At 41.1% G+C, this 72089-nt stretch overlaps 1 protein-coding gene across 1 annotated transcript; it reads left to right on the forward strand.

The window, feature by feature from the left end:
* Window positions 1-321: 321 nt before the first annotated feature.
* On the forward strand, window positions 322-38164 carry LOC129196222 (tyrosine 3-monooxygenase-like). The gene is made up of 12 exons (XM_054803347.1): window positions 322-549; window positions 3997-4085; window positions 7118-7185; window positions 8385-8435; window positions 13968-14113; window positions 19443-19578; window positions 20218-20287; window positions 21956-22012; window positions 25072-25167; window positions 30298-30431; window positions 32031-32097; window positions 35940-38164. The coding sequence occupies exons 1-12, from the start codon at window positions 354-356 to the stop codon at window positions 35985-35987; spliced, it is 1158 nt and encodes a 385-aa protein (XP_054659322.1). The 5' UTR covers window positions 322-353; the 3' UTR covers window positions 35988-38164.
* Window positions 38165-72089: the final 33925 nt, after the last annotated feature.

Here is a 72089-nt window from a genome sequence, read left to right on the forward strand (position 1 = left end):
TTTTTAATTGTTTGCAATTATTTAATGATTATGGTGTTATTATACATCAATAGATCTGCTTTCATTCTGCCAGGGTCTTAAGAGTTACCCAGCCACTCATTTGTTATTTCTGCATAGATGAAATGCTACTGTCAACAGCATCTCATCTTTCATCTCCATCAATCTCTGCCTAATTCTACAGTGTTTAATCTTTAGGTCTGCCCATATTTTAGCTCCTTCTAAACTGGGCATTATTTGGCTTCATTGCTTAACATGCACTTCTTGTTAAGACCTCTTTTAGTTGCCTTTTAAAGACATCGTAGAAGTGTATGAAGACTTACCTGGATTTTCAGTCTTTGGGGAATCTTCATCATATGAATATCTGGCTCTTGCAGATGTTTGAAACTCAGATCCATCACTTTGAAACCAGACGAGCCAAAAACCCGAAGAACTCTGCCGATGATCTTGACATTTTTGTTGAATGTGAAGTTCACAGTGCTGATGTTAGTATCCTTATCACCTCCTTAAAGAGAGTAGCAGAGGATGTGAAAACGAGCAGAGAAGACAAAGGTAAGAAACATATCTGATAGTGCTGTTTTGTTTCTTTTTGGAGTAACTTTTTAGCATTGGCTTCATAACAGTAATTTAATTGGTCTGGAAAGCAGGTGAGCATGCATTCATTTTTCTTCACTGCATGACTGTTTTCCCTGAATTGGGACCATTCCCATTGGTGTGGAAAGGGAGGGACTTCGTCAAAGCCAGTGGAACTGAGGTGAGAAAAGCATTTCAGCAAGAAGGGAGATGGTAAGGATAGAGCAGCAAAACAAAAAGCTGAGGAGAAACTGGAAACTCCTCAATGACAGGAAAATTGTGGGCTGAGAGCTGAGAGCTGAGAGCTGAGAGCTGTGCAGAGAACTGACTGCTCTGAGGCAAACACAGACACTTGATGGGAATGCAATGATATGGCAGAGGGTCTGAATGTTTCATTTGTTTTTAGTGTATTGTGTCGGTTTTGCTAAAAGAAGCAGTAGCTGCGTGTTTATGGTGTCTACTGCCATCCGGGTCCAGTAGCATTGTCTGTAGGTACGTTGCTCCTTCATTGAAAAGAGCTAAATGCAACCAGCTTAAGAAGGTTCCAGAGTGCAAGAGGGAGAGAGGGTCAGCAGAAAGCTTGCAGGGCAGGCTAGGAGAAACAGGGGATGACTGTTTTGTACACAACAGACCCACTGCCAAATCTGGAGTAACGGAGCATCAGGCATTTTCCCAGGCACCTGAAAAGCTTGTCTGGAGGTTGTGCAGCTTCAAAGTTTGCACTTTTGGAACAGTATTTCACCTGGAAAAGTGCTGCAAGTGCCTACACCACTGCCTGTGCTGTATGAGTCACCATCCCTACCAGTCATCAGGATGGAAAGTGAGTTTGCTAGAGGTAGACTGGTATTTTTCCTGTTTACAGGCAAGTAGGGGATCGGTGAGTACAACAAGCTGTTTGAGACCTTTAATACAAACCTGAGGATGCTAGAGGTGCCCTTGATAAATGAGAAGGCTGAGGGTCCAGCTCATAAGTTGAGTTCTCTGAATACAGAATTGCCATGAGGTTTCCCACCCTTGACAAAGCCAGGCAGAAATACCCAGGGCCCTTTTAGCTAATACAGTCCTGTTTGGACACCTTTGGGAGTTGCTTGAAATTCACCTTCAGGCTAGTGATGAGAGGCAGTCCATGCCAAGCTGCACTCAGGGACTGCGGGGATATCAAAAGGGTACCACTGTCATCAGGGAAACTGGAGAGCCACAGAGGGTTTTGGAGCTGAAGAAGCATTTCTTTAGGGTTTCCTTGGGAGTTGAGAGGTTTGTGCTCAGAAGCAGCAGTTAGTTTCAGGTGTGCTGGGACTGGGATCTACAATAAAAACAAGGGACCATTAAAAGATGGTGTGTTTATGGTTACAACAGAGGAATATTAGGGACATATTTTTCTTCACATTTTCCTTTTTCTTATGGTTTTGAACAGCAATCATAAAACTAATCAGGCTTATTTTGGATGTAATGATGCTAGAATTCATATACTTGACATGCTCAGACTTACACACAGCACTTCTTGGTTTGTAAAGAGTCTTTTCTGGGTGTTTCAGACCCCAGAATTCAATAGTGCCCTAAGCAGTTCATTTGATTTAAAGGCGAAAGGGTCAGAGAGTCGGTATTTGTGGCCCACAGAGACACCTTAGGTGTGAGCACCAGCAAGAACTAGGACTTTGGAGGTTTTGGCCTTAAGGCTTTTTGTGGTTTTGGTCCTATTGAGGTGAATTTGGGGTGCTAAAGTGTCAGAGGACTTCCAGCTCAGTTAGCCCCTAGGTCTAAGATTGGCTAGTAGCCCATTTTACTGAATCTTATTGAAAGCGGCGGTGCATCTTATTGAAAGAGGCTAGCTGCACCTTCACTTTCTAGTGGGGTTTGCAGATGCTGGTGAGAACATACTGGTAACTAGGAGATAATCTAACTTGTAGAAACATGCTTACTGGTTAGCAATTATTTTACTGGGAAGATGCAAATATGTACATTCTGGCTACCCCCATCAGCTGAGGCTCCAGCTCCTGGATTAATCATTTTTTTTCCCCACATGGACTTTGTATTCTTTTCTTTGGAGTTTAAAAACCTAAAGGTGAGCCAGACAGCCCTTCTCAGGCAGTTTGCTGAAGGACAATGATGAGACAATGCCCTGCCCATAGTGGCTTTAAACCAAATTAATTTGGTACTCACTTGAGAAAAGCAGTGGTTATCTCTGCTTCCATGAAGCAGAGACAGATGCAGCCAAACTGGCATCTGTCAGCACTATTCCTGTTTTATTGGCTGCATCCATTTCTGCAGCCAGGCCAAGGGTTCTGCCACAGTCCTTCCTCCCCTCTCCTTTAGCCTGTCTGCCCTCTCCTAGGAGTCAGTAAGTGATAGGCAAGATGTATACGGGGACACACACTGGAGGACTTACGACCAGGTACAGGTGTTAAGGAGATATGGCCATAGATGGCAGGACAGGCATCTTGCACGCAGAACCATTGGTACAGCCAAAGACAAAGGCTCAGCATAAATTTCTGGGGCGATGGAAGACATCTATCAGACTAGTATTTCTTCCTTCTCATTGCAGAACTGCATGAACAACTGGAATTTCCCAACATCAGTCTGTATTTGTAGCCTTGTAGCTTTGTGAACAGGCTGTGCCTCGATATAATATAATAGGGCTACAGTTAAATTTGCCATTAAGTGCAGAGATGCCTGGTCTCTTGTCAAGTACGAGATTAAGGTGACCCCAAATGGACCTTTTCTGAGCTGTAACACACCAGGTCTGATCACAGCATCAGTCTGACCTCAGAAAGCAGAATCAACTTTGCCTTTTTTCAGTATTTTTTTAATTCATTCATTATTAATGCTGGCACTTAAATTAAAATGAGCACACTTTATTTTTATTTTAGTCACCAGAAAAGGTCCACATTTCAGGGGAAGGAAACTGGAAATTCAGATAATGCTAGAATAATTTGCTGAAAAAAAAAAAAAGCCAGTAGGAAAAAACTTGAAGTTAAGATACTTCTTGGCCTGTTTTGTTTCCAGAAATTTCATGATTTCCTTTTAAAATATTGTTTTCACTTTTAAAGGTATGAAAATTTAAGACTGCTGTTTAGACATGATCAAAATACTTTCTTAAATACAAACTGTAGAAATAAATTTGTTGTTCTGTGTCAAACAGATCATCTCATTTGGCCTAAAAAGAAATTATTTTGCCTTTAAAAATTGTTTCTGCTAATTAAAACTGAGAGATTGTAATTGCAAGTTAGTTTCAGATCATTTTTCATCCAGCCTGCCAGTTTGGTTGGCAAACGAATTCAACTACTGACATATGGTGACATGTAGATATGAATATTCCTAGATATTGATGAAAAGAAAGTTTGTAATCTTCAGCACAACTTTTATTTTCTGTGTCTTTTAAAAATTATTTGATCCTGTCTCATTTAGCTCTTGCTGCTTTCTCTCCAGTGCCCTGGTTCCCCAGAAATATGCAAGATCTGGACAAGTGTCACCATCTGATCACTAAGTATGATCCAAATTTGGACAATGGTCACCCTGTAAGTTTGATGCCACTGTTATTTCATTTTTAAAAAAGAAATTCTCTGTAGGGAAATTTTTGTAAGGAAAATTTCAGGAATAAAGAAATACTCATGAAAGGAATAAGGAAACACTTGTGAAATACTCCCAGCTGAAAACCAACTTTGTGCTGGTGCACATAGCAATCAAGTTCCCCAGCCTTCTGCTTTTTGTGTTTTCTATGTTTTGACCTTTCAGATATTCCGCATCTGCATTTTTAATTTTGTGTCTGCCAGGAATATCATTCAAGTGCAAATGTACAGAGGATGGTAATAAGGACGAATGGCAAAGAGCTAGTCGCTAATAAATACCAGATCCTCAGATCCCACAGAGGGGAGTATTATGCTTAAACTTGCAAAAATTGTCTAGACAGAAAATAAGATAAATACATGGCAGCACTGATTAATGGATATAATACCTGAACTGAGATTTAAATGTGACTGGAGAAGCTCAAAAGGTCTAGCGATTTCAGTTGAGGTAATCATCCAAAGTTTAAATCGGAAGCAAGTTGGAAAGATTATAATCTTAATTTACATCTGACTTTTCACAAGGTCTTTGGAGCCAGGATTTTGGCAGTATTTACTGATACTACTCTGCAAAATATTGATAGAATGTTTGTAACGGTCTGTCCCTTGGATTCAGGCAGTAGGTCTTGGTTATGAATGGGACACAGAAAGGGCTTTACTCATAACAGCTTTGTGTGTGTACCCTTAGCCTTGCCATAAGCAGAAACTCGAAGAGAAGGAAGAGGAAAAACGCACTGGAGTCCTGCCATAGTGATGCTAATAGTAAGGCAAAGTACTGGGAATGTACAAACAAACACATACTCGTTCTCATCAAAGTTTTCCAACTTTAGTACACATGAGATATGAGTTAAGCATGGACAAATAAGGGACTCCAAAGGGCCATTTGCTGATTGACTAGGTAGGTCACAGAATTGTTGTGAAGCGTTCTGCCAAGCATCACATAGAAGTGATGCATGAAAACAAAAAAAAGCAGAGCCTTTGCACTGAAAAATGCAAGGAAGGTTTAGATGGATGTCAACAGAATCTGTGAGATTTTGTCATTTCCTTTTCTAAATGTCTGAATTCTATTTAGACCCTTTTATTAACCTATATCTGTTAATGTTGTTAGCTATGCACAATCCTGTGTGGTACAGAAAAAACTTTCCACATTTATCTTCTATTTTTGAGATTCACTTACTAAACTATAATGCTCTAGGAAAGCTTTGTATCCTCCTTAACCAGGACATCTTTCATTCTTCCTCATATCTTTCTGATAGAAACAATCCAAGTATTTGTCATTTTCCAGCTCTGAGGCTGTTTCTCGTGAGATAAATGAATACACATTGGGAATTCTTTGAATTGGACTAAGTTCTCCTCCTATTTTGCCAATAGGAGGTATGAGCACTGAAGAGGATGAGAGAAAGCACCTGTGGTGCAGAGGTACTCAGAAGTACTGAGTGGGGATAAATCTACGCTGCAGAGTGCAGTGTGATGTAGAAATACCTAAGCTAGCTTGAAACCAGCTAGCTCAGGCACTGAAAATCAATTGTCAGTGGCAGGAGGGAGCACAATGTGGGCTCACTTACTGTGCTGCTAAGCATGGCTCAAAAACGGACAGGTTGGAGGAAAGTACAAAATATGCTGGCTCAGCAGATATTTTGCGGATACATTTACTACCAAATACGCAATTTGGGCTCTCCATCTCAACAGCTTCATTTTGTTCTTTACTGTCTCTTTAATGGCCAGAAAAGCAAACCGATGACACTGTGGCACTGGTCCCTGGGGCACCCTGACACTGGCTGTAGCAGTTTCCCAGGGAGGCTCCTGCTGCTCGGAGCCCCCGAAACAGCAGGGACCAAGCTGAGAGGTCACAGCAGCAACGCTAGTCTGGCCCGATGGCTTTTCCACGTGTTCTGCATGGACTTGTTATAGCTACTGACAAGCAAGGGTGACATCTGAATAAACATATTATCCATAGCACAAGACAAAAATAAACGTGCTCTTGGGATCTGGTTCTTTCCTCAGATTCACGCACACAATGCTCATTAACTGCAGTATTACTGGTATTATTGCTACACTGAAAATTATGTGAATAAACCTAAGGGAGAAATTTGGCTTGTAGTATGCGAAGTGGTTCCAGTAAATTCTGAATATTTTAGAATAATAAATATTTGTACAGTGATGCTGATCAACGCTGCTTTATATTAGTAACACAGTGCCAGATTTCGGATTTTATTCCTGTTATGAATGATGTAAAATTCGAAGTAATTTGGTTCCACATCTCTATTCTTATTTAATAGCTGGAGAAGCCTGCTTAAAGCTCAACTTCTAGTAAGCACCGAGGGGGCAAAAAGAAAACTCTGGTATTTAATAAGTAAAATGCCCCTTTAAACAGTTACCACTGAATCTGTCTTTATCATAACATGGTAATAAATGGGCAAGGAGACATTGAGCTGAAAGCCTGTACTTTCTACAGGTTCAGTGGTGGCTCTAATGATTTCTAGCCAGTGAGGACGCCTGCTTCGCGCAAAGTGCAGGGTATTGTGCAGGTGCAGTGTACTTTCTCTGGCATGGTACCGTCATGTCTACCACAGCCCTATATTACAACCTTCGTGCTTTAGCGCAGGAAAGAAAAGATTCAGAGATTCATCTCTTCCCCAGCAGAAGTGACACCCTATTTCAATTCCATTTTTAATGTGATTTGCATTTAAATTTGACTGTAGAGTATAATGGCTTGTGGTGTAGTGCTTATGAACAACTCCAAAACCTTCCCACCAAGCCATGTTACTTTCCTTTCTCGTCACAGGCTCCAAATTGTCATCACGATGTCACGGATGTAACTGATTGCAAACTTTGGCTTACAGTTCATAAGGCTCAAGATTCATTGCCTCAGAGAAAACAACCTATTTGAGGCCTAGGTTTTCTGAATGCTTTTGTTAGAAAATTTATTTATGCCTACAAATCTCTCTCAATGTAAAAATTTTTTGAATTATTTTCTATCATCTCAGGGATACGCTGACCCGGATTATAAGAAACGGAGGGCATTCTTTGCTGGCCTTGCCTTTAATTACAGAGCGTAAGTACAAGGCTGCTGAAGAGACTTCAGCGGTACACACGCACTTTCAGAAATCCTCATGTGCAAGAAATACCAGAGACAATCTTTTATCAGTGTATCAATGGGGCTGTCTTTTAGAAAACAGAATTAAACCACAGAAGCTTTCACTCCATGCAAAATAGACTTTTCCCACAACACAGCAAATATACCGTAAGACAGAAGTCTTAGGATTGCATTCACATCTCCTTCAGTGCTCTATTTTGTCTTAGCAGAGGAGATTTCTCAATATGACTCTTTCATTTCAATTTTGCAGTTTCTTTTAGGACTAGCTCCTGAGCTGAGGTTAATATTTTTCAAGGAACAATAAGGAACAATGTTCAGGAACGTATTTTTGACAAAGAAAAGCAATTTACTATTTTTGTTATTTGTTTGACAAAATGTCTCTACCCATGTACATTAGCTACTTAAAAACCTAAAAACTTCTTGGGTCTCTTGTGGGTGATTAAAAATGTCTCTGCCTTTATGTGTAAAACTTCCCCAGAATCACACTGCTGTCTGACAGTCAGTCAGACGTATAGGTAGAACTGGCTGTGGGTTATCAGCCTCATGGTCTCCAAGAACTGGTGAAATCTCCCAAGTCTTGAGAGACTTCTATTTGAGTACAGCTTCCTCACCGCCCCCATATATCACAGCTAGTGCAGCACAGAGCAGCACAAAAGCACACACTGAACTGACTCAGAGCCACGGAGAAGCAACAGTGAGGAAGAGGAGAGAAGACTGCCCCTCAGAGAAGTTAGTAATAACCCCTTGGTGTGTGCCTGGGCAGCTCTCTGCTGATGAGTTCAGGAATGCTTCTCGGTGACGACACTGTGCTGATCTCGCCCTCCAGGGATGGACCCTCCAGGCTCACATTGCATTTTGGTTGCTAGATTGCGTTCAGCGGAGGTAAGAGTAAGCCTGAAGGCCTCTTTTTTCTTGTTGGAAGCATAACATGGCTCCCTTTCTTAGCATATCCCTCTGTTTCCTCCCCACATTGGAACAGAGGAGAAAATGCACACATTAGAGCCTACCAAGACAAAGAAGTTGTTACTTATGTACTATTTTGCTGTTTCTGTCTTCATCACAGCAAATATTCATGGTGCATGCAGAGAAACTAATACTTGGAAACTGAACTTGAAACCTGCTTTAGACACATGCGTTATTTCCTCTCTCCATTACAGAGGAGACCCTTTGCCTCGCATCGAGTACACGGCGCAGGAGACGGCAACTTGGTGAGTTTGTTACCTATACTCCGACTCCTGGGCCATTCCACTGCAGTCCCAGGAAAGACTGGCAATGTGAGACAATTATAACATTTAAAAATCACATTTATCCATCTCAAATTTTATTTCTTTGTTAAGTGTCACCTTTTGGTCATTTGTTTTGCAGAAAGCCATTCTCAGCGCTGGTCTTAACTATTCACTTTCTAAAGCAAAACGCATTTTCCTGACCATCTCCCTGCCTGCCAATCCCATCAAGACATCAGAAGCCAGAAAACACCTAGAGCCTATAGTATAACTTCTAACTGACCTCTAACTAATCGTAGCTATGGTGGTGACAGAAATATCACTTTTCCAAATCTGTTACCAGGAGAAAATGCCCAATCACAGGATGGGAGTTCATTCATAGGATGTTGCTAATCCAATGTTCACAGGATAGACCAGCCTTGCTTGTTCTCCTGCGAGTATTCATTGCTGTTAACATGAATAGGTATCATTCTCTCAAACTGAAGGCAAAGGAAATTTTGGAGTCCCCTTCCAGGATACATTATTTACACTGTAAAAAAGCCTTTGATGTCATATGAAATGATGGCAAGTTACTTTTACATGGGTGCAGCATTTCTTCACCGGTGCTTTGTTTCTTCTGAAGATTTGCCACTTAAAAAAAACCCCAAACAAACAAATCCCAAACAAACAAATGAACAAACAAAATTAATTCAATGCAAAGTATGTTTGCAGACTTTATGTGAAGTATGTGGCAGATTTGAAAGCAAGCAGAGTTCTTACTTCATATACCTCTGTTTCCACTTTCTCCCACTAATTTTAACAAATCTCAGTAAGCAGCAATAATTACACATTTGTATGAGAATACAAACATAAATATGTCCAAATGTCCCAACTAAGAGCAGAGTTCCAGGATTGTGCAAGGCGTCACATGTGCACATAATAAGAGGGAATCTTTGTTCAGAAAAGTTTACAATTTAAATGGAAAGCCAACCTAAAGGTGGGAAAAAGGAAGACTTATGACCACATTTTATAACTGTGGAACTGAAAAAGCTAGAGCTGAAGTGATTTGCCCAAAATTATACACAAAGTTTATGTCAATGCCAGGAATTAAATCCATATACTAGATGTCTCATGCCAGAACCTCAACCACAGGGCCATCCCATCTTTTTCAGTGATTATTTTATTTTAAATAAAATCTACTGTGCCATAGAAAGCTTGAGGGGTGTTGCCCACAGTCACATAGAAGCCTTGCGTCAAACTCATCCAGGCAGTCACGTTTTTATTAAGCTCAAACAGGTTTTTATAGCATCTTTCGATTGTTAAAGATTGATGGTCGATGTCATGCTTGTGATTGCTACCACCAGCCAACAATCTTGGCATGGGATGGTGTGTGGGAATGTCATATTTAAGAAAATTTAATTTTGTGTTCTTTCCTGTTTTTCCCTTTTGTTGCCAACCTCCGTCATTCCAGCCCTTCTCCACCTAGAATTAGTCCCACTGTGGTAACGGAATAGACCTTTAAAGGAGTATCTGCCCATTTCCCCAAACAGCCAGCCCCAGCAACCCAGGTTGTCTTGTTATGTAAAGCTATTTCCAAAATTAGACCTCCCAATGGTTATCACAGCCCCCTGGGGCTGTGCCCTGAGGTCAGCTGCATTACAGCACAACTTAATTGAGCACAGTGAAATTGAACGGGAAATTTGTAGCACAGAATAAATTCCCTTGGTGTTCACTCTGAAGAGCTGTTGGATGCCTTCAGTTTGTAGCAACATGGTTATAAAAATGAAAACTAATCAAGTGAAGAAATATGACTTTCAGAAAACAGAAGGTACAGATGATCTGAGTTTCTGTTTTCAAGCAGGCGTCTTGGAAGGCCCTGAAACTAAATAGTCATGAAAGATGTCTTATGGGTGAAAGCTATGTAAGAAAAAGGGAGAATCTAGGATAAAATTATGGGGATGCACCTGTCATATTGTCATAATAAAGCTGAATAGTGCCACTTTTTTCTAAAAGAATAAGTAAATTTATGTAAAATAAGCTCATTGCCTTTAAAGTCTTTGAAGTGGCTGGCTCCATCCTTTGTTATGAGGCTCCTTTCTAGAGTATTTCATAGACCGTGCCTTCAGCAGTTTCTCTTTCCATCTCTGCACTGAAGTACCATCAAGTAGCAGCTTAACGGCCCTTTGGGCGATAGCACCTCCATACTGTGAGGTGTTACACTACATTAGGGCAAGCTAAACTGTTGTCTGCAAATATCCGCTACTTTATTGACTTTGGAGTGAACTGAGATGATTGCCTTAGAGGTACTTAGAGAGGAGGGACACTAAGCTTTGGATAATTCGTCACTAGTCTCTGAGAATGCCTACGCTTCTGTGGTAGTCAGTGTTTGGACACACAGTAGAATGATGCTTTGGCAAGAGAGACCATATGTGCAGAAGTGTAAACAAGCCTGCCCTCTCTAGACTCTGGTCTGGGGATGAACTATGTACTGGTTCAGATACTATGCATTCCCACTGAAGTCAGTAGTATTCTATGGGGAAATAAACCAGGGAAACATTTGAACTCTAGTCCTCCTCATCTTTTCCTAATTCTTCCATGGAAATGGCCCAGTCTCCTGTGGCTTTTGCAATAGTGACAGCAGCCACTGTTTCCCTCTGTTCTTTTAATTTTTTTTTTCCTCCTAAGGTTTTTCTCCCCCCCTTCATTCTGGTTCATTACTCCCACACTGTGTAAGACATTCGTACAAGTGAAGCCATTACCAGGGACTGGCTATCACCTCCATAGCAACAATAGCATCACAAAAAAAATACAATACAAAAACAACAAAAGGTCATTTTCCGTAGCCAGCATTTCCAAGAATGATCTCAATTTTCATAAAACAATGTTTATAAAATTGTTAACACCCTAGGGCCATGTCTGAACAAAAATAACCATTTCTATAAGGTTCTTTTTGCCATCCTATTACTACTTGTTTATTTTGCAACAGCTAAATATATTCCAAACCACAGTTCTAAATCCAAGCACCATCAAGTTTGGGAGAAGCTTGAAGCCTGTGCCCAAATCTAGTTATATATATTTTTCTTCAGCTGGTGTCTTTTTGTATAATAGGCTAAATGCTTCAAGAAGTTGGCATGTCTTTCAAATACACAGCCCATGCCAGGCATTTTGAACTGCAAAAGTATGAACCTCTTTGCCAGTCCAGATGTTACTCTTCAGTATCAGAAAAAGTGCTTTTTTAGAAGGAGGCTTGTAAGAGTCAAATATAGACAAGGCTTCAGCATGGAGATGGAGGGGCTGGCATTTCAAGTTGCACCCTCATATAGAATACCTGGGGAGGAATACCTGACTCATTCCGTCCCTAAACTGTGCAACATAGAGAGGGCCACAGCCTCAGCTTCCTCCCTGGGATTTTCCTCCTCTGAAGCCTTATACCTAAGTAAGAAACACTTCTGAACCAGGATTAGAACCCTGTTACATTAAAGGTGGGTGTAGGAAGGTATAAAACAGTTTTGATGAGCAGCATCCACCTTCAGAGAAGGGGAAGAGCATCTTCAGTCACAGGCTTACCAAGCTGGTGAAGAAGGCTTTAAAAAAAAGTTGCTGTGGGAGGGGAACCTCAATTCATCCCATTCCTACCAGTTTGATGCCAGTGCCAGCAACGGATGCCCAGAGCCGGGAGAAGGATCACAGGTCAGCAGGACAGCACCTGAAGTGCAGCACAAAGGAATTCCAGCCACTCCAGCCAGCAAGTCACCTTCACTGGGGCCCAACTTAAATGCCTCTATGCTAATGCACATAGCATGGGGAATAAACAAGAGGAGTTAGAGGAATTCCTGAGGGAATTGGCGGATGAAGTTGCTAAGCTACGATCCATCATATTTGAGAAGTCCTGGCAGCTGGTGAAGTTCTCACTGACTGGAAAAGGGGAAACATAACCCCCATTTTTAAAAAGGGAAAAAAGGAAGACCCAGGAAACTACAGGCCGATCAGTCTCACCTCTGTGTCCAGCAAGATCATGAAACAGATTCTCCTGGAAACTATGCTCAGGCACATGGAAAATAAGGAGGTGATCAGTGATAGCTGACATGGCTTCACTAAAGGCAAATCGTGCCTGACAAACTTGGTTGCTTTCTATGATGGGGTGACAGCGTTGGTAGATAAGGGAAGAGCAACTGATGTCATCCACCTGGACTTGTGCAACGCATTTGACACTGTCCTGCACGACATCTTTGTCTCTAAAACGGAGAGACATGGATCTGATGGATGGACCACTCGGTGGATAAGGAATTGATTGGATGGTCACACTCAAAGAGTTGTGCTCAATGGCTCAATGTCCAAGTGTAGATCAGTGATGAGTGGCGTTCCTCAGGGGTCAGTACTGGGACCGGCACTGTTCAACATCTTTGTCAGCGACATGGACTGTGGGATTGAGTGCACCCTCAGCAAGTTTGCTGATGACACCAAGCTGTGTGGTGTGGTTGACACACTGGAGGGAAGGGATGCCATCCAGAGGGACCTTGACAGGCTGGAGAGTTGGGCCCATGCGAACCTCATGAAGTTCAACAAGGCCAAGTGTAAGGTCCTGCACATGGGTTGAGGCAATCGCAAGCATAAATACAGGCTGGGTGGAGAATGGATTGAGAACAGCCCTGAGGAGAAGGACTTGGGGGTGTTGGTGGACAAGAAGCTCAATATGACCCGGCAATGTGTGCTTGCAGCCCAGAAAGCCAACCGTGTCCTGGGCTGCATCAAAAGAAATGTGACCAGCAGGTTGAGGGAGGTGATCCTGCCCCTATACTCTGCTCTCATGAAACCGCACCTAGAGTACTGTGTCCAGCTCTGGGGTCCCCAGTACAAGACAGACATGGAGCTGTTGGAGTGAGTCCAGAGGAGGACCACAAAGATGATCAGAAGGCTGGAGCACCTCTCCTATGAGGACAAGCTGAGAGAGTCAGGGTTGTTCAGCCTGGAGAAGGCTCCGGGGAGATCTAATTGCGGCCTTCCAGTACCTGAAGAGAGCCTACAAGAAAGCTGGAGAGGGACTGTTGACAAGAGCATGTAGTGAAAGGAAAAGGGGTAATGGCCTTAAGCTGAAGGAGGGTAGATTTACATCAGATATTAGGGAAAAATTCTTCAATATGAGGGCGGTGAGGCACTGGAAACAGGTTGCCCAGAGAAGCTGTGGATGACCCATCCCTGGAAGTGTTCAAGGCCAGGTTGGATGAGACTTTGGGCAACGTGGTCTAGTGGAGGGTGTCCCTGCCTATGGCAGGGGGGGTTGGAACTCGATGATCTTTAAGGTCGCTTCTAACACAAACCATTCTATGATTCTGTGATTCTGAAGGAGAAGTGAAACAAAAAACCCTTATGCTTTGCTACATCCCCAGAGGCATCAGTTTCCAAGCATCAGGTGTCCTGAGTTCAGATATTTAGACAGTTGCCTATGCTGGGAGTTTATGTCTTTCTGTGGATCTGTATATAGGGCAGAGAAGTACTGTTTTATGGCAGTGATCCTGCTATATTGCTTTTGCTTTTCAGGAGAGAAGTCTACAGGAAGCTGAGCAGCCTGTACCCTACTCATGCCTGTACACAGTACCTGGATGCTTTCCAGCAGCTGGAGAAATACTGTGGCTACCATGAGGATAACATACCTCAACTTCAGGATGTCTCCAGATTTTTAAAAGGCCAGTCATTATGAACCATGGTTTACTCTAGGTTTTCCTGGATGTATATGTTCACCACATACACACACAAACCGACTTGTAGGACCCAAGCTGATGAGCAGAGCCGATTAGCTGTAGAGTTCCCTCGTGGCAAGATGAGCTGTGGCACAGGACGTTAATACCAGGCATATCTAGGGACCAAGCTATAAGTAAGTTTGTGTTTGCTGTGTGAGTGGCTGCAATTGGTGTAGCAGTAACCAGCTAATTGCAATACCAGCAGCAGTACAGCCACAGCAGCACACTGGCCAGCATGACTTCCACACACAGGTTTTCTATGGGTTTGGCTGTCTCTTACGCTTCTATAGCCATTCTGCTAGTAAGACCCACACACAAGAACAGGTACATACCCTTCAAGTCCACTTTTTTTCTGATGCATGAGACAGGATGGCAATGTGTGGCAGAGGAACATGATTTCCAGGAGGTCCTGCTAGTCAGTCAATAGCTGCCTTGAAACAGCACTGCTTCTCTCTGTCTCCATGGCCCCACTTGCCAGACTAAACTCTTTGGTACCTACCGTGTGGCTGACAGGAGAGCAGAAAGGCTGTGGTGACAGTCTGTAAATGCATGAAGACATGACCTCAGAAGGAAGGACACGTAAGATTGCTAGGCTGACCTATCTGCTGTTAGCTGGGGGCTGACTAGCAAAGAGCAGGAAAGGAAGGGAGCCTGCATTACTTTCGTGAGGCCACCGGATGCATGGATTCCCAAGGACAGTTGCTTTTTGTCAAACAGCTGATTTCCTACTGTCATCAAGAATAACTGAAGAAAGGTGGTCTTTAAAGCCTCCTTGCTCCTTCTCAGTGACAAGGAGATGCCACAGAGTGGAGAAGAGCTGATCACTATGCTGAAATAAATAATAAAAAGTATGGCTTAACTTTAAATAAATTCAATTTAAATACAATTTTCAGGAAATCAAGTGACCTGCTCCATGTATCAGTAGGTGATGCTAGTAAGCTTGAATAAGCTTTCTGTTGCTGAAGAGTTTGCTAAGACATTGCCATTTTTAGGGAGGATTAAGCTGTTTGACGACAAATTTTTTATTTCACCTATAGTATAAGGGAACGAAGGATTGGCATATGAAAAGCATCTCTCATGAGCATACTAGCACCATCATATCCAGCTGTAGGAATTTTTCTGTGTATGCATTATGTATTTTCTTATGTATTTTTCCTTCTATTTAACTATCTACCTTACTCCCCTCCTGTGGTAACGGGCTTATAAATATTTTTTCTCACGAAGTAGCCAATTTCATCTTATCTCATTTACACAGTAGCTGACAGCAAGGAGGACCAGAAATCATGTGATGCTGATTTGATTAGCACAGATATTCATATTCCTTAAGTGAACCATGTGATTTCAAAGTGGGAGAATTTAGGATAATATAAGAATATCCCGTAATAATACTACTTGTATTGCTCATGCTGGTTGACAGGATTTGATTGCCTGGGTCTGGGCCTGCTCACTTCTTTTGCAGACTCTGGTTCTAAATTTTCTCTATGCCATACAAATTGTCCTAAGTAAAAAAAAAAAAAAAAAAGCAGTAAAAATGGTCATTCTGAAAATGTTGCTAATAGCGATTGGGAAGATGTTTACAGTGAGTATTAACTCATCTGCTATAAACACGGGGTGTCTAGTGTAAGTTAATCGTCCAAACTATTCTGACTAGCAATGAGAATCAGGCAATTTAGAGGCATTTTATTCCATCCTGAAACGGGTGTCTAAGGAAAATGGAAAGAATGGCTCTCAGGTGCTAGTCCTACCCTCCTTAAGCTGTAGCTAAAACCTAGATGTCTGGTTTAGCCTAGAGACTTTGGAAAAGATTACGCACAAATGGAACAAAGTTGGTTCATAAGAACTGTGTTTACAGCTAGAGACAATTATGAGTAAGCTATTTTAGTCCCATTATATGGGGCTTTGAACTCATATCTTCCTTATCTTCAATGATTCCCTCTAATAATGTCATTTCTAGAATAGCATAAAGATTGACATCATTGCAAGGTCCCTTTGTAACAAACCCATCTAAGCATCTGCAAGGTCTGTAAAATCTATGTTAAAGACAGCCTCATGTCAAGCAGCCACTGGGTGAGGCGTATGATTTATAAGGAGTTCTTCTGATTTATTACTAATTTGGGTGACTTTTACTGCCAGCGTCAGCAAGGACAGAATTTCTGCCCCTTACAACTCACCAGTCAACTGTGTGCTTAGGCTCTTTTTGGTGTTACAGGTGTGCCATGCTCAACCAACCAAACCTTAATCAAACTGTAGTCTGTGATGTGTCTCCCAAAATTCCTTGGCATTCAGTGGATGTGTTTCAGCTACTACAACCTATGTGGAGATGCACAGTGTGGTTCCTCCTGTCACTAGTTAGCTGTGAGTGAGCTCTAAACTGTCCCACTGCCCCAGTTAGGGTATAAATCCCGGCATGTATCTTTGCTAAATACTGCCTCTAAGAAATGGTCTGTTCTTTAGCATATGTGATCATGAGCCTTTCTATAATGAATTATAGCGATGCAGAGAGAGAGGAATATCCTGGAGAGAAAGTGATCATGCTATAACCAGCCAACCCAGCCAGATAAACTTCCATCTTTTATTTATTCAGCAGTATCTGTGAACTCAACCAAGCAATTCATTTGTCTTTAATACAAGTTGAACTACAAGATCTGTCTAGTGGTACCTGGCCTGCTAGTGAGACTGGTTTGAACAGAAATGAACTCTACATCATAAGTATTTATTAATTACTTAAAGGGAATGTAAATGTTTAACCATGTGACCATTTAACATGGCAAGTGTTTTTCTAAAGGGTTAAATAGATGAACCTAGGCACTTTCTTTCTAGGAAAGATGTTTGGATTTAGGCATTCGTTGTCCTCCACAGCTGGAAGAAATTACAGCCAGTGAACCCAAGCAAGCTCACACTTCAATGCACAAGCCTGTATACATGATTTTTTTAGGCCAAGACTTAAGCCTTACAGATCACTTTAGGTGAACTGCTCAAGACCTTCTCTTCAACTCATTTTGATTTCAGAGATCTTTGGGCAGCAGGTCCAATGAGCCACACCCCCAATTCTCTACTGATTGCTGGTTTTATTGTGCAGTAATGAAATAGAAGTTCAGATTTGCAGATATTACCTTCAGCAGATAACTTTTTCCTATGGCTTTTCAAGGCAACTGGCCAAGTCTGTTCCATCAGCAGACTGTCTGATTCACTGGCCTATATTTAAAAGGGCATCTCAGGGAACGTAAGCTGTAATTTTCATTTTCCCTCCTGCTCCTCCAACATGGATGCTAAAGCAATATAAATTTCCCTAGACTCTTTCATAGTCCTTCCAAAACTGAGTTACTTCGGGCTTGGTGTTCGTCTGATACATTTTTCAGCTGGTGCAGTTTTCACTTCACTCAGACTGAGAATTTAGCCCAAAGATGACCAGATTTGGAGCTTTTCACATTCCTCTGGATTGGCTTAGTATGGCATCAGCAGCAAGGGAGTACCCTTCTTGTGCCAGCTCCTGGCCAGTGCCTAAGAACACATAGCTGATGGTCTGTCTGTTCCCCCAAACACCCTGCTTCCTTAATTGGGGAGGGGGGAAAATAGTAAACTGCTTTACAACCACTTATGATTCCCTGGTTAACTCTGATGCCTTTGCTCAGCATATAGACAAAGACATAATCTCCATAGTATTTTTTTTTCTGCTGTTCAGCTTTGAGGCAGTTCTGTACCCATTACCTTTGAATTCAGTGGAGCAATAGAAGATAACCATGGCAAATGCTAACCACCTAGTCCCTCACATTGTCAGGTAGAGGCATTCCTTGCTGTCCACTCTTTTTTTGTCCTGTATAGCTTCAGATGTTTTGTCACTTCTAATTCTTCCAGTGAAGCCTTTTTTTTCCTTTTTTTTTTTTTTTTTAAATGAGAAAAGTGCTACTAGCCAGACAGAACAAGACAAGAAACACTGGAAGAAACATTAAAAACCCAAACAAAACAAATCTTGTAAATGGCTTGGTTTCTGGGTGGGATTTTTTTTGTTTGTTTACATAAAGTAAATTAGGTTCCAGGCTTCATGACACAATAGAATATGGATAGAGAAAGGAGAATAAAGCCATTTCTGATTTTTTTAAAAGTGTAGTTTTATGCTTTAAAGAAGCTGAAATGTCATTTATGGGAGCTGAGAATGCAACACAGATTTTGAATATAGGACTTCAAAAAGATTATCATTGGCTCTCTTTTAAAGCAGTGATTTTCAATTTTCTTCGCTTTGCAGACCACCAACATGTTTCCCATGGAAATGTAGATTTTGTATTCTGCTGACCATAGGATTGGTTATTTTGTTAGCTGTCTCCCACAGACCTTTCACAGTAAAGCAGGGCGTCCTGGGGTAACACTGATAGCACAAAAGTATTGCATTCTTCTGTCCTGGTCTATGGACACATGCAAAGCAAAACACGTACGATCACATCATTGGGAGGCTGTGTAGTTAGTTCTGGATAAACATAATGGTGAACCCCCCCCCCCCCAAAACAGAGGGGAAAAATAGGTGAGAGCACTGATGGAAACTCTGATGTTAAACGGTTAAGGGCCAAATTCCAGTGCCCTTATCTCTGATGAGGGCCTGTTTGCTCTTTCTCCTGTGTGTTCCCATTCTAACAGAGTCCAGGCAGAAAGATAAAATTGATAGCAAGTTTTGCCAGTGCTGAGCTAGTTTATACACGTGGAGCATGCACTGACAAAGGGAAATGAAGTCGAATAGTATGCTCCAATTCTACCTCTGGGGTATGTTGAACTAGACCCACTGAGGAACAGAGGAATGCTCCAGGCTGGAGCAGACCCATGGTCCACCTACTTCTGTCTTCAACAGTGCAAGTTACCAGGGGCTTCAGTGCAGGGAGTAAGAAGGTCCGGAGGAGAGGGCTAAACAGGACTGAAAATGCAGGTTCTGTTTCCTGCTTGATCATATGGGACCTCAGACACATCACTAACACGTGGGACAGAGTAGATAAATGTGTGTAAATGTGCTAAACATGTAAACCAGGGTAGGCGGTACTCCCATACCTTGTATCGTTGCTGTGTGTATACGTGTAAGGTGGATGGCTACGTGATTTGATGTTGCAGTAATTGTACCCATAGCAGTACAGGGACATGTCAGTAACGGTAAGCCAGGATGTTCCTACTACGCTTAGGTGGAGGGAGCTACTGCAACAGAGCACAAAGGTCTTCTGAAACTGCTTACCTGAACTAAGTGTGCCATGTAGTTAACCCTAGAAATGCCTAAATTCAGTCTCACTTCACTTTGCAGAAAGAACAGGTTTCCAGCTGAGACCAGCTGCAGGACTGCTGTCTGCTCGTGACTTCCTTGCCAGCCTGGCATTTCGTGTCTTCCAGAGCACACAGTATATAAGGCATTTCTCTTCTCCTATGCATTCCCCAGAACCGTAAGTTTGATGCCCTGGCACAATCCCATCCTTCTGAATCTGTTGGGGATGATTTTCTTGGGAACGGCTCTGGAGTTCTATCCAGTAGTCCACAGAATGAAGCAATTTGAAAAACTAGTAGCTGGAGAGTTAGAAGGGGAAGTCATGCATGAGAGGGTGTGGGTCTCTGTCTCTCTTGCAAAGCTGTCTGGGGAAGGAAAAGACTGGAGAATATCTGGTTTAATCTTTTCATCCTGCCTTCAGTTACCATCTGCTGGGGTTTGATTCCCTGCTGTGAAACTCTCCCAGTAAGTGCTGGCCAGACAACAGCAATTACATTTCATGAGAAATTACAAGTTCACACAGATGCTTTTGTTGTATGCTGGGACAAATCAGAGATGTTGTGACATAGGAGACTAGTGTCCATGCCATCCCAAGTGAGACAATAGCCAAGGTAGCGGGGGGCAGCTGGGTCCCCATGGCAGAAGGGAGTGCTCTGTGACTCCCCGGCAGAGCCAGGGCAGGTATGGAGGCAGCTACTGCAGAGCAGCTCTCACACTAGCTCCCTTTGGGCATCTGTCACCTGAAGTCCTTCATGGGAAGCTCATGTAGAGCAGGAAAAGAAACCTTTACTAAGCATGAATGTCACTTGTTTTCCAGAGACTGCTGCCATGAGTTGTTGGGTCATGTTCCCATGCTAGCTGACAAGGAGTTTGCCCAGTTCTCACAGGTAAGAAGGTTGTTCTGCTGGCTGTTTAACCAACTGCTCTGGATAGCAGGCCAGACATGCCTCAAAGACATGCAGCTCACCATGCTTGAAACACTATTTTAGGTCTTGATTGTGCCTGAGTCAACCTCCAGGGGTGGTGGGCTAGCAGTGCCTGGGGAGACGTCTACTCCAAGGGAGTGGTAGCACTGCTCCTTACGGACATCGTGTAAAAGGAAGGGCAGCCAGTGCTCGTGGGACTTCTCTGTGGGAGGGCCATGTCAGTCTGCAGAGGATGCCAGTGGAACCTCTGTTTGAGTTGGACTGACCGCGCTGTTCCCCTGGCTTCCTGTCCTATCCCACATGAACTTAACCAGCAACAGCCATGCAGCCCCCAGGCTGGCTCTGTCTCTGGGTGTACATTTTTATCTCACATGATACTTTAATTGTGTCCATCACCATGTCATTCATTAGAATTGTTTTTGCTTTTACAACTCACCAGATTCTCACAGCATTGCTCACACTGGTGAGGAGGCTCCAAAAAGCAAACAGGGCTTCTTTGTACAATAAGGGGCTATTTAGTATGAGCAGTCAGTGTCAGACCCAAGTGAACTTGATGACCTCCTATAATTAAAGACATCAGAACTATGAATGTACCCCAAAACCATAGCAGAGGGAAGAAGATAACTCATATTCCAGGCTTATCAATGAGTGGGCTGTGTGGAAACTGTCAATAAGAGCAGAGGGGTTACATGATACTGTCAGAATATCTTAAAAAAAAGGCCAATTCATCTCATATAATGTGGTTTCTGGTTGTATCAGCTTGGATACATGGCAGTTTCCATTTTGGTCATAAATATTGGTTATTATCAGATTCAGATGAGTAGTACTTAAAATATCCTAATGTCTATAATTTATTCTGGAAGAAATCTCTTCAGTTAAGTTCAATACCAGAACTGAAGACACATTAGAAATAAGAGATTACAGCAATTTCAAAACTTTTAGCTTTCCCCTTTTCCCTTGTATAACACAGACTATACAACACTGGATCACATTAAATGAATTTTCACTTTTTTTTTTTTTCACAAAGTATTTTCACAGTTGAAATTCACCCCATGAAAATTCTTTTTTGTTCCATTCAACATGAGACAATGAATAGTAAAAATCCCCTATTTTTGTTTGTTTGCTGCATGATATGGCTGCTGGGATAGCTAAGAAGAGACATCTACAGATTTTTATTGTGAGAATAACAATTAACAGGGAGTACAGATAAGAGTAAACAGAATCCTCCCTGCATGGATCTGACCCACTTATAAGGGCTGTCAGAAAGAGAGTGAGAGACAGAAAGGTAATGGCAAAGATGAAACCCACCTTGCTGTCCTTCCTTCTCATGCCTCCCTATAAATCTCTGCCAGGGATAGTCCAGCATTAAGCCAAGAGATAGTTAACTTTACACAGAGAACACTGAGGATTAAACGCTCATCTAATGTGGCTCCCAGTGGTATGTAGCTGGGGGCCAGGGAGAGGTAGGCATCCTGGAAGCCATGGAAGGTCATTTTGGGTGACAAAAACAATGAATAGTTCATGCTATTCATGCTAGAAATGATGTGGTCCTCCCCCTTCCCCTCTTTCTCTCCCTTGGGCTGAATAATCACACTAGTGTAACACTGCCTGCTTGCTTACTTGCTTTAGGATATTGGACTGGCTTCTCTTGGATCATCTGAAGCGGAGATTGAGAAACTGGCCACAGTAAGTACAGATGGCAGTTTAATATCTGAGGCAAAACCCAAACGATTCACTGCATATCCCTTACTGTGCAGGGAAGGGTCTTCTCCAGTGTCTCAGACTAGCTACAAAAATGGGAGCATCAGCAGGATTGCCTCTTGTTAGGTTAGGGAGGTGCCGGAGCAGGGGCTGGTGTCCCTCTTGGGAAGCCCAGAAGCATGTGATTGCACCTGAAGAAATAGTTACAATTTTTGCTTCTATAAGAATATATTGCTGAGGCTGTTTCTACAATTTCAGCCACAGGACGATCCAAACTCACTTTCCAGATTCACCTACTAGACTGGATACTCAATATAATTCCTGCATTTTCTCCTGCACAAGGTGCAGGGAACCATCAGAATTTGATTCACCCTCTATTCATTATTTCACAAAATAGGTGAGCAATTAAAAGCAATTTGAGAGCAGGTACTGTCAATTGGTTCTGAATCACTAGGCTGTATACATCTGCCAACCCATGAAGCCCTTCGCTGCCATCTTAACTTGTTCTGAAAGTGGGCTGGAGGCCAGATGATTTTTTTTTTTCTGATAATGACAGCCATTTCTCAGTCTTGATTTTTTCAAAGGAGGAGAGGAGCCTTACCCTCACCCAGCTGGGTGAGGCTCATTCAGGAAAGGAGGTGGATGGAAGGAGACTGTCATTCCTGAAATTCCTCATCAAGCCCACAGCTCCACTCATGGTGAAGTGGAACGAGGCACTGTGTGAAAGAGATTATGGTTCACCTAAAATCTGTCTGCATACATCCATCCTTGGGTCAGGACTAGGTAAGACTAGCAGTATTTTTAGGGTTCAGACAGCAAAAGGTACCAGTGCTGAATTTTTCATAGCATCATCCAGGTTCTGGGCTGGTGATGTGAGGGGACTATGTGGGAAGAGGCAGTGACAAGTCCATATTTCCTCTGCAGTTTCCCATCTCTGGATCTAGAGAGGCTAGCGTAAGATTAAGATCCATGCCTTTGTTAGGGTTAAAAGAATTATGGGTCCTGGAGAGCTATTTTGCATCATTACCTGGGTCTTGGTGAGATTGGGTGAAGGCCAGTGGCTTACATAGCATTCCTCTGCAAGCACCCTTCTCTGACCCTGAACTTGCTAGGACTAGATTAGAAACAGGGTCAAGGTTAGAAGAATGATGGGTCTCATATCTGAAATTGTCATAGCATCATCTAGGGTTTTAGGAGGTAGAATAAGGACACCTTTTTGAAAGGGCTACCTGCAGTTCAGGATCTGTGAGAATACAATTTTGTAAGTGCCATTCAAGTATTCTGAACAGTAAACATATTCCAGATTAACATCTCAATCTTCAATTGTTTAAAAGTTAGACACGTAGTCTAGGCTTATTTTTTAGGTTCCTTCACCAGAAATTGAAGATAGAGAAGAACCTGTAAAACATTCTCTATCCTGACATAGATGTCTAACATAAAGTCTTTTTTCTCTCTGAAAGTCCCTGTCATTCTCTGTTCATTATAAAGAGAATGTAGGTAATCAGCTTAGATGATAGGCCAACATTTAAGCTAACTAAAAATTTATTTAAAGAATCTCAACTTTGCTTGTTGCTATGGTCTATAACATTTGTAAGAGAAAACTTTGAAATGCCATTATTTCATTCAGTCCCTGGACTTCTCTAAGCAGATGGATCCATGCACAAGAGATGGGAAATTCCCAGCGTTCCTGTTGCCCACAGAGTGCCACTAGTAACGTGTCTTGTACCCTGTTAAAACAGTGAGAGCTGAAAGAACCTCACTAACTAAAAGCCAAATACATGATATCTAAGGAAATACTAGAAAGAATTCCTCCTCCTCTCATGTCTCATTCTCCAGTCAAAAGGACCTTCTGCAAAATGAGGAGGTACTCGAAAGACTTTTAACTGTGAAATAATAAGAATCAAGATTATTAACACAATAAGAATGCAGAATTATTAGCTGAACTGTAGAGAAAGCAGCTCAGGATTCTGCAGAAAGAAAGATCTTGGCATGCTGTTTCTTTAGTGGTAAATTTTCACGCTAAAACCAAGTCATCGAATTATATAAGATACGTGAAAAAGGGTGGGAGAAAGAAAGAGAAAGAAAGAGGCAGAATAGACAGAATAACATAGAGTTTCACGTTATTTTGCAAACTGTCTGCAGTTCTTTGAGAAGGGTGCTGAGAATGCAATACTTATGGCTAAACCAAAGCCAAGGTCCAGTCCTGCGTATGAGGCAGCGAAGAGCTATGTGTCCCTAAAGGAAACTTGAAGAGTTGTGACACAAAGCCATATTCTTGAAATGCCTCATGCTTTCCTTTTGCACAACACCTAGCCAGCTGCTCAGGGGTCAAGCTGTGTCCAGAATTGGTCCTCCACTGTCCATATCCTTAGATGCTGTAATAAGGGAAGGGCTAACAGGTTGTCAGAGCCAAGAGTTGCTTTTATCCCACCACTGTCCAGCAGGTAAAGGAGGTATGGCCCTAAGCACGCTTTATTGCAAGACAATCCCAGAGAGATGTATCTTTATTTTCTACTGGAGCATGATAAAGATGTAATTGGCATAATCTTAAAGGGTACGTTGCTGCTAAGGGATGAATCATTCTTCAATTCTTCTGAATGCTACCACACAGATAAAGAAGGAAGGGAACTGTCCTTTCAATTTCCTTTTCCTAGGGTCTTGAACCCTCTATGCGGGTCTACCTGTCCTTCTAGGGACTATGGGTTGAAAACTGTCAGCTTCCACTGAATATAATGAAGTTCAGGGCAAAGAGGTTGCAGGGTAATTTGTAAAATCTTCCAAAGAAAGAAGGGGATTTTCTTTCTTTCTTTCTTTTTTTTTTTCCAATTGAGATTGGGAAGGAGAGCAAGTTTTGAAAAAATATGTTATAATTTGTGTGTGGTATGCATGTTGAGAGAAAAAAATTTCTTAAAATATACAGCTATAAAATTGGAAAATACAAAGACATTAAGGAATAAGGACAAAAGAAAATTAAAGGAAAAATGAGAAGCTTCAAAATGAACTGCCTGTTAAGACTGTTTTTCACAAGTTGTTCTTATTGCCAGCTTTATTGGTTCACTGTGGAGTTTGGTCTCTGCAAGCAAAACGGATCGATCAAAGCTTATGGGGCAGGACTGCTTTCATCTTATGGGGAGCTTATGGTATGTGTCAAATGTATGGTATTGAAAGATTTCTATAATCCAGTTTTCTGAAGTCTCTGGTCAAAGCAAAATATTGTTTCCTCACAAAAACTAATATGATATAAAATACTGAATTTTCTTTTGCAAAGAAATGTATTCTCCCTTCCCAGAAGCTACTGAGTAGGGGAAAAACTACTGTAGGATTGTACTTATGAAATGCAATGAAAGCAACCATCCTATAAAGAATTAGATTTGCTTCTTACTGCTCCTGGCCAGTAGTAATACAGTTGACTTTAACATAAAACGCATGTACATTTCTGAGTTACTCACTAGAGGGCAATATTATGCCTATTATGAACTCTGCTACTTGTCCATGCCACTGACAGTCATGCCTATATGAATCAGAAAAGCACTGACTGACTGAACCAAATAAAGTGTGAAGAAGCTGTAAATAACATGGACACTGGCAAAAAGAAAATGCTTTAGTATTTTATGTTCCTAAATATGTTTGAAAAATAATCCCAGCTCAAGTTTTATGTAGATGAAAATCTGCCTACTCAGGTTTGATACTGCCCCGCCTGGATGTATTAACTGTGGAAAGAGGGACCGTACACCTTTAGAGAAAGCTTATGGGTTTCCCTTCCTTTGGACAAACAGCTGACAGGGGAGATATTAATTTCTCCTCAGTTTTGCAGAGCACTGAAGCAGATGATCAGTTTCTGAGTGCAAAAGCCCTAAACTGTTAGCAGTAGGTCTCAATTGCTTAAAGTTGTGCAGATCCTGGATGACATCTTGGACTTAAGAAAAGCCAAAGGAAAATAAAAAGCACTCTTCAAGCATTTTTGTAAACCAGAAATCAACTTTTTCATGGGAGATGTATTTTAAGCTAAACAAATAGACACAACAGCCTAACAGCCAGCTACGTGATATATTCACATGGAACCGAGGCTGGATTAGCACAGCTTGAACTCCCATAACTGGACATAGTTGGATTCCTATGACAATAAATACATTACAAAACTCTCCTAATGGTGTACGGGTCAGTCCGCTTCTCAGTCAATTGACAGAAGGAAGAACCAACATGTTAACGTATCTCAAGACATTTGTAATAGGAATCCCAACAGAGGGGCAGTTGAGAGTTAACATATAGAAAGGGCGATCCTCCAATACATCAACCTTCATTTTACCACCTGCTGAATTTAGCATTAGTTTTCTCCCAACACTTGCAATTTGGAGACTTTTTTGAGCAAGCTCTGTGGTATATGACTTGCAGAGCTGTCTCTCTTGATAAGCTGAGAGATCTGCATGCGCATTAGCCCTGTAGAGAAATAAACGTGCCTTCCTTACTACATAGCAACCTGATCTCGTGCCTGACTGCTCATGGACGTGAGCAGAAGTGTCCTAGCACTATCGCAGCACTCATCTGTAGAACAGTGAAACACATTGTTTTGAAACAGCAGATCAATGAGAGCTCCCTATAAATTAGGCTCCGGTGCAATGTGTTTGGTTTACGTGTCTATCTGTTCTAGGATAAGGCTGAAGCTGCTGTTTTTCCGAGAATCCTTCAGTACTTGCTATATTCACAGCCAACAAACTGGAAACCTAGGCTTGCTTTTATTTACCTGGTAAAACCAAAAAGGACTGATATCAAAGCACAGTTAAAGACAACATTTATTCTACTCTGCCCGCCTGAATACTTTATAGGTTTAAATCAAATGCATTTACATGTTAAACAGAGCACTAAATGGCAGAGGTAATTGTCTCTCCGATACTTATGTAGCTTTCATAGTAATATGCACCACAGAATCTATCTGCATGATGTTACCTCCTTTTTTCTGTCTAATTTTGACAAAAATGAATGTAAAAGTCACATCAGAAATGCTCACTTTTGGTGGCTGGAGTTGAGCGTACCATACTTGGGTTCTTTCTCCTCTCTTTCTACCTTTTTCTTCACCAGGCACCAACAAACCTTTCCGCTTTTGATTAAAGTAGTAGGCAAGAACTGCTTGCTCACAAAAGTGTTCTATATAACACAAAAGTATAACTGCATCTCAAATTCCCTACCTCTAAGCTTGACAATGGAAGAAGTAACTGTCCTTGAGTTGATAAATGCAGATTCTTGTCATTAATCTTATCATCAGTAGTTGTTGGGTAATGCTGCTGGATTAACTTTTGATATGGCTCTGTCCACCTAGGTCTTCATCTATCATATTACTGAACTTGCATGCAGATGTGATAGCATTTATATTCAATAGGCAATGAAGAAGGATTTATCCCCGTTTCTAAAAGTCTGTCCATCTTGCATGTTACAACTAAGACGGTCTGAAGATGGGCAATGTTCACCAGCAATATTGCTATGTGCCATGTGGAATTCCTGTGTGAGTTCTGAAAGTTCATCACTGTGTAGCTTTTGGGACAGCAGCTTAGTGGGTTCTGTGCACTTTACCTTGAGCATCTGAAACTTCTTGAACACAAATTAGTTATATCTATGGCCTTAAGTGCTGAAGTTTCCTTTTATTGCTGACTGATTCATCCCACAGATTTTTATTTGGAACAAAACTGAAATATGGAAAAGTTTCCATTCAATCATTCTAGTCTGCATAAGTGTCTGATTCTAACATCAGTAGAGACAGTGGCAGTGGCAGTGCAATGTTGAGGTCCTATGCCTAAGCACCTGCTAGCAACTTGAAAATGTACACCAAATGTTTCTTTTACAGCTGAAGAGAGGAAATACGTGTAGTGCAGTGTCTGTTTTGTAGAAGGGATTTTTTTAGTAATGCAGCAGTGACTAGGCAGTTTTGTTAGAGAAGATAAAGACTGGGAGATATTGAGGCTCATTATAGCCTTCGATTTCTTGCAATGTTCATTTTGCAGTCTTACACTGAGAAAGCTCTAGATAAAGTTGTGCTACTGCTTGGGAGAAAGCCATTGTTCATCATGATAATTATCTGTCAGTCTTCTCAGTATGGGCCCAGACATGGGCTTGTGCATGGAGGTCCCAAACACGATTCCCTATCATTTAGTTGATCGGCATATTTGGCACAGGCAGACTCACTGCAGCTCATGTGACGGAGGAGACACGCTGCAGCAACCTGTGCAAAGGAGGGGTTTCCTCATCACTGAAGGCTTCTGAACCAGGAATAGCAGGATGATATGGTCACTGAAGAAGCAATAAAGGCACGAGTTACTAAGGCTAGGTGGTTGGCTACAAGGAAGATAACACGTAACGCCCTGGAGAGGGTGAGCAGCAGTACATCCAGCTAATGTTATGTGAGAAGTTAGTATCAGCAAGGAGCCTGGGAACATCCCTGATTTGCAGCCTGGACTGGTGGTCTGTGGGAGTGTGACTGTAACCCAGGACGTCCTGACTCTGAAATCTTCAAAATGTTTTCCTCTTCTCCACAGCACCCACTCTGACCAGACTGAACCCAGCTTCAGGCAGTTATTTTCCGTGGATGAGCTGATCCTGCCCAAACTCAGGGCATAACTTGGGAGAAAGGCAGAGGATGAGAGGCAGAGCTAGATGCCCCCTGCGTGAGACTTGCACTTGAATCCATTTTATCTAACAAATCATTTAGTGACAGCAGCTAGGTATTGGAAGGGACAGGATAACCATACCCGAGTCTAAACTGCACAGTTGTAACGGGTCTGACTGCTGGCCAACCTTGCCTCCTCTGAACTGTAAGAATTCCTCCCCAACAGCTCTCGGTATTGCACTGTTTATTTCACTATATTCTGTCAGCTGTTCTACATTATCCAAAATGCTTCTCCTGTTAACACTCAGCTGGGCTCTGTCCTACATACTGTAAAATCTTATGGCTCATACCACACTTCTGGCAGCACTCAGTGCTACATATGCTTTTCTTGCAGCACAACAAGTACTTAACTTGTAGAGGCCTTTAAGGCCATCCGGTTTCAAGCTGAACTTCCACTGAAATCAATGGGATTTCAGTTCTGCTTCAACACTGACAGCAAAGCGGGACCCCTGTCAGGTTTTGAGTTTCTGAAATCTTTTTCCATTAGTCCCCAGAGCTTCTAAGATTATAAGAGCAACCTCATGTATGTGTATACCATCCATCTTAGACTGTATGAGTGCTCTCCAAGGTTTATTCTTCAATTACACACTGCAAATGAAGAACAGGAAAACCAGCATTTTTTAGCATTTTATATTCTTGTTCTTTTTTTTTTTAAAAAAAAAAAGCACCCTGAATTAATTTCTGCACCAGTTCTGCAGCAAATTGGCCTACCGGTTAAGGCAGGCCTCCAGTGATGGAGAGTTCAGGCTCAGTTCAGGGAAATATCTAAAAATGTGCTGAATTTTTCCAGTTAGCAGATTGCACTGAAAGTCTTACGCAGTGTCACCCACTCTTACCAGTTATTTACAAGTACCATGGGAGTTGGCATTTGGATCATAAAATAGTGAAGAGAGCCTTCTGAAGACTGGGGAAGAAGAGAGAAAGACAAACAGGCAGATCTCAAAGAAGCAGTGGGTACCAAAAGACTGTTCCTACGTGGATGGGGCCCACTGTCCAGGCTGAAGGTGGAAAGAAAGTTCTTGACGTTGACTGCAACGAGTTGCCGTTTTCCTTTTAGTTTGTACCCAAAACGCAAACGTGCACACACAGAGTATGGTGCATATTTATATCTTGGGTTTCAGGGAAGCTTTTAGGCTGCTTAACCGCCATGGGAGACATGCAGAAAATACCAGGAGCGTTGTGTCCTTCAGTGCAGCAGGAAATGTGAGATTTGTGACATGGGCTGGGGACTTTGAAATAGTGCTGTACAGGACTGTGAATCTTCTATGACACTAGTTGACAAAAGCAGCATGATACTATTTTTTCTTATAGATATTCAGATTTTGGGGGGGTGGCATTGACTTTCCCCTCCCTGTCTAAGAATGTGGCTACGGTACCCAATTGTACACCGCTCTAATACAGGAAATATATAGGTTTTTTTCTTTTTTCTTCTTTTTAAAGATTATTTATTATTTGGTTGTTGACTGCTAATTATGAAAAGCAGCTTTCACCTGTGAAAGAACAGGACTTGATATAACCTTTAACTGTTGCACAAAGAGCATTTCAGAGCCCAGCAGGCACTAATTCTTGCTGTGTTCATTCACCTGCTCTAACCTGTGTTGTTCCCGTTACAAAGCACGCTTTATCAAACAAGCCAGAGTACAAGCCTTTTGATCCAGAAGTGACTGCAGTTCACCCCTATCAGGATCAAGCCTTCCAGCCTGTCTATTTCATAGCAGAAAATTTGGAAGATGCCAAGACCAAGCTTCAGTAAGTGAAGTTATTGTGGGTTATTTTCTTCGAGGGGGGCACGCTGACTTGAATCCTAACCTCAATACTACTGCAGTAAACATGCCGGGCGAACACGCTGTGCACTTCATCTGCACAGTGGTTGTTTTACATCAAAGTTAAACCTGAGATTGTTTATCTCAGAGAAGCTTCATAGAAAATCATAACTATATATTGTTATGCCCTGTCCCACGCTTCATCTCAGCAATGCCTCGTTTTAGCAACTTCTGAAGTAAATTCTGTAACCAAATAGTGAGAGTAGAGCTCAGTCCCACAGTTTGGGTGCCTGTGTGCTAGTCCATACAAATAACAGGTCGTGAAGAACTGATTTACCCAAGGTCACATGGAAATTTTATAGCAGACTCGGGAATTAACATGGATCAGCAGGGGGCTTAAAAACAAGATTGCCTTTCTCCTCTGATTTTATCTGCACAAGAATGCAGAATCAGCCTTCACAGGCAATCTAATTTCTACAAAGTAGCTGACTGCAAGCTAAATAACATTATTTCAAATTAGCTTGAGGTGTTTCTAAATGCATTTCTTTGACTGTGTTATGTTATGCAGTTAGGATTTTTTTTTAAACTTTTTTTTTTTTTTTTTAAAGTAAGCAGGGTTTAAATTCTGGCCTTCATCGCCAACAGTTAGAACAACATGACCAATTCTGGCTGAAGGCAGGAGGCTGGTTGTGGAGCTACTGGGGAGCATGTAGGAGCTGAAATGAGGAATTCATTAGAGGAAAAGAACCTGGGCCAGACTTCTTCCCTACTCCCCCCACCTCTTCCCCAGAAGCACTGCCTGCTGGGGTTATAGCAATGGCAAATTAGGTGAACCTGAAGGTTCACATTAAATTATTAATGTGTGTAAAAACGTGGCTGAGAACTCACTGGTAGAGGAGAGAGGACTGTCAAGAACATTTGCCTCTTTTCAGGCAAACTTAAGAAGAACTTACAAGGACAAGGAATACACCATTCTCAGTCTTGAAGCCTTTTCATATATTTTTTCAAGATAGTTGCGCAGCCAAAGCTGCTCAAAATAACTGAAGGCACAAGAATCTGTCAGAACGGAAAACATAAGGCAACATCAGTACAGGGGGTTCCTACCAGCATGTACTTAATGGAAACATTGTCGAAAATGGCAAGCAATCATGTTTTTTCTTTTAAAAGAGACAGTAAAATAGTCCAGGATGCCTAGTATCAACAGGTTTTCAGAATTTTATGCAGAAAGAGCTACTCCAGGTTATTTCTTGGAAGTGAAGGCGGCAGACATGCTGTGTTCCTGCATTCCTCAGCTTGTGGTTGTAATAACTCTGAATTGCGTTAACGTAGAGCTGTAAGAGCACAGGCGGGTCTGAGCCAGCCACGCCGAAAAGCAGGCACTGCGGATCTTTAGGGCTGCAAGTAGTTCAGCCGTGGGGAGGATGCACTGCACCAGGCAATGTTAAGGAGTAGCAGTGAGGAGGTGCCACAGCAGCCTGTGCTCCCCGATAAGTCCGTGCCTACGTACTGAGAAATTAGGTCCTGCAGGTTTTATGCTCAGGGAAATGGCTTCTGAAATAGCAGCTCTGTCTTCTTCCCCCCACAGAAACTATGCGATGAAGATCAAGAAGCCTTTTTCTCTGCGCTACGACCCGTTCACCAGCACCATAGAGGTTATGAACACACCTCAGAAAATCAAGAGGGCACTCTGTCAAATGAAAGAGGAACTGAAAAATCTCTGCTTGGCCCTTGAAAACCTCTCTTAAAACTACAGCAATACATCTCACCTGGCACTGAGATACTTGTAGACAGTTCCAGCACTTGAAGATTTAGTGATGAAATTGTAGTTGCATGCGAAAATCTTTAACCTACAAAACAGCTCTGTCAAGCTAATCTTTTTACTGTAATTTAGTCTGCTGACTTAGCCACATTAATGAGTTCCTATTGAGTATGTTTCAATGACAAACAAGACCGAATTACTCCAATTTTTGGTAGGCGATATGAGCTGCAGCTGTTTGGAGTGTATTTATTTGTTATTATTGGACTCTTACAGGTTTTTTATTCACCTGCCACCTTTTCAAGTTATCTGTCACAAAATAGCACAGCAACTCTAACCACACAGTCTTTTTACTTGCTGCTTAAATGACATGATCACAATCTTTTAGGTTGGCTAGCTGCCTACAGTTAGCAAGTTAGCGGTCCTTGCAGCTAGCTCATTTCTGCTAGCAATTACTATCAGCTATTGTGCTCACAAACTATGAATGGTTCCCTTACAATGTGCAAATGCGAGAGTTTGTAAGAGGAATATTTTACTTCTCCTCACTATTTTTAGACACTCATTCGGTAGCCTTCAAATATGGCGAAATAATTTCTTGTCATATTTGAGATTGCAGAATATTTGTCCCTTGGCTAAAAAAAAAGTAGAAAATAACAGGCCCGTGATACTCTAGTGCTGTCACATACAAGGATGCTGAATTTGAAAGGGAAATTCGGATTCTGGGAATGAAATTTGGGTGTAAGGAAGGATTTTCTAAGAAGCCCTTAAGAAATAGAGTCCCATTGTTTTTTCATGGGATTTGGATACTCCTGGAGACCATTAAAAATCTTTGTTTCTTATTGATGTCATGACGATTGTAGTAATAACTAAAAGGCCAAATCTATGGAATATCTAGTGCAAAACCTAAGATCAACCGCTAGAAGCCACATAGCCTTGCTATGGAAACAATATGTGCTCCAACTCATCTTGCCTCTCTCTCCGGTCCGTCTCTGAGATGTGTCTGAAATTTATCTACGCTCTGCAGGTCATCTTTCCCAGAATCAATCCCATAATTGCCTTGTCCAGACTTTTATGCTCTTCGTGTCCCCTTCCTTCCTCTACTGTCCAGAAGTAGATAGTAGTTCAGGAAAAGAAGACGAGGCTCATGCCTAGAAGGATTCCCTCTCCTCTCAGCAGCAGTGCAAACAGACGAGGTTGATGCACGTTAGTTATGGCATAACCGGGGGAAATGTGGATCTCATGGCTCAAGCTGGGTGACAGTGATCCACAAATGTCAGGGTAGGCTTATCCCGTGCACCTTAGCAGCTTGACTTATTTTTTCAAAAGTGTATTTAGCACGTGGCAGGCAGCAAGCTTGTCCACTAACTGCCAGTGTACACGGTGTGAACTCTGAGGTAAAGGTGAGGTGGTTTGGCTCTTGATGGAAAAGGAGTCATCATCTCTGCCTTAACTGGTCACCATGGGATAGGAGCATGTACACAGAAAAATCACAACAGAGCAATTCACAGGCTATTACTTCATACAGATCTTATCTCACTGTAATTTGTCCACGTGCCAGGCTCTAAAGAAACTGTCTTATTGAAAGTTAATGGGATTTTTGTCTCTTAAATTTTCATGTCTATAAGCACTTCAGAAAATTTTCCCATGGGCAGTCATAGAGTATTCAAGATCTGGGGAGCTGCTTGCAACTACTCGGTTTTATTAAAATGTGGTGATGCCTGAAAAATTTGGAAATATCTTGGCAAAAATGACTATGAGACCCCTTCCTCTCAACAGCAGGACCATCCCAAGTTCTTTCTTTTTTTCATTTAAGTCCAGGATTCTTCTAGTCTACTCCAGGAGAACATTTACATAAACCCTGTTTTGCTAGAGATTCAGACAGGGACAGAGCTGAAGTGAGTTGCTTTGCTTCCAGTATATTTCTGGGGCAATGGAGGATGATCTCTCAGCATACTTTTATGGATTTAATTCTACTTATCCTGCACACACACACACACACACACATTTGTCTTCAGAGCAATTTGTTTTGTTACATATTGTAATAATTTATCTGTCTACTTCCTGCCAATTGGTGCATAGGCAAAAATGCTTGATAGCTCACAACAGATTGTTTTCAAAAGTATTACTTTCATCAATCAGTTGTTTTACAGTGAAAATTGAACCATGTGTTCCAGTTTTGTGTATTTTCTTTTTCTTTCTTTTTAACTGGAAGATAATGCCAGAGCGGAAGAGCTATCAAAATATTTTCTATAGATGGACTCTGTAGGCCATAGGGTCTTTTTCATGTATTCCCTCTGAAACGGTTGAATGTGGAGTTTAGACTTGAGTTTGGCTATTGCTCAGAACAGACCTATATTTGGAAGAAATGAGAGACCTGATGGATTTGTTTTGCCCAAGGCCTCACACTTTCCTTGGAGGGACTCCAGGCCCGCCCACACACCCTTGTCTTTTCCAGTTCCTGTAGCAAGGAGAGAAAAAGAAACCATTTGGAGCCAGATCCTCCCACCCTTACACATGCTGAGTAGTACCCGATCTCTCGAGCAATCCCACGGACAGTACTGAGCCTATTTAAGGTGCTGTACGCAGACATTAAGAGCAGGATTATCAAAACCTCTGTGGGTGCACTTGCTTTTTTATTGTTTTAATGACAGTCAGCCAGCATGCATGGCTACGGTAGGTTCCAGTGAAGCTCAGCAAAGCTTCAAAAGTAATGAATTTGGCTATTTGAACTTTTAAGAAGCACAAATATTTTTCCAAAGGAGGCAAATCTTTCCCTCCTTACTCAGGCAAAACCTACCCTGGGATAGCCACGTTTGACACTCCCCGCTAAGGAGGTCCAAATTCTTCTCTTCTGATTCAGTGTAGTGACAAAGCAAAAGCCTTCAGGGTTACATCCTTATGAGGTACACTGGTCATACAGCTCTTCCAATAGTCATTCTTTCATTTCCTCACAGAAGCCAAGAAGTACCTCATACTCCTGTCAGTCTAAGGCAGGGGTGATGGGGAAGGCAATGATGGGGCCTCCCAATGAAAATAATGGCACAGAGGAAAAAGCACCAACCAGTAAAAATATGTCTTTTTGTCAGTTTGCATTTCAGCAGTTTCACATTAATCTTGCACAAGAAGGCTCGAAAGCCAAGTAAAACACATCTTGTGACTTGAAACTGAACTGATGAACTCCCCATGGGTCCTTTGCTTATCCCGATAAACTTATTTTTCCTAGATGGAGTGCATTTAGAACAAAATATTGTATGTTATTAAATCTGTATTGTGTTGTTCTGTTATACAAGGGAGAGTTAGTAAATTCAGTTCGTGGGTTTGGGTTTGTTTTGTTTTTTGGCTAACCAAGTCTGTTCTCTACCAATTTTGGTCCACCTTCAAGCCTCCAGCTGCTTCACTGCTTCCCTGCAGATTTACTAGGGATGCCAAGGGTACCACTGTGTAAGGAGAATACACAGTTATGCAATTTGGGGAATTTGGCAGGACAGGAAGAGGAAATTTAGGCAGGCCTCCCACCCACTCCCGTGAGAAATAGTATTGTATTACAAGGCAGAGCTGTCATCCTCAGAAAGACCTTCTCAATAACTTCCCTCTGGTTCCCTTAACATTTTGACTTTTATACTACCTGGTGAATGTAAACCTTACTTAACAAAGTAAAGAAATGCTGGGTTGGGGGGGGCGGGGAAGACCTTCTAAGAAAGGAAACTTCATTATACTCCATCTTCCTTGTCTCTGCAGATCCATGAAGGAAGAAGCAAACAAAACAAAAAAGCAAACTTCCATTGAAATGATAGTGTATTCCTGAAGAAACCTAAACCATGAAATTGTTCCATGTACAACTATACACATGAAGATCACCTTACACCCATCACTGAAATGCCATAACTTACCCAGTAAATCATGACCACCAATCAACCATGCACAGAAGTGTTACATGACTGCTTGAAGCAGGAAATCAAGCTACCAGGAAAAATCCTCCGGTAGCTTTGCCTTATGCACATACTGCAAAACCAGAAGGTTCTCTGGAGTCTGCTTCCGTAGATATCCTACAGCATGGAGAAATTCCAGCTGGCAAAGAAACAGAGGGGTATATACATACATCCCTAGTAATCTCACCCACCACTAATCAGGAGTTTGTAAGTGGACTTTGAGATTTAGTTAGAGGATGTTATTTCACAACGTTCTTCAGCTGGCACACGATCAGAGGTTGGCAGAAAGGGTTACTGGCTGTATCGTATTAAATATACATTAACTTTGGGTAATGCCGGTGGCTGAAGCCCAAAGTGAAAGCAATCTCTGGCACTCTCTCCCACCACAAGAATTCCTCAGGGGAAAGACAGACAGACTAGAAAAGGAGTCTGGCTGACAACTGGCAGAGCAAAGGGACAAGGAATGGAAAGGACTGGTAGATATGCCTAAAACACGTTTGTTTTCCCTATGCTGTTTCATAACTTTTGAGAAACATTTCTGTTTGAAAGGGAGCGTTTTAGCATAAAGGAGGAAGGTTCATACCTGTAAGAGTCTAGAGGAGTTGAGGTCAGTTGAGACTTTTTAACTGTGCCTGAGGAGTGTTTACCGTATCTAAGGCATTTACTTTCAGCATAGGGTAGAAAGTAGAAAAGGGGTCTTTGAGAAAGAGTTTTTTACATGGTGTGTGGGAAAGCTGAAGCTGAGCATGCCTTGCTGCCCTGCAAGACACAAGAGTCCTAAATTTTGAGTGAAGGCTACCTTATGAGGGGAAAGCTAGCACCTGGCCAGGCACTGCCCCTCCAGCAGAAGACTGTAAAATTATTATTGCTACAGCAGTATGCTAGGAGCTTTTACCCTGCTTAACTATTTTGTCAAGAATTTTCTTTTCTCCCTTTATTTAAAATGCTATTTATTGATCCCTTTGACCTGTGTTTGCAAATGGGGAAAATTAGTGCACCGAACATGAGAAAGTTCAATATTATTTTCCCAGGGTTTTGGGTGGAACTTGAGCAACAAGTGGACCCTCTTAAACGTGGCCTTTGCCAAAGGGAATTAAGATCTGGTGAAATGGTTATGTTCGGGTAAAAGAGGTGACAGCTACTACTTGATGTATCCAAACCAAACCTCTATGCCCATCCACAACCAGTAGTGTTAGTCTTAGTCTTCAAGGTACGCCTTTCACAAAATTACCCGTGATAGATTTAAACATAAACTACTAAATATAAAACATAGCACATAACACTTGTCAGGTACAGTAGAAAAATCCTCCAGTTTGGAAGTTCAGTGTCTGAAATGGCTGCTTAGTAACAATTTTGGATACCATTTAAAATTATGTGGCCTATTTCTGCTGTCGCTGAAGTTGTGGAGTTTGAGCATGGTGTACGCTAAAGCAGGATACGTTGTTGACCTTAGTGAAGCCGGTTTGATTGATCCCACTTACAGACTCTGAATCAACAGCAAAATTTCTGTTGAGCAGGCTGATAGCTGAGATGTGGCAGTAAAAATAAAGGATCCATTTACAGTCATATCACTGTGCAGCATTTAGTACTTTTATATTTACTGAGAAAAAAATCCCAACTATCAGTATTGTAGAAATATTCCTTGAAGTGGTAGACTGGCACACTTTAAATACTCTGACGTAAATAGACAATTAAAATGAACTCGTAGAAGGAAAACATCTATTAATTTGTTAATTAACAATTGTTGTCTTTCAAGAACATCTCACAAGATGACACAGATGATCATCATTATGTTTTGTACAAGACTGCTAGAAACATTCTCAATAGAACCCGTAAAAAGAGAAAAAAGGTCTGTTTTTAAGTATTTCCTGAATGAATCCCAAAACTGATGGGTTAGAAATGGAATGTGTGTTGGATGATGATATGAATTTTGTACAGTGTTTAAGTCTTGTACTTCAGACATTTCAATTTGGTTCTGACTCTTGTATTAGTTCATATTTCTTGGTTTAAATCTGAGTAAACAAAATGATTTCATTTGATTCTTGTGTCTCTAGTGTCCTGCAAAGGCAGGCTTTGTAACCAAATCTGAATTTTAGCCTCCTTTATGAAACATTGTATTAGCTGCAGGGAGCTTGATGAGGGAGGAGTTTTGTAAATGAAACTTGCTAGTCACTGTTGCTTGTTGTAATTTTCTTCCAATTCCCAATCTTTACCCCAGGGCAGGAAAGAAGTCAAAGGTTACCATAATAGGCTTTCTATTACAAATGGATCATCCAATAGTGCTATCAAATGCATACACAATTTGGTAATAATTCCACTCCATCACTGATGTGGTAATGAATTTATGATGATGTTGCCTGTCTAGGTTGTGGGCAAACCATTCAGGGACATTTTCTCAGTACTTTGTGGTACATCATTAGTTTCTGCATTGCTATCTTACTTGGTTAAATGGAGTTAAAGATAGATTAAAAAAAAAAATAGGGTGGAGAAAATTGACTTTTCTATTGCCTTAACATCTCTATTTGTCCAGGAATCAGACTGAAAACATGAAGCAAAAAAGCAATGATGTAATTACACAGAAAACTAGAGAACACTTCACTCTTTACTACTTCAATGGCAAAGATGGGCTGTACAAAGACTTGCCCAATTAATTTCTGTAAATTGTTCTTCACATTCCAGTAGTTTACTAAAGCCATTAGGTGCTGACTAACAGCTGAAGAAACTAAAGCTATTACAGAGGATTGTTGGGCCCAGTATGATTCCCGCTGATGGCTTTGTTCCATATCCCAAGGTGATATAACGTAGTATTACACCACTGGTTTCAGAAGAGCTGTCTTAGTCTATGCTACATGGCCCACTATGCTGCCTGAGAATTAAGGAAAGGAAGTTTGAGCTTTCTAGTACATGAGTTTTGAGATTATGGAATCCTGATTATATTTGTGTGCAAGATAGATGATATATATCATTTAGGAAACATGGAGCAAGAAGAAATAATTTTTTACACAAGGAACCCAACTCATAGAAGTGAGGAAGAACGTACTTCCGTAGCTGAGGGCACCAACAAAACCCATAAAACCTGTTTTGCTCTGAATTCTTCCTAGAACTCCATCACAGAGTCTTCTGCTAGCAATTTCTCTCCAGAGAAACAGGTTCAGCATTTGTCACATTACCAGACTTCCACCCTCAGTAAAAAAGTTGTTATTTTTGGCATGACATGAAAATCTTTTACTAGCAAGATCTCAGCAGAAGAAATTAACACATCTTTAAGATTAAGGTCTTTGGTACACAACCCATTTCTCTATGGCACCTCTGCTATTTGACAGTATTGGTCAGTGGAAGAGAGGAGCAGAAGGACAGCAAGTGAGCAAAAATAGGAGAGCATCTTAGATTCATGATAGTCCTGTGTAGCAATTTTGCTGTGCTTGAGGCAGAGCAAGAGGTGAGGGAATCAATCCTGAATTAAAGGACCACTCTTCCATAGAGCTGGAGTGGAAGAGCACCTGCAGTGCATTTACTGCCCCTTATACCCTAAGCTTATCCTGTGCTTCTGCCACACTGAAAAAAAAAAAAAAAAAAAAAATATATATATATACACACACACACACACTTTGTTTTTTCCCATCTCCTTGTAAGACAGAAGCTGGGGCCAGAAGGGAGCTGTGATGCTTCAATAAGTTTTTCAGAGAAACAGGAGAAGTTGGGCAGAGAAAAGTGCTGAAGAGAGGACTCACAGATGTCCCACAATACCTGTTGGCTGAATGTTATCCTGAAAGCAGAATCGAAAGATAGAAATGTTTTTCCTCTCTCTGCCAAAAAGGGAACAAGAAGTTGCACACAGGAGCATTACTCCTATCATAACTGTGTCTGGAATAATGAACATGTCACAGAGGTTGGAAGGGACCTCTGGAGATCATCTAGTCCAACACCCTACTCAGAGCAGGGTCAACAAGACCAGGCTGCTCAGTATTGTGTCCAGTCAGGTTTTGAATATCTCCAAGGACAGAGGCTCTACGACCTCTCTAGGCAGCCTGTTCTAGTGTTTGACCACTCTCACGGTAAAAAAAAGCTTTTTACATTTAAATGGAATTTCCTGTATTTGAATTTGTGCCTATTGCCTCTTGTCCTTTCACAGGATACTGCTGAGAAGAGCCTGTCTCTACCTTTTTTGCTCTCCCCATCAGGTATTTATACACATTGATAAGATCCCACTAAACCTTCTCTTTTCCAGGCTGAACAGTCCCAGCTCTCTCAGCGTGCTCCAATCCCTAAATCATCTTCATGGTTCTTCATTAGACTTGCCCCAGCATGTCCATGCACTGGCTGCAGCACTGCAGATGTAGTTTCACCATTGATGAGCAGAAAGGAAGGATCACCTTCCTCCACCTGGCTGCAATGGTCTTCATAATGCAGCCCAGGATGCTGTTGTCCAACTGCCTCAAGGGGACATTCCTAGCTTGTAGTCAACTTGTTGTCCACCAGTACCACCAGGCCTTTTCTGCCAAGCTGCTTTTCAGCTGGTGGATGCCCTCAGCCTCCACTGGTGCGTGGTGCTAATTGTCCTCAAGTACAGACACTGAGTTTCCTGAGGTTCCTGTTGGCCCATTTCTCCAGCCAAGAACTCTGTGACCTCCTCACCCTTTTTCATGACCCCATTCAGCAGCATGCCTACATTTCCCCCAGTTTTTTACTGCAGAAATACTTGTAGAAGTTCTTCCTGTTGCCTTTTACATTCCTCACCAGATTCAACTCCAGCTGGGTTTCCCAACCTCATCCCTGCATGATATAATGTGTCTATATTCCTTATGGGAGATATGAAACTAATTCCACCTCTTGCATGTTTCTTTTTTATGTTTGAGGTTTGTCTGAAGCTCCTTTTTCATCCATGCAGGCCTCCTGCTGTTTTTCCTTGGCTTCTTGCATGTCAGGATGGACCATTCTTGAGCTTGGAAGAGGTGATCCTCGAAGAAATGCTCAAACTGTCTTATGAAAATGTAGAGGTTGAGGGAGGTGAGACGGAAAGGAAGCAGAAAGAATTCTACTGCCTACCATTGAGGCAATCTGTAGTCATGTTAGAGACCCAAGTTCACATGCTTGCTCCAGTGGACACCTAATTTACCATGCGAAGAGAACTACTCTAATAGAAGAGCAATTGAGGAAGGCTTGTTCTGTAATATCAAATAAACTGGGTTTTTTGGACATGTTCTCTGGGTTTGGAAAGCCTCAGTTTGATTTTGTGTCACATCAGACCCCAGAGAGAATTTGGCATCAGTATAAGTCTGGTTCTCCAGCCTTTTGACTAACAGGAGGCTCAGTCCCCCAAAAGCTTTTGCCTTCAGCCATGTAAGACCCAAATCAGACCATGCCAATCACCTTTGGCATGCAATTGAGATTTCTGAGTAACACTTGTTTTTCTCTGTATTTAATGCATGAGGAGACACATCAGACAGTACATCTCCTCCTGATTGTGCAGAGTTTCAGACCTGAAGGGGGATTTCTTCAGTTTTAGGGAAAAGGAAGATAAGGTCATGAATATACCTTCTTCTCTTGGAATCTGTAAAGCGCCATAGGGCACTTCATCATAATGGGATGAAGAGGCTACCAATAATATTTTTATTAATAACATGTTCAATAACTGAACTTTTAGGTGGCATTCTGATTTCCATTCTTCCCTGAAGCACAGCAATGAAATGCAAGAGAGATGCTGTAATACCAGCATGCGGAGAGAAGACCATGGAGGAGTGGGGACTCCAGGGTAATACACTGCCAAAGGACTTGTCAGTTGAGCTAGCAGGTACAAGGCAGTCAAGGAAGCTGCAAGTGGTTCTGATGATTGCGCTTGAGAGCAGACAGATCAGAGGAGCTGCCTATATAAAGGCATGGGTACTCTAGTATCATAGGAACATGATTTCATTCCTATTTGCTTCTGTCTATGTCCTAGGGGAGAATTAGACTGTCATATCCCTTTGAGGGGTCCCCTTCACCTGCTATCACACTTCAGAGCTCCAGCAGGTTCTCACAATCTGTTCGGCCTCTGTTGACTGCCCAGATCTTGAACTGGCTCAATCTGGAGGATTCAGACCATACTGCCCTTGTCAGCTGGACTGCCCAAAGTCACCTTCTTAGCCAGTGCTGTGTTTATTTCACACGGACAGTGTACCTGCGTGTCGAACAGCTCAGTGCTATTTACCTTTTGTCCACAAGGTGGTAGCGCAGCATTAGCATTAATGTAAACACGGTGACTCGCTTAACTTTTGCCCAGTTTACCTGACAGACTCCTACTACTGGACAAACGTCGACAATCTTCTTCCTTTTGCTAACTTTCTAATTAAAGAACAGCGTGATATATTAGGTCGAAGATATATACACTGGGATAGTAAATATGTGGGAAAATAAAGAGGAGATACAGAAATCTGTTGCATGCCCAAAAGGGCTATTTGGAAAGAATGAGTGGTAGGGATAAAATCTTGTAACTCAGCTTTGAGATTTTGAATTGTTTTCAGAACTGGTGAAGACAGATATTATCAAATGCTGCTCAAGGGGGATGAAACTGGTTGGGCTAACTGGCCGCTAACATCACACTTGAGTGGCTCCCTGGCTTCAGAGCGCGGCATGGTAGAACTTGTCATTTCAAGGCCCACCAGAACCCATATCTAGCTGCTTGTAGGACCATATGTTGGTCATCTCTTTAGTGAAATATTTAGGCTCTTTTCTAAAGCTATTTTACGTTATATTTTTGCCTTTGGCAACACTACTACTGGCTTCAGAAAGTCCCGTCTACAACCTCCTCCCACTTTCCACTGCTCATTGCTGCTGCCACATCTGGCAGCATGACTATGACAGATCAGGAAACTACAACATTATTATTCTCTCCTTTACGCATGCTGCTTTTTTCAACCAAATTTCAGAGGTCTCCTTCACAACACAGGGTCATGAATGGTTGCGCTGCCACTAACAAGAAGGTATTGTGCTTGCAGCAGAGGGTCAGGAGTGGGAAGGAACACATTAAACTGGAGTTAAGCCCATGAACACTTTTTATCATTGACCTGTGGCCGTAGTTTCCCATGGTAAATGAGCTCTCTTGCCAGGATTTGTGTCTTATTTTTCAGTCTATTGCACCAAATGAGGTAGAATGTCCTTTAAAATATGTATTTCACATTAATGTTATGGAGATCACTACTTAGAAAGTCACTTAAAATATTTGTTAATTTTTCATACCATTATTACAATATAGCCAACTAATGAACACCTCATGAGGATTCATACATGCTCAAAACCTCTTCATACTCTTAGGTCACAAAATAAAAGTAATTTTGAGAGTCATTTTTAGTAGTCAGTCTTTTTTCAACAGAAAATCAGAGCATTCATATAAACTCTTTGAGCTGACATCCTACCCCCCCAGTGAATTGTGCTCAATCCTGGGATATGTAAACTAATCCGGTAGTGATTTTTGCTGCAGAGGGAGGGCTGGAAAGAGAGCTTTATCTCCTAATTAGTGTGGTCTCTATCTCCATATCACATCATAGTTTGTGCTGATTAACTAGGGCACTGTCTAGACTGCCTAATTTGACATCTCCTTTAGCAGGTTACTGAACAAAGTTGTTCTAACCTCAAACCCAGGCTGCTAGGCTTTTTACACAAGGTTGAAAGGATGGAGTGCGTTAGTGTTAAAGAGATCAAAAGAAGGTTTTCAACCTAGCTGGTACCAGAACCTAGTACTGTAACAAAATTCCCTTGTTTGAATCCATTTACCAGTAATTCTAGGTGGTCTCCCATCAAAGTGCTGGAAGGTCCTCCTTAGTGTCATAGTGACTGCCCACAATCCTTACAACCAAGACAGTGTTGCACAAACTATGCAGGCTCCTAGTTCCCAAGGGCATTACTACATACCATGGGTCTGACTATAATTCTTCATCTGTTACTGTAACTGTAGTAGGAGGCCTTTATTTATGTCAGAGTACCCTTATAGTGTGCTGATAAAGTATTATGAAGTATTCCAAGGAATGGACATAGCTGTCTCCAAGAAATGGAACTGCTGTTCCAGTCTAGTGAAACTATCCAGTTTAGTGAAAACACTTATATTGCTGGAAACAGTTTTGCCAGTATGCTCATGCCACTGTCGGGGATCTCACACTCCTGACAGAGCCTGGCAGGAATTTGGAGCGTAGATGGAGCCTAGATCAGATGAACAATTTGGAGTTAGAAACATATAGCAATGATCCTTTCAAAATGCTTTTATTTACAGAAACATTCAACTGAAATAAAGTCTCTTAACAGGAGGTCTTGATTACTTTTCCATTTCCAAACCACACATCATAATGGGGATGGAATGTGGTTACCATAAATTGTTAGTTTACAAATCATCACTGACTTGTTAGCAACAGCTAGGATGTTAGAGTTAGAGCAACAGTTTGGATGTGATAAAATAGCAAGAGCCCATTTTTCATGGCATCGTTGGAATGAATATAAATGAATTCTTCCCAGAGATTCATTGTGGTGGTTGTGGTAAATAGCAAACTGCATATTTCCTGCTCATGTTGAAATCAATGGGAGTTTTATTATTGACATCAGGAGAAGCAGGATTTGACCTTAATAGAGAAGAGAAGAGGAAAAGAGAAAAAGATGAGGGAAAAAGAAAAGAATGAGCCTGAGAGTTCTAAAATGACTAGCGATTCAGATGCCTGACTGGAGACACTTCAGAAGAGGAGTCTGAAAAGCAGAAAGTACCAACAACCTGAAACTGGGGCCCCTTTTCATTTGGATTTCCTTCCAAATTGTACTTTGAATTCTCTGCTTGTGAACTTTGAAACTGAGGAATAACCAATACTAGTCACTGCTGAAAATGCAGATTTTCAAATTTTCCTTTTTCTTGGAAAGGCTTCTGCCTCTCTAAAGGCACAGAAGAGTTCTCTTATTGGGTTTTGGATGAAGCCTATAAAAATCGGCAAAGGCATTCTTTCAGGGAAGCCAGCACAAACTTTCTTCCATAATTGTATTTGAGTCATGACATAGATCACTATCAGTCACTTAACTCTGCTCAAGCAAAATCCACATCTGCTAATAGACAGAATTAGCAACCTTGCTCTGTCATATAGGTAAATCTTTACAAGAGAACTTCTGCATTAGAAATAGAGGAAACGAGAAGCTCTGGCCCACAAGAGATCACTACACTTGCCTAACTACTAAACTACTCAAATTTATTGATTTCTCCTCAAGTACTCTATAAAAACTGACTAAGGCAAACAAAATAGTAATGTATGCATTCTCACCACATGGTACAAAACATCACAAATTTATTTCCTCTATCAATCAGGTGTATTAAAAGCATTCACCAACATCACAATTCCTAAATATAGTTGTTTAAATATTTAAAAGAGTGAGTGAAATCTGGTCCTCTAAAGTCAACAGCAAAACTTCCAATGACTTCACACAGACCAGAGCAGATGCTTAGCTGAATAAATTTAATATCAGTGGGACTAGGATGATCTCTATTAGCTGAACATTTAGTACTTGCCTACTTAGATTTTAACACAACAAACATATAAGCATCCTTCCCAAAGTATAGATGCCCTTAAAAAATAGCTAATGGGGAATGCCAATAAAGATATGAAGAACAAATGCAAAGAATAACTCTTCTACCCCAAAGAAATATTGGTCCATTTGGCTGATGTTCTATCCTTCAATACTCACAAACCTCATCTCCTGAAATACAAGTCTATGTCCAAGTACTCTGACCTTAATGGTCATAAAATTACTTGTCATGAACCTCCTTTTGGACCTTCAGACTGCCACACAGGTGCTGAAAATAGCCATTCTGTACAGCTACTCCTAAGCATGCTGGTAAAGAATTTGGATAATGTATGAGTGTTTCAAACTAGGTCCTGCAGCAATGCAAAACAGGATGAATTTAACCTTTACTAACAAAAAGTGAAATTGCAGTATACATTTAATGGACTTTAACATATGGTGAGAGAGAAGCCAAGTTCAATATCACTGTGGGGTGGTTTTTTTTGTGTTTTTTTTTTTTTTTTTTTTAAGGTAAAGGGCTAATGCAGTTCATTCTTTGCCATCTGATACTATTTTTTGGTTCTCTATACAAAATTCTCATTAGCTGCAAGACAGCCCTTTAAATAGAACGTGTTGTCCCAGCCAGATAAGGAAGGTTTGTAAAGGAAAGTTGTGTCCAATAAATGTCATTTTTCCTTAACAGAGTCAGACATTGTTGAGTTCTAACATGTAAGAGCAGATGATCCAACTGAGATTATCACAGGAAATCCAAGAGGAATTTAATCCAATCCTTTGAACTTTCAATAAGATTTCTTAACTGTGAAGTACACAAGGAACTATGTTGACTATTGTCATATTTGGCTAGAGACTCCTCATCGTACCAAAGCATTCTCTAGAAAATGATCCTTTATCCCCAAAGTGTTTCTTATGTTGCTTGAAAGAGACAGGAAACACAGTTGAGACTGATTTTGGAGGAAGGATATATTCTGTGTTCTAGAAAATCCTAACCTGTCAAAAAATTCACCCTCCCAAAGGTAAAAGATAGTACTTCTCAGAAGATGCACTTAAATTTATTAGCTTCATTTACCATTTGCCTGGACAACTTAGCCCAAATCTAATCACTGGCGTACACAAGGTCTCTACTGAAGAGGTACCCACTGCCCATTTCACTAGTCTAATAAATTTGTTTCTCATTCCTCCGAGTGGAACAAAGGTCTTGGGTCCAAAAGAGCAAAATACATGCATTTCACAACAAGAAGACTTATCTTCCTCAACAGTTCACTGGTCTGGGGAGCATTTCAGAAACAGTATTTTGTATGCAGTTTCACTACTTTCCCCATGACAATTGGGATGTTCAAAAGAGAAGCATTCAAAGGTGTGTTGGTCTCCTTGTTTGGAAGGGGATTTGATTTCACTAATTTAATTTAAATACTGTATTTAAAATATGAATAAGTCTGGACTATGGCTTTACTAGGTGGTACAGTATCCCAGAGTCATTATGAATAAAGGTACTGCTATTAGAGGAATTTCAAAATGTTTCAGCATTTCTTTATACAGCAGACAGAATGGTTTTCTAATGTAAACTTACCTAACCTAAGCCGTCTTGCTTGCACACTGGTAGCTGACTCACTGTGCCAGCAAGGAGCTTCGTAAGGGCTACTTTGCCCATCTTGGGAGAGTTTTGCAGCCTCTGCTGAATTCCCCGCTCCCGTGACCAGACTCTCCCTGCTGACACTCATCTGCAGACAGAGGCCAAGTCTGCTGCCTTGACATTTTGGTGGAATCAAAGCTCACTTAAAGCTCACTGTTAAGATGTCCTAGTATGCGCCATAGTAATACCATAGTTAATAAAGTACTTGCCTGACCTAGAGCAGTTTTGATTAAGAGCAGAACACCCCCAGACCCAGACTTGGGACTCTGGGAATTACAGACCAGAATATTTAGAGGCTGTGCAGACCTTACATGGCAGACCAAGTTGCCTTCGAATGTACTAAGATTCAGGCATAACGAAGTCACTTTCTCTATCAAGATGTTTAGGGGCGGTTTACCCTAATTCTGTACTTGCCATATGTTTATTTGCCAGTAACCAAGGAGTTCAGGTAATTACATTATTTCAGGATTACCTTTTTATTCACAAGCACTTCCACATGCCCATCTGCCCTTTTAGCTACTGCTTTTTCCTAGGACTTAATTCTAGATTAGGGAACTTCCACATTTCAGCATTCTGGGACTTAAGAGAAACATGTAAGTGCTTCTCTAAAGCCACAGTTAATGCAGGGAGCTACTCACAATCAAGCGGTAGCCAGGAGCAGGGTGCATTGAGACCTCACTTTTGGGATATGCCCAGAGAGGCACTGAGGGGTCTTCTCAGCTAGCACAATCCTGAGAATGCCCATGAAGTTGACAGACTCTGTAGAAACTCCTGTGGAGATCAGAAGATGCTTCAAACTGAGTGCTGCTTACATCCTGCTTGAAGGATATAATAGCAACTGTTCGGGCATCTGGTAGCCTTTGGCTATGGGCTTCCTAAAGAGTGTATAGTACTGCATACTGCTTAAAGAGCACAAAGGCTGTTGGTATGTGGTTTATAAACAATGCACAAGCCAGAATGTGGTATTCAGAAAACTGATGTGTTTCTAATGTATTAGACATAGTTGTTACTAATATCTAAATTATAACCCCCCCTGTACCTTCCAAACTGAATCCAAAGCACCTATCTGTGCCAGGGACAACAAAGTAACCCAAATTTGGAGTTTCTCAGTCAAGATAGTTTTGAGCCATGACATTTCTTTAAAATAAACATTAGGAAATTATCCAAAAAGTGAGATCACCCCAGTTTAAAAAAATATCTTCCTATCTCCCAAATGTTTTGCCTAATATCAGTCAAGTTTTCCTGAAAAATTGTAGTCTGACAGAGAAGGTTGCCTGTGCAATTTCAGGTGGATTAATTTCAGCTTTAAAATGTCAGGGTGGGATTCACAATCAGGCTCATAATGGAAGATCTTGCATCAAACTAAACTGTGGAAGAAAGAAGCATCTCTCCATCTTGTATTTTCTCTCAGCCAGAGCTAACAATAACTTTGCCTCTGCTACTGAACAGCCGAGCCAAAGAACCGGAAAGACAAAAGCCAAAGACAAACCAAAAAGACAAGGAGCAGAGACAGCAAAGAAGACAGAGTGAGGAAAAAAAAAAAAAAAAGAAAAATCTACCCTTCATACAAATATTGCTCTGAAAGCTCAAAGATAAGAACAACAGCCTCTGTAAAAGTCAGTTTTGACATTAGGAGATGACAGAAGCAGCAGAGATGGCAAAGCACCTAACCTGACCTGCCATCAAGAAAAGCTAATGAAAGCAAGATGGGAAAAATCAGGGACGTTTGTCATTTTAAAATAAAAAAGTAATTTTTAACAGACAGCATGCAAACCAATAACATACTCAGATGTTGGATCAGGTCCATATCAAAGTAAGTCAGCCTATAATTACGTGAGAATCAAAAAATGTCAAAACACAATAATAAAGATACTGTGGAGTGCTTTGTCTTTTGTGGAGCAAACCCATCCATACCACCAAATATGGGAAAAAGTTAAACAGGAGTTCAGCATGATGATTACAAGAAGGGAACCATAATGGATGGGAATGAGTAGATGTGGGAAGAAGAGAAGAAAAAGGGCAGAAAAATCACAGCAGTGAATAGTGTGGGGGGGAAGAGTCTGCCTTGTGCCAGACAGATACCTGAGAAAGAGTTGCAAGTCAGTCATGTCTTGAAGAAATCTCTGTATCTAAGTTTGCAGAGAAAGATCTCCCATCAGTCCAACTAATATCATTAGAAAAAAACAAGCATGCCTTCAGAAATATGGGCCAACCTTTAGGTATGAAATGGAAAAAGGGGTTTATATGCCCTGAAGGTTGTCTGATTTTCCAACAATATAAGCTGGAGTAGCAAACATATCACTTCTTCCCACAAAACTGATTTTGCCTGTATACTTATCCCATCATAGTTATATCAATACTGTCAGTAGGAATTCCCAGAACAGAAGGTCAGATACGAATTGATCCAGCTACACTCAGTAAAGTGAATGCATATCAATTTTCATTAGGTGATAAATCACTTCAGGATCCGGCCAGCAGCATGCTTAGTCCTAATTGCTTGACAGGGAAGGCTCTCAAACGTGCTCATCTTTTATCTACCTTTGCTCTTGTTGAAGTGAGTCAACACATTAACCTTTCACTTTGGTGGCAGCAGGATGAGGCCAGCCCCAGGTGCTTTGAAAAATCTTAGCTGTTTCAAAGAAAAAATTCTCTGCCTTATAGATGTAAATCTCCCATCATTTAAAAATCAGACAATAGTGTATGATTTAACTCCTTGTTTGTGGGTACAACATCAATTATTTCTAATGTTTCTTCGTCAGGCTTTGAACTGTATATCAAATGCAAAAAAATGGAGAACAGGAAGTCTAAGCAAAGTAAAGTTATCACTAACTACTCTACCCAATGACAAATGGAAGGATCAAAAGGCAAAAAACCCCAACCAGATAAAACCTTCTATGCGTTCAGGTTGCACATTAATATAAAAGGGACAGCAACCTTCTGTCCCCCAGAAGCTAGTCCTTTTTTCTTCTTGCAAACACCTCATTGAATCTTGGAGCATAACTAATAATCCTGAACTTCTGGCATTTTATCCTAGATCTACTACTGCAGTCAATGGCAATTTTGAAAGTGCAAGGAGCATGCACTGGACTAGAGCCTTGAGCTGTAAGATCTAAGTCCAAGTCTATGCCTTTTTTCTATGACTGAAAAGTGCCCACAATTTTATGGGTAACCTATAAAAACAATTGAAGTAATTGTGGTGGTCTTACATTGTTTAGATTGTTTGCTTTCCACTCCCCAACCTCGTAACATGAACAGAGCTATTACAATGATCTATTATAGTTGGGGCTATAGAAAACTCTGTACAAGCTGAGAACCAAAAGGCAGTCACAGCTCCAAACAGCTTGGGGACAAGATGAATTCTTTGTCTATCCTGCATCCTAAATGCATCCAAATTATTCTAGTATCTATATATCTACGTGGACCACTTAACTCCCTCTTGAACTCTCCTTAGTGCTTTAAATTGCTTGTCAGCCACATGTGAAAAATCTCTACCTCATGTGAAATTTACATTCCAGAGTTTTCTATCACTGATTTCTCTCAGCAGTAAGGTTTCTTCTGATCTCAGTGCCACTGGAACAATGGGACCAAGCTGCTCCTGCCTTTTGCACAAATACTCAGAGTTGTGTGTGGAGCAGAAATGTAATCAGCCCCAGGCCAGAATTTCAGCAGTCCCTTATTTAGTGCATCAGCATGGGGGAGGGCTAGCTGAGATAACAAGGTAACATGATTGCTGCTGGCAAGAGGACAGATGTCAACATTGCCTCTCCTTTTCATGGAAATATACCTGGCTTTATGAAGAATAGGTTAGCAAATATTTTAATACAAATAGTAACCTCAGCTGAGCTGCCAAACCAGGCTCCAAGGAGACTGACTTGTTTACAGTCTGGACCAGTGCCTTAAAACCTGACATGCTTATTCAACAGAAAATTAACCCCAAAACGGGTATCATCATTACTGCAGGGAGAAGCTCCAGAAAGATAATATCCTAACTCTCTCCAGCTGAACTCAGGACATTGTCCACGTTTTATCACATCAAGTACCCTTGTAGTCATTCAGAATAAACAAGCAAATAAAGTAGTGAGGTATATCACATGTGATAGCTTGGGTCACTGGGACTGCATAGATGTTTGGATGTGGCCCAACCCCCTGCCTTCACTTGAATTACTACTGGAATCTGACTTCTTGCATTGTTTTAAGAGACTAAATTGTTCTCTCTATGTACTTTGGTCATCCCAACTCAGATGTTATCTTTTCCTTTCCCACTCTAGTTTTTGGCTACAAAAAATATACATGAAGAAGAGTGCTGAGAAAAACCTTTTTTCCCCAGCTGCAGAGCGTGTGTGTATGTGTCTATGGTACCGTTCTCCTCCAAATGCCTTTGACAAAGATTGTCATTTATGAGGTCATTTAAGACGTTACTAGTGATTCTCATGAAAATGAATGCTGGTATAGATTTGACCTTGGAAGCAACATTGGTAATACCAAACCGGTGTAGGTAAAAAGGGATAGAAGAAATAGTTTCTCAAGTTACTGTAAACATTCAGTGACGGATGAAACCTTCATAGAGAATGGTCACTGATCTGGAAAAGTCAGCCTGCAGAAATGTCATAATCTTTAGCTATCAAATTTCTTGGAAGATGGAGGGAAGGACTGGTCCTGGAATTATTATGCAAAGGCCTGTAACACTGAATTTACCAATAGAGACCTCAGTCAGCTTTCGTTGCATAATTCAGTTGATTTGGAGCAACCCCATGGGGGAACAAGAGAGAGAGCTGATGTGGGACAGGTAAGAGCCAAGACTTTCCTACGCGACCTGGTGACAGAGCTCTATGGAAGGCCATGCATTGCCCCGCATCCTCCACGGAGGTCAGTGGCAGGCACTAGTGTGGCAGCGCCTAGGTTGGAACAATGAGGGTAGTGCTTTTCATGCCCATTACTTGGTATGTCAAACTTCATTGGGAGAAACTGATCTCAGAACTCCATATAACCTGGAAATTAAATTAACTGGAGATTTTTACTGAAACTAGAAAAAAAAGGATTTCTTCTATCCCAGACTATTGCCATTGGGATCCAGACTGAAGCCATTCATGAGATGTCAATATTAAGAGATTGTAGTTGTGATCTAGATGAAAGGGTGAACATAGGGAGTTATTGCTTGGGGTGGTCAAAGGTGATATTCATTTGTGATGACCAGCATGGAGACACATGACTGACTTCCTCGGTCAACTACTCTATCAGTGAACTTGTAGTTGGACAAGCAGGCTTCCTGGGGCTGCAGCAGTATGTAATTTCTTTTAGGGATAGAATAACAGTCCTTGTCAAAATGGTGATTTATTGTTAAGAATGCAAAATTGAAACACCCTGTAGTTATCAGGTCACAGGAAAGTTGGAGATTAAGCACACAATCCAACTAGGTTTTGGTGAAACATGAAAGCACATACCCACTTCCACCAAAAATACCTGATGGCACCTTCTCTATACTGAAAGTGTAATAGAATGCAGTGAAAATGGAAAGGTTTCCCACAGTATCTTATAAAATTTTTAAAAGAACTGTATCCCTCTTGTAGAATTCCATAACTGTTTAAAAACAAAACCAGGAAAAAGAACATTGCTTCCTCTTCTGTCTGTATTTTTAGAGTACAGCAGAAACCTATTAGAGCCAACCCTACTAAATTCCTTACAACTGTCCCACAAGGGTGGTTCTCAAAGTGAAAAAGAGAAAAATGCTGGCAGTTTATGTAATGTCTTTTTCACTTACACTATCTGAGAGGTTATCTAGGAAGTTTAATGGTATACAAGTCTCTGGTGGCAAGAATCAAGCTGGAGAGCTTTCTCTACAAGCTCAGCCTCGTTTATCCACATGTCCTCCTGTACACCCTTGTCCCATATCTCTCTCTGCTCCTGAGAGGGCAAAACCACCACATTCCCTTGAAAAATGACAGACTGAACTAGAATGCAGTATTTGAATGACTGAAAAAAAACCTCATACATTTTACGAGAGCTACTTCTGGGTCTGTTTTGCTGGAAGCAAACATTTGCCTACTAAAAAGTCTGGTCAGGTTCGGGTGGCATAGTAAAATGTTCCCTAGCTAATCCTTACTCCATTCCCTGCCTTTCCTATAAGTAGCCCAGGTTCCCTAATCTTTTCTCTCTAAACTCACAAAGGGGCAGAGTCCCGTCCTCTCTCCCTTGCACCATACATGATCAGGAACTCTGGACCTTTAAATGCCTAACTCGCACTCCTCTTGCCATTCAGTGTATTAACGACTCCGTGCCCCTGTGCTATTTTCTCTCCTCACATGTCTGGTACAAAATGTTAAGCATCCTTGTGACCTTTAAACATCCTGCAAAGCTCTCCATCTCCTCTTTACGTGATCCAGACTCATCTCCACCTCCTGTTAGAAAATCCTGTGCATGCACCTGGCTTGATTACATCAGCATATATGCACACAGCTGAGCTAACACATTTCAATGAATCTACTGCAGAAGCAAACGGAAATGAATACCTCTCCTTCTGTCCGCAATCCAACAGTTGCTCTACTATGGTATAAATTTGGCATGGAATTAGAGTTATCTGTCAATCTATTTTCACTGTTACCTGAATGCCATGATGTGGGAGCTAGAAAAGAACAATACTGACAAGATTTTGATGGTGGCCACTAAAAATTGAAAGCTTTTCAATTCCTTGTGCTTGAAACATCACTTCCTATGGGCCTTGATGTTTTTTTTCTTCTTTTCTACTAGATGAAGTAGCTACATATTCCAGGAGTGATGTGTGAGTAAAGCAAGAATTGCACGAGAGATCTAAGACACATACCGGTCACTATAAGCTACTACAAAATTTATCTTAAATGCAGACAGCTCATCAGTTGTATTTCTCAAGATCTCTGCTAGGGACATTACATTTTTCAGCGTTGTTTTACTGTACATAAGTGGGCGATAGCAGTTTCTTTAACGTGGACAATGAGCATGCAGAAAACACCAAGAAGAGGCCCAAGAGTCATACAAATGTATGTGCACAGCAATACATTTGATCTGTAATTCTCAGTTTGACTTTAGAGCATACACAGTCCTTTTTCCTCCAACATTAGAGGGCTACTGGATTGGAGGGTGCTGTAAATAACTCCTGACTACTGCTGAGCAGGACGAACCAGTGAACAGAAGTGTGGGTTCATCACAGGCACCAGTTAGCTGAAGGAGAGCAGCAGTGTAGGAAAACAAGTGTTATTAGGAATAAAATGTCTGCTCTGGATTCTTGTTCTGAACTTGACACCAGAGTACCAGGAAAGTCTCTGTGGGAGAGTTTGGAAGACTTCAATTCATGTCTGGTGGAGCAAACAGTTGTAAAATCTCAAGAGATGAGGGCCACCCAGAGTGTGTCAGTTTATCAACTGGACAGCTGTGGTGTGTCTACAAATGCCAAACCATAAGCATATTGGCAGGGGAAGCAGGAATTGTGGCCAGCACACAGAGAAGTGGCTCCTGAGTTTCTGAATTGCCTGCCTCTCGGAATACGCTTACGGTCCAGGCCAGCCTGCCAGCTCCGGCAGGACTACTGTGCAGCAGGCCAGGGAGATAAACATGCCTCACACCTGGCTTCACAGCCTTTGGGAAGGTTTCTCTAATATATAGGATGGCAATTCAGGAATATTGTAGCACTCTGCTCACCTCCCTGCCTTGGGGAGGGTAGCGAGATAATGACATTGTAACTGGAAAGATCTTATACTCTTATTCCTGCTCAGCTAGAGAAACAGGACTTGCAGAGCTACAAACGGTGTAATACACGGACCTTCTGGTGGCAGAGAAACCACTGAGGGGCTTCATCAAATGCTCTAGGATCATGGGAGTGTGAGCATAGCAGAAAGCTACTTTTGCAAAAACACAGTGGTCTTACCACAAAAGAGAGCCCTGTGTCTTAAATGCAAAAGGGTCAGTTGTTGCTGATGGCTGAATTTTCCACCCACAGGAAAAAAAAAATAGCTGGAAAGCAAAACAAATTAATCACTAGAGGAAGGCAGAGAATCATGCCTTGAAGAATAACTTGGGCTACAGTGACAAGATAACCGACATCAACAACAAATGCCCAAGGAAAGTGGGCATGCAGTAGATAAAATATTGAATGTTATCCAAAATATACACGATATTTTATATCAGCCTTAGGTGTCCTCCAGATACTGTATAAGCTGTGATATTTATGACTATTGGTGTTCATAGTAGTAACAGTAGCAGCATTAATGTATCAACAGGCTCTGAAGAGAAAAAGTCTATTCCTAATGAATTCCTAATTGAGTTCTAGTGAATCTTAATGGATTCCACCTAATCCATTCTGAGGACATTAACTAGGGCTCATTTTGTCTGGACTTTAAGCTCCTAACACTGGAAGTAGGGACAGAGGATTATCCAGGCTGCTTAAAATCCTCTAACCAGAGAAGAGTTAGGCAAAGGCAGTGGGAGTAGGTGCTGTTGTTGCCAGTTCTCTGCTATCCTCAGGGCTGGCCTAGTGGGTCGTTAGATATTCTGGCCTAATGTTTCCTCTCGTATACTTTCATTGGAGGAGGACACACACAAGCAGACTGGGAGGCACCCTGGACGTGCCTGCAGTTGTTCTGAGGTTGAGGGAGAGAGGAGGGTGTCTTTAGAGACTAACGAAAGATCCAGTCTGTCTCTCCACTGGCTCTGCTTTCCTCCCTTGTGAAGGATCAGCGTCTCCAGAATCCTTGCAAGTAACATGGACGCTTCTTCCCTGCAAGCACAGGGAAACAGTCTCAGGGCGTTATGTCAACCAGGAAGCAGATACTAGCGGCATCGTTTTAATCGAACTGTCGGTAAAATTTTGCAGCAATTACTCAAATGTCCCAAACTCCAGCTTACAGTGATGTTCATGACTGCAACATACAGAACAACACAGACTGATTTAAATGCGTTTCCCAGAGGTGAGATGAATCAACACATGGTCCGCATCAGGGTGGTTGGACTAGATGATGTTTAAAGGTCCCTTCCAATCCAAACCATTCTATGATCTCTGCAGTTGTATAGGCATTCTGGAGCTGTAAATTTGAGACATGGGTGTTGGGGCCCGTCAGGGAGCAGATGGTGATTTGGGATAGCAGGGGACATCAAGGTGTGTGCCAGTGAGAGAATGAGGAGACCCTACTGCAGTTCTACTTTTCTATTTCACCACGCCTGTGAGTTTTTCCATATTCTTTAAGAGCAGCACTGATGCCTATTCAAAAATAGTGTTGGGGGCCCAGGCAGCTCCCTCACGTAGGTGTGAAGGCTGAGCAGGCACCAGCTGTGACCGTGTCCACAACTGCCAAGTGGCATCATGGCACTAGGTGAGGACCTGCCACCAGAGCATTCTGTAGTTTGCTGGTCACTGAATCAAGTGATTGTGAGGAAGATGTAGATCACCTAAATAATGTGGTCCTGCTACTCAGCTGGTGAATCCTTTCTGCTCTCCAAATCGAGCGGAAGTGGGACCATCTGGCATAGGCTGACTCTACTCATCTTACTCCCTGGATCTTTTGTCATAATCACAGGAAAGGATGAAAAAAGGGGAAAACGCAACCACAAAACCAACCTCACTTGTTTGACTCTACCCATAAATACCACACCTATTAAAATAATCTTTTGGCTACTGAGGTCAGAGTGAGCAGTGAATTTTGCCTGAAAAATGCAAACAGAAGGAACTTCTCATTTGAAACTTTTATGGCAATATCCAAGCAGAGCCTTGCAACAAAATCCATCTTATTAGTTACAGTGCACAGCTACAGATTTTATTAGAACAGCTCTAACAGGACAGGAGAGGAGGGAAAGAGTTGATGATTGGTCATTAATGAGATGCAGCCACAAAGATGACAGCTATGACTCTAGCATGGCTTGCTAAAGAAAGGGAAGTATTAATGTCATTGCAAAAAGCTTTGGCAAGCCTCCATTATGAATACAATACATTTCTGACCACCCATGTGCAACAAAGACATATTGAAAATGAAGCAGGTACAGAGAATAGCCACACAGCTGATCAGAGCCTGCCTCGTAGAAGAGGACCTAAACTGACGAGTTGTTCAGTCTAGCAAAACAAAGGCTGCCTGAAGTCCTAATGATTCTAACTTCAGCAGACATAAGGGAAGGTATAAAAGTAGATACAGAGAAGAAATTTGAAAATCTAAAGACATTAACAGTGTCAGTGGTTATAAATTGGCAAAGACTAAATTTAGGCTGGAAATTAGAAGGTTTCAAACTTTTGGAAGAATGTGTGGAGCTTTGGTGCTCCTCTCCCTGCATTCCCTACTCTCAGTCCTTCGTGGTCTCCTCTAGTGGCTATTGCTATTTCTCCCATGCACATCTGATCCAGCAGCACAAACTGGTTATCAGACTGAACGGTGCCCCCAGCTTCCGTGGTTCCCAGGAAATCACACTCTGTGAGTAGTAGCTGTCCTGCGCATGAGGAGCGAGCAGTTTTTGCCCTACGCTATCCTGTAATCCATAGTAGAGTCAAATGGATCACATTACATCCCATTCTGTAACAAGGCACCTAGGTTCACAAAGCAAAACAACACTTTCCCCCCCCTCCCCAGATATGGTAAAAAAGCAAGTCTTAACAGCAAAGCTACTATGTTTTCCCCTAGAACAACAACAACCACCCCATAAGGAGAATCAGATTTTTTAATAAAGACAGAATTCTACATAAGCACTGAAGATAGGCTGGATGTTTTAAGATTGTCCACCACCCAGTACAAAATTTGTTTCCTACTAACTGCTCTATACCAACTATTGAAATATCATTCATCCACTCTGTGCACTGCTTTCATCCCTACCACACATTGCATAATGTAATACTAAAGATAAGAAACCATCAACAGCAGCTTCACTGCTTTCAATACATCTGCTTGCTGCTCCTCTAAGAACCAACACCAACATCTGGATTAATCTTTAGTTATTTGCAGTAGCAAACCCTTATCGTTAGTCTGAATTCTGGCATAAACTCATATAAACAGAGACTAGCATAAGAATATTGAAATGCATTTTATTTATCCGCATGGGAACTTGCTATTTTGCTTATAAACATGGGAACTGTCATATTTAGATATTTCTCCAGTACAGTCATAAATCTCTCTTATAACTGAATGTCTGAGTCTAGCTTTCTCTTTGAACATTATCTTGCCTTTATGGAAATGTATTGTCTGTGGTTTTTTTTTAATTATTATTTTTAGTTTAGTTTAGTTGCTTGCTTGTAGTTTTGTCTACTGTCTGTTACAGATGTCTGTGACTCGTTGAGTATTCTGATGTTACAAATGAAGACACTATCTCTACACACATGGTTAAAACATAGGTATATACAAGGATTTACACTGGAAATATAATATACTCATCATCCTGATCCCAAGTCCAGTGAAGTCAGAGGCAGCTTTTACCCACTCCATTTATTTTTAATTAAGCCTTCTAAAAGTGATTGGCCTGAGGCATGAAGCATAGATCAGAATTTCATCTTCTGCAGGGACTCTGATTTGAAGACTTCATTTAGGCCACACACTGCTATGGAGCAAAGAATGGTGCTGCAACTGAGGAAAAAATTCTGCCAAATATACATAGTGTTACATATGATCTTGTAATTCCTTCCTTTTAATGTAGATCAGGAATTCCCACAGAAAAAAAATGAGATGACCACTGTTCTGAATAAATTACTAGCGAAAAATGAATTACCAAACTATTGTGTTGACATTTAAAGAAAGTCAATGGTTCTGTCCCAGATTCAGACTTTAACTGGTGTCAAAATAGAGAGGCACAGGGAAGGATATGTGTAATTGCAAGCACAGTGCCAGGAGGCTTCTATGTAATTATTAGTCTTAACAGAAGCCTGTAGAAATACAACACATGCAAATGTTCTCTCTCAGGATCCTTGAGTGAAAACTTTTTGTGAGAGATCCATTTTTGGGCATAATATCATTTGCTTTTCTTTAGTCCTTTACTTAATGTAACCTTCTGTATTTCAACCGGATTTTAACAAACAAGGCCCTGGGATTATTTGCATCTTCTAAATAAATTATGATCATTATCAGGGAGCAGCACAGGGAAAATTTGTTATCATGCCACTCCTTAAGCACAGATTTGATCAGTGAACGTAAAATCTTCCAAAGCAGAGGATTAGCTTAATCTCAGTGCACTCTTTTAAGATTTGCCCCAGACTATTTGTTACCTTTCCCATGAATCAAACACCTGAGATTTTTCTCTTTCTGTAAAAGGAGATCTAGCTAGAAGTGTGTAAAATGCCATGGTTTAGTTCCTGCTGACAACATCCAAACATAATCACCTACTTCCAAAGGAATATACTCATCCTGTATACCACTGACAGTGCTGAACTTGTGGAAATGATGGTGAAACTCATGTTTGGCTCATTCTACCACAGATAGCAGGGCAGGGAGCAACTCTTAGGATCTGAGGAACCCCACATTTGAAAATGTCAGCAGTTGTAACCAGTTCTGCCTCAAGACTGGGATTAGAGGACACAGTACTTTAAAGAATGCCCCTTCCCCCCTCATCAATAGAGTTGAAGTGTAATGGTAAACTCAATGAAGTTGTTAGAATATGTTCCATAAATCCAGTGAAATGCCTGTGTCTATAGCTTGATGCTACAGAAAAAAAATGAGGGAATTTCACTAGAGTCTACTGGGTCTTCAAAAAGCTAGTGCAGGAATCAAAGAATTTCACTCATTGTGCTGCGGTACCATTAAAAAAATTCAGCAGAAAGAAGGTAAATTGTGATATAGTGCCATTTGTTATATACTGCACCAATAGCAAAAACCTGGGAAGCCAGCCAGTTACACAGGAAGGTTCTCCTATAATCTGTATATTCAATACATCTTCTCCCCTGAAATCTTTATAATTTCTATAGGGAGGTTACATTTTCACTTTCTCTTCTCTGGCCATAATCAAATATTCTAGTGCCAGACATCATTGCTGGCCACAAAAGGATCACAAGAGCATTCATAAGTTCATAAAATAAATGGATACTATTGCTAAGAGACAGGAAGTTGAAGGAGAAAAAAATCTCTCTCAGCGGCACCACAGAAATCAAGTTGTCAATAGCCAGTATCACTGTAAACCCTATTTTACCATAGCTTTTTTAAAAGGACTGTATCACAAGCCACTAGTCTTTGCCAGAGACAACCTGCCTTGATATCCAAAGAGAAGCCTGCTGGGAAATGTTGTATAAACTCTGCTGGCTTACTGAGGTAAGTGCCTTGATATCCATTCCGACATAAAGGAGGTGGGAGTGAGCCCCCAGAAGAGGGGTCCAGAAGACAGGCTGAAAAATCTGGTGGAAGGAACCCTACAACCAGACAAGCCTGGGGAACTGGCAGAATATATGTGAAATTGTTGCTAATGAACAGATTAATAGCAAAAGCCCAGGGTACATGGACTTTTGCAGCTTTGGATCCAATTCGAGTACCATTCTGCACCTTCTGATCCCATGCCACCCATCACAAGCACTTTGAGGGCCAGTAGGGTTCTCTTCTGACATACTTGAAGCACATCCAGCCCTTGTCGCTTTCAATACCTCTTTGTAATGTGTGCAGCCTTAAAGTCGTCCTGTAGGAAGCAGCTGCTGTATGAAAAGGGAATGAGCTTCCACTGGAAAAAAATTTGCTGTTATTGAAAATAGTCATTACTTCACCACTCAGCATGCTAAAACATTAAATACAGGAAATTGCCTCTCTCGAATCTAGTATTGCTAGACATATCAAAAAATATACAGTCTTTGCAGGACTCCATCTTTGCTACTCTTAGTTTAAAAATCAACTTTCACCCCCTGTGGGGGAAGCAAGCAATTCTATTTGCTTATTTTAGGAATATCTGCGAGTACACTTAGTGACACGGATACTAGCAACAAGACTGATATTACTGTGATCTGCGATGAAGAAAACTATGAAGGTCAGAACAGCTTCATAAAGGAGCAGGTCATTCTGATGGTGACAGTCATGCTGCCTACGGAAGACCAGAGCCCAAGACAACTTTCATGTACCCATCTGTGTGGGTCATCAGAAAACATGGTATGATGAAAGGGAAAATCTAGCAGATCTCCTGGATCATCTCAAAGGAATATTGTTCCTACAGCACTACCAGCACCTTATCCTAACACAGAGATGTTGTTTCCAATCCTGCTCTATAAGGAACACTTAGCTCAAAATGATTGTTGTAAATTACCACAAAAAGCAAGCCAAAAATTGTGAAAAACATCAAAACCAATTTTTCTTCAAAAGGCACTAAAGCCTGAGTAAGGAATCCCTACAGTTTTCTTTTAATCCTTTTCTTTTGGGCATGTTATTTACGTCTTTTCCCTGGCCACGTACTATCCTATCTCAAAGCCAAGGACTAAATAAATGCATACACGCCACGCACATGTAGTAGGGTCACTGAACGTTGAGGAGGGGAAGAAAAATTTATCAGATCACATCTTCAAATTAGAACTGGATCTCCTTCTAAAAGATACCGTAGTGATCAAAAAGAAGAAATATGTTAAATAAAGGAATTCCTAGGGAATAATTTATGGCTGGTCTTATAGAGAAAGGGCTTGAAATGAAGGGGGAAAGATATGAATTCAGTATAGGTCGGTATAAGGGGGAGCCAAAATCATTTGCCTCTCACACAGAGAAAGTTCCACCCCTATGGGAATTAGCGCATATGGTAAACTTTGAAGTCAGCTGGAACTGAGAGCCGGTACCACGGAGCCAGGCTATGGCCTCTGGCATCAGGCAGCTGCTCCTGGCCCCCAGACTCCTCTGAGCTCTCAGTCCCGGGAGACAGGCAGCCATGCTTCCCACCGCGGGAGGACCACGCCGTACTGGATTGCAGCAGCTCCTCTTTGGGTCTCAGGGGGTTTGAAGTGATTCTGCCATAAAGGAAAGCAAAATACTGCCTCCTAGGGAGATGGCTCTCACATAAGAAACACAAGAACTGTACAGGCTCAGGTAAGCCCTGTATAGCCCAACAGCCTGTGTCCAACAAGAGGTGCCTAGTTAACTGTTTAAGCCCAGGGAAAGCACACAGTATCACGCTCCCACGTAGATGCCGAGGTCTTCTTGAGCCTAGCATTTGGCAAAAGTTTTTCCGGTCAGTATTGCCCCTCAAAAAATACAGAACACTGTATATGGGAGAGGCAGCATTTCTGAGCCAGCACATGTCATTTCCTATGTACAAAAGGTCTTAATAGGAGCAATCACTGAATTTCTGGGGTACCGCAAAGAGAGATCTTTCCACAAATAATGATAATACGCTTGCATTAAAAAAAAGGGGGGGGGGGGGCAAACCAAAACACACCCCAAACTTCCATACACTCTTGAAATACTTGCTGTAGGAAATCAGATTAAATGAACAGCAGCTGTTCTTTCTGCTCTTCTGGCAATAAAATCTGAGAATTTCTAATATTTGTTCACCTTTTCAACATAAAATGTGTAGAGGGGCTGAAACCTCAGAAGCCTCAGGAACATATTTTATCATGAGTCAAAAAATGGTTTCCATTTCATTACATATAACACAGTAACTCATCTCAGTCTTTCTTGCATCTGATCACTATCACTTGTAAGTCAAGGGCCAAGACTGTAGTAGGAAAAATAGAAGTCACTTTAATCTATATGGGAAGAATGGATATTTGTTCTAGTTGACAGGCTGGCAGGAACTCAGAAGAGCAATATATGAGACAAATCTCAGAATAACGGTTATTTATTCTCATTTAACCGCAGTACAAATTTCCTGATGAAGCTGGAGTTTTGGAATGCTTGACCAGATCTCTGTGAACCTTATTACCAAGGTTGAAATTATCATGAATTACTGTTGTACTCATTAGTGGAAGTTCTTAGAGACATTAAGTCACCTACTGGCTGACCTTTTGGAGTAGTAGATTTACATTACCCAAGACTCAAAAAATACCAATATCAGCACTTAAACACAGAAGATTATTATATAAAGTCTGCCAAGTTAAATCAAAAGATTTAATGTATCAATATCAGAGAGCAGTAATGGTGTATTCACACCTGCTCTAAAAAACCCATTATTGATTAACTTTTTCTAAGCTGTGTTTCATTTTCATAGATTTATGCCAGGTTAAAGGTCACAGTGATCCCAGATAGTACAATACAACTTCAATCACATTTTAAAAGACAGTTCATTATTGGGTGCAGGCAGATGGTTAAAGAGAGCATTTGAGTGGGGACTGGAAACATGTGAAAAGCCAATGGCTAGTTCTTATTTACATCTGAGAAAATGACAGTATGGGAAAGATGAAGAATGGCAGGGGTAAGATCTCAGTCACCCTAAGGTTAATGACACAAGATCCTCAACCCTGAAGAAGTGTTTTCAGTAAAATCTCTCCCAAGGTTTTGTAAAACTTAACGTCATGTGGTTATGACAGTTACATACATTTTAACAGGCAAGAAGTTTGCATAAATGTTTGAGGCCAGATTCATTTGAAAATAATACAAAATTGGAACAATTAGTCCCTTTTCTTCCAGATCCCAAAAGTTCAGGCAGTAGTTGGAAAAGATCAGATCTGACCCTTGTTTCCACCTTCACATTGTAAGTTCTAAATGTACCAAAGAAAACAGCACTGCTCTTCATTACGGCATCTTAACAGAGCCTTTCAATAACTAATTACAAAGATTTTCTAGTGATTTTCCTTTCCACTTCTTTGCCTCATAATGCCTGATGTAACTTTGTCTTTAACTTGCCCATACTAAAATAAACATAATTCCCCTTCCCTGCTGTTGGCTTCTAAAATTCTACAGCGTTAGTCTCATACGATTCCCTGGCTTTCAGGCTATCAGGTGAATTTCTCTAGATGTGTACAGCTATGCCTCAGTATATTTTGTTCCTCATTTGTGTTGGACATGAAATTTTACAGTTTGGTGTTATGCATTATGGAGAGGCTGGAAGGGAAGGTTGTTCTCTTTGCGCTTGGCCCTGAGGCTTGGCAGCAACACTGCAAAATGACTTTATCCCCAAACCAGATGTTCAAGTTGTTTTAATAATATCTTATGTTTCCTTCACAAAATAAAACAAAAACTCACTGTATCAGAATGTTCCAGTGTTATAACGATATGATTTTTGCTGTCTGCATTTTGCCCACCAGATGGTAGCACTGAAATTAGATCAGAAGTTTTCTTATCAAAGTGCTTATCACTCTCATAGGTTGGACAAAATTCCTCCTTTGAAATACCTGTAGGATTTAATTGCAGGTAATTCACTAGGTCACCTGTATCCTACCAGCTACTGTATTACCTGGCAGCAACCACAATACAAACATAAGTAAAATGATCTAAGATGGTCCCTCTTCTTTCACAGCTTAGGTGTCACCCAGTGCATTTGTAATTTATATCCTCCTTATTTCTTTCTCATCCATCTTAATTTTGTTTCCCATCATTATAAAAGATACTAGCAGAAGGAATGGTATTCATATAATGTGACTGCTACTGCTAACTTTAGGAGGCTTTAAATTCAGTAAAACTGAAAAGACAACATTGATTTTCCTAGGAAAACCTTATTCTTGGTTCCAAGAAGACTAAAAACAACCAGAAGACTACTAAAAATCACACACAGAGCAACTAATTTGTTGCCCTATGCAGAAGTTACTTTTCATCTCTGTGTTATCTGCTTTTGTGTTTTATTCCTGGACTAAAGATACTATCCTGATTCACATTTGTGATAAGAACATTGCTCAAATGCCATGACAAGTAGCTTTTCTTATCTCATTATGGATCACAGGCGGCACAGGAACCAGAGGTAGTAGAACTTCTACCCAGAGCTCTTCAAGTATGTCTGTGCATACAACTTTTCATTCAGAAAACAGCTTTTAATCACAGTGAATTCAAATCCTTACTTTTTCAAATTTTAATGAAAAATGTCACCATTAGTAGAGTATCCCAGGAAGAAAGACTGTGGAAATTGTAGTGATTTTTTTCACTTGACTTAATTACAAGCTAGTGACTATCTAGTTTGGACTTAAGCAGAGTACTCTCATTCTATGAAGTAGTGCACATATTTTCAGTGAGATTTGAACCAGGACCCTTTTCTCTTAAAAGGCAAGTTTGTTCTTTTCCAGAGCTCTTACTATTCTTAAATGGCCGCTATATCATTGTTTGCAGATCTTTATCTAACACTGTGAAGTTTCAGCAAACACATTTTTAGTCCACAGGAAGGATTATTGTCTCACATTCCACCAAGAAAATAAGGACCCCATAGAATACCAAAGCTGAGAGCTGTCAACTTCTGCAAGAACAAGACTTCATGAGCTCTAGCTCTACCAAAATAACTGGTTTGATGCATTTCTATAGCCTTGTCTTTTACAGGCACAGGCACAGCCTGCCATTATGGAGAAGTCTTGCACTATATTTAATTTAGACCTTAGTTTTTTATCTCCTTTGCTAGGGTGTCCCTGTCTGGAATTAAAATTCTTGACAAGATCAGTGAGACTCCCTGAGGAAGGAGTTTTAAACATAAATGCCAAAAAAATAAAAAACAAAACAAAACACACCCAAACAAACAACAAAACAAACCCCCCAAAATACCTTAAAGAATGGTTTGGTGGAGGAGACTACAAATGTCTGGTAAGTATCTTGGTACTATACCATTTTAGGTAGCTGCTGGATTTATACCAAGCTTTAGAAGTGAAATGAACCTAGAGTGGTGCAGGTTTAAAATATTTTGAACCTTTGCCATCACCTTGGAACTTGAGCAGTATTACTCAATTTTCCATACCTTCTTTGTGAATCTGGCTGCACAGTAAGAAAATTTGAGGTGGTTTTCTATAAACCTGGGCGGCTTTGTGCTTTTTTTTTTTTAATATAGAAACCACCTGAAGTGTTGTTTTCACTAGGTTTTGACCCCAAACCAGGCAAAAAACTTGGTCATTTCAGCTGAATTTCCTTTCAGGGTTTTGGATTCCTTCCAACCCTAAGCTCACACTCAGGCTGCAAAAGGTTCATATGTGCCTTCTTTGTGAACCTGCTGAGTTTACTCCTCTCTCAATCAGAACTCAGAGGTTCTAATAAGAGGTGAAGGGAAAGGATGTACAAGGGATGAACAGCCCAAGTCTGTAGGCCCTTGACATGCACAACTTCTATCAATTTTATGGAGCACGCCATGTATGGAGCACATCTAAATCATCCTACACCTTTGGCAGGAAGGGTGATGTCACCGAACAGGGACTCAGAGTTCAATTCCTGTCTCCAATGCAGACTTCCCCTGTAGTTTTGGACAAGTCAGCCGGGGAAGAAATCCAGGTCACATGGAAATGAATGACAAAACTCTCATTGACATGAGGCCAGGATTTCATCTTAATCTGCTTGCATTGTAGCTCTTGATCTTCCACCTGAAGCCATTTTACTTCATCCTTTGTCATAGCCATTTGGACTATAAACTCTCTGAGTCAAGGCCTGTGTCTTAGCATGAGTCTCTGTGCAGCATCTAGGATCAGCAGGAGCTGAACCCAGGTGGGGCATCTAGGTGTTCCTGTCATGCAGATGACAGACAGTAATATATGAGAAGCACGTGCACTTGACCTGAATGGAAACAGATGGAGAATACAAGTCCAGAGGATTTCATTTGACGAGATCACAGCACTGCTCTCCATTGTTAAACTCTCCAACGTCCTGCAGAAGCGCAGAATCTTCCTGTATGCTCTGCTTGCTAACACAGGAGAGCAACACTCCTGGCACAACAGAAGGCTGTATTCATTTACACAGTATTCACATTAAAAGTTGTTTTTACTCAATATTTTCTTTCAGCTCACTGGTTGGATTTAGGCAAAGGCACAAATGACTTAAGTCAGTAAAACAAAATAATTTTTTAATGTATTAATTACAAGTTTATAAAACATCTTTAATCTTCAACATGTGGACATTAGTTAATGTTAAAGGAGGTGAAGAGAGACCTGAAAGCTGTGTACTTACTTCCAGGTCTAGTTGTCCCTAACCTCCAGGTCTCTCCATGACATCATCTGCCAATTTGCAGGTTCAGCATTTGCACATTTCACATCAGATTCATTTTGCTTCTAGACTGCATGCCCTGCCTACAGCACCACAATTCACTGCATGCACTTACATGAGCACAGCCATTAGGGAAGATGCTAAACAAGTAACTCTGCCCATTTCCATGTATAATATTCTGCCCTAGTGCCTATGAGCACGGGCATGAACAAGACCCCATATATTATCACCTGTACAAATGCAGCACTAATGCTTCTCAGCATGGCAGGCAATAGTTTCAGCACATCCAGATACAACTCTATCTTCAGTTTAGTTCCCCTCTAAACACACACCACCCCCAACCCCCGCACGATTTATACAGCCCCTTCCAATTTCACAGTCCCCCATTCTTCCATTGCCTGGAGGTGCTTCTGCTGTTCTTTGTGTATCTTGCATCTTCCCCTACAGAGACTCGGGGCTGTTCTTCCAGCAGCTTTCCAACTCTTTACCTTTTCCTATCTAAAGGAAGGTGACCTTGTTCTAAGCTAAGAAGTAACTGCATCCTCTCTTTTAAAGGGAGGAAACAATGCACTCTTTGGCAGCATCCATGCTAGTAAACTAAATGTGCTAAGGAATGTTCCCTGGCCCACAGCATGTTTGGCACAGAACAGGCTGCCTCAATCCCATTGACTTCCCTTACCCGCCAAACTGGGGTGAGTGCATCCAAACTGCCTACTGGGAACTGCCCTTGGCATGCACTAACTCCCGAGCCATACTTGGGAATTGTCTAGGAGAGTGCTATCTGACCTGGGTCAGAGTGTTGCCAGCATCCATGCTAACAATTTAATAGACAAAAGTGGTCTTCAGCTCTCAGGAACATTCCCTGGCATTGCTCAATTTGCTAGAGTCAGTCTAGGCTTGATTCCTGTGCTGTTAGCTAAGCACGCATGGTTGACAGTATGTAGTCATATTCTTCTAGTTTCTGCATACCAAATCTTCCAGTGGTGGGTATAGCTATCAAACCAGCAAAGCTACAGGTTCAACAGCATTGACGGAGAAATATAACAAAGAATTGTGAGGAGGAATATTTTGGGATAAAAGGCAGGCTGATGTAGGCATTCAAAGAACCATTCTTTTTTTCCCCCCCTTCTTATTTTTTGTCTGCTCTTTGTTTATATCCCACTGTCCTCAGTGGGATATTTCTATCTCCAAGCTCCTCACTCTTTTCTCATCCCCATGTGTTTTCTGTATCCCCTGCCACTTCCTCTGATCTTTTTTCTTCCCTTCACACCTACTCAAAGCTATTATTTCTGAATCAACTTTGAAACACATTTCTCAAATCATTACTTTTCTTTCCTATGTTATGTTTCTCCACTTTAAATTCTCCTCTCCTACCTATTTTTCCTCCTTCCTCACAACTACAAAAAGCTTTTCTGTTTGAGTCTCTTACTCATTTGAATTGTTTTCTTCCTTTAGTCTTTAATCCTGATCATATATTGTTTAAAATCTAGAATCCTTCTTTGACTTCTTCCTAGTCTCAGTTACTTGTTGCCACCTCTGTTGACATACTTTTCCTGCACCCATTCTTTAAAACTCAGGATACCACAAAAATCTTTCCTGTTTGCTTCATAACCATAGTCCCATTCTATTGTCTGTTGTCTCTGTGCTCCTTGACTCTTCTCCCAGATTTTCCACTATCCTTTCTCAAATAACAACAGTAATAGTGAGACTTCAGTGAGAGCCTGGCATATTCACAGCCTGACACCTGACTTTCACTCAAGAAGCCCCAGCGGTAATGTGCTGTCCTTCTTTGGGGGTCTGCTTCAGATGTTTCAATCACTGTAACCTTGCTATCAGCATCCACTAGGTCTTTTTACAGGGACTTTTTACATGGTCATGTAGTGATAGGACAAGGGATAACGGCTTTAAGCTGAAGGACAATAGATTTATGTATTAGAAAGAAATTCTTCACTATGAGGGTGGTGAGACACTGGAACAGGTTGCCCAGAGAAGTTGTGGAAGCCCCATCCCTGGAAGTGTTCAAGGCCAGGTTGGATGGGGCTTTGGGCAACCTGGTCTAGTGGAGGGTGTCCCTGCCCATGGCAGGGGGGTTTGAACTAGGTGATCATCCAACTCAAACCATTCTATGATCCATGTTTCATTTGTATTCAATCCATAGATTATGCCAGTTTAATGTTTTCGCAGAATCCCAATTACTCCTCTGATATTGTATGTTATCTAAGGTCTAGTAAAATGTTTAAGCTTGTGTCTGAAGATATCTCTATGCGGCAGTAAGAATAGCAGTACAAAAAGACCTGAGATGCCTCAGGCAGGAGTTCATCTGCAGCAGGCTGGAGTTCAGTGCAAACCAAATGCCTAAGCATTTATCCGCATCCTTGGGTTTGTTTTCCAGCCACAAATCCTGGTATCAAAGCTAGATGTTTCTGAAGGAACCCAGGCACGTCTATACTGAAATTCAGCCACTACTGTGAATACATTATAAGATTTAAGGGAAATATATAGCATGCTATAGCTCTCCAGTCTTTGCTGGCCAATGATAAGATTATTAGGCAAGTTTCAAGTGGTGGTCAACAGCACCTGCAAGCCTTGGAAAGCTTGTGAACAAGATGGAGGTCCATCAGCAATCCCAGAAGTCCCACATTAACCAGGCACAGTTACTAAGCTCAAACAGAAATAACTAGTGACATGCTATGGCCTGCAATCTACAGGAAAACTGGATTATTTGATGGTCCTTCTTGACACTGAAATCTATGACTCTGGAAAAAACATTTTTTACAGAAGATATCAATATTTCATATGTGGCTTGAAATATGAGGGTTTTGTCAAATTTTAAATTATTTTTTTATTTTTGAGCCCATTCTTTCTCTGTGAACTTAATTTTATTCAGCAGAAAATCTCCTGTTCTGCAACTTTTCAAAGCTTTCTCTACTTTGAAAAATTTGAAGGGTTACGAAAAAATATATTTTTTCCCCCTTTTGTTTCCCCAAAATTTCCAAAGTTGAGAATGTTTTGGAAGATCACAAATGAAAAAAAAAAAAAAAAATCAGGAGTAGTGAATTAGTCTTTACATTGTATTCAGTGGCAAAATAAAGTAGGGTGCAGGGAGTAATAAAAAAACCCGAGAGGAATAGAAGACCGAAATACTTGGTTCCAATAAAGAAAAAATAATGGAAATTTAGAAGAAACTGAAAGCTTTTCCTGAAAGTTCTGGTTTTGGAAAAAAGCCATTTTATATTGAAATGTTTTACTCCAAGTTTTTTTGGTGGGTTTTTTTTTTTTTTTTTCAAGTCAGCTCTAGATTAAACTGTTCAAGTTGAACTTTTGCTTCATTTGCTGTTTAGCAGTTTCAGGGCAAATCAACATGATATAGACAAGTCTCAGTACACTCCCCAAATATTCCTTTGTGGTCCAAACAGTTTAACATTTTTTTCTTTGTAGGATTCTACCCCTCCTCTCAATTTTAAGAGCACTTCACAGATCTCATTTGATCTTTCTTGTTCTTTGGGCTGTCTGAAAAATTTTTGTTGAAACTATGCAATAGAAAATTGGGGATTTGGCAAGAAAAAACCCAACAACAAAAACCAACAACTTTTTGCAAGGATACTTGCTTTCTGTATGGGATTTTTTTGATGTATTTTTTAATAGTTTTTTTAAGACAACACCCAGTTTTCACTTCTGGCTGAATTTTCTAAAGAAAAAGTATTTCCAATTGAACTATTTAAATAATGTTAATGATGAATTCTTCATAACCTTTATAAGTTAATGGATGCGTATAGGTAATCACAATTTTTGTTGTAAGCAATGCTTTCTATTTTTATAAGTAACACAGTCCCGCAGTGAGCTACTGAACACTCTCCATTTCAACTTTACTGGGGGATAGTTCTCAGTCACGCTACCGCTCCAGGCATGTAGAGCTACAGCTACTGGCTTAGCACAAACCGTAGTTTCTTTGCAACTGTAGTGATACAAGGATGCAATGGAAATGTGAGCAATACAGAAGAGAGAACTGACTCCGAGCAAGCCCACTGTATCTAAAGTGAAACATAATTTTGGAATCATGCAAGTTATACAGCCTATTGACTGCATACACTGGACGCTAATTTTTGGCAATCTTCTGTTACATTCACTTTGTCTTGCACTTGTTCTCCACTGTCATTAAAAGTTTTGCCAAAGAAAATTTCCAAGGAACCTGGGGACTGTGTGCAATCTGAGGAATTTCAGGGTGGAGTTAAATATCTTACTTATCTGGGCCTAAGATCTTGCAGTTTGCTGGCTGCTCTTACAGATGTGGTCCTCTACCAGGATTGGGAGAGGGAAACCTATATCCTGATTTCTTCACTCTCTTCCCCACCACCTCCCCCAACACACAGTTACGGTATGGTTATTTACTTTTCTCATACTAGGATATTTCTGCCCAGAGTTGGATACAGCTGTAATACCAGTGGGAGCGGGGGAAACACAGTGGCTCAGCCTTTCTTGCCAGTTACTTCGAACCAACCACAGCCAAGATGGTACTAGTGAATGGGGCAAAGCATCCCAGTCTTCTCCCTCAGAATAAAATTATGAGCCTCTGTTTCTTTTGCAGATACACAAAGGTTTAAAGACATAACAACAGTCCTGTGCCTTTCCTGTCTATCTTCTCATTACAAACACCAGATGCTTATGATCTCTTCCCACTTGGTTACAGGTCTTTTGGGACTGTAATTAATCAGTGGCATACTCCAGTACCCAATATGCAAAGGTCTTTTCTTTATGCCTGTGAGAGAGACCTTCCCTCAAACTTGGTGTTATCCTTTTGGCAAGGGCATGGAGTTGCTGAGTCCCA

Source organism: Grus americana, chromosome 1 (assembly GCF_028858705.1).
Source record: "Grus americana isolate bGruAme1 chromosome 1, bGruAme1.mat, whole genome shotgun sequence".
Classification (NCBI taxonomy): Eukaryota; Metazoa; Chordata; class Aves; order Gruiformes; family Gruidae; genus Grus; species Grus americana.

What these genes read in the sequence shown, in the direction of transcription:
- LOC129196222 (XM_054803347.1), top strand. Translation starts at nt 354, where the DNA reads ATGAATATCTGGCTCTTGCAGATGTTTGAAACTCAGATCCATCACTTT. An exon ending in CCTATGCATTCCCCAGAACC is followed by an intron (nt 19,579 to 20,217) that starts GTAAGTTTGATG and finishes CTTGTTTTCCAG; the next exon opens with AGACTGCTGCCATGAGTTGT. An exon ending in AGTTTGCCCAGTTCTCACAG is followed by an intron (nt 20,288 to 21,955) that starts GTAAGAAGGTTG and finishes TACTTGCTTTAG; the next exon opens with GATATTGGACTGGCTTCTCT.